The 72,089-nt window shown below is 43.4% G+C and overlaps 1 protein-coding gene across 1 annotated transcript; it reads right to left on the bottom strand.

Moving 5' to 3' along the window:
* Positions 1-40,486: 40,486 nt before the first annotated feature.
* Positions 40,487-42,522, bottom strand: LOC133930493 (3-ketoacyl-CoA synthase 6-like). The gene has a single exon (XM_062377148.1). The coding sequence runs from the start codon at positions 42,425-42,427 to the stop codon at positions 40,955-40,957; it is 1,473 nt and encodes a 490-aa protein (XP_062233132.1). The 5' UTR covers positions 42,428-42,522; the 3' UTR covers positions 40,487-40,954.
* Between the last annotated feature and the right edge of the window lie 29,567 nt (positions 42,523-72,089).

Genomic DNA, 72,089 nt, shown 5'->3' with positions numbered 1-72,089 from the left:
CACGGAACAGAATCAACAGTACGTGATACACCCGGAATCAAGGAAGTACATACCACGAAGGTTTAGATTGGTTACCCAACTCGATACGATCAGTATTCAAAACAGATTTATCTACTTGGACGTCAATGAAGACAACTCCCTATCGACTACGGCTGGATAGGAGTCGGTACCTCACCCCTATATAAGGTGGAAAGGCTGGGGGGGGGGGGGAGAAGAAGAGAGGACAACTAGGAGAACAAGAGAGAGAGGCAAGCATCAAGACCCAAACAGAGGGGCTACTCGACAACTTTAGCCCTAGGTTTGCTTAGATCCAATCTACTCCTTGTAATAGTCTTAGCCACATTATTTGTACTCAAGATTATCAATATACGACAGCAACACCACCACAGGACGTAGGGTATTACTCCAATCGGAGGCCTAAACCTGTATACATCATGTGTCTCATCTCATGATTAATCCATGCACTCGAAAGTACCCACTCAATTTACGAACATATTGTCGGGAACTAATCCTTGATAGTTGGCGTGCCAAGTAGGGGCCTTCTTCTGTTTTGTAGGATTAATCATGCCTCGGGCTCACTTTTGCGTCAGATTCTCTGACACTGGCTTCTACAACCACTTCAACTCAATGGCGGACATCACTGAGTCCCCTCCCGTTGACTCAGAGATCATCTTTGAAACTATGGTTTTTCATTGGGATGATCAAGGTGGACTGATCCATACTAGTACCATTGAGTCCAGACCATTGGATGTGTACCGCGAGGTGCAACATCTAAAGTGGGCTCACGCAAAGTCTAATGTTCTCCACTGCATGGACACCGACAGCGACGAGGGTGGCGATGGTGACTCTAACACTAGCTAGAGAAGCCGAACAGATCGATTTGCGTTTATGGCCAGAGGCGATGACCCCCACTGGCTGATCCAATGGCGGTGGATCCAAACGCTGTGGTCGACAACGGCGTGGAAATTCTTGAAGATCCGGCGACAGCCATCGCTGCCGATGGTACTGGCGTGGAGTTACCACCTGAAACATCTGAATATGGAGCCTTACGTGCACCCGACACGGCCCTCCACTAGCGGACCACAGGAAGCCAGATGCCTCCTGGCCGACAAGTACACGAAACGAGCGAAAGCGCAGGTGCGTGCTAAAAATCTTCAATCTGGCAAGGACAAACCTGGGTCCTTGAAAAGCGGAGGAAAGAAGAACAAATCCGGTGATAAGCGCAAGGGCCCCGATACGACTATAGCTGCGATCAACATGAGCAAATCACGTAACACTGGGAACAACAAACGCCTCAGTCGAGGTGGCGACAAGTGGTGTACCATCCATTGGAGCAACCAGCATGACTTTGATGAGTGCTATGTGTTCAAGAAGAAGCTTGATAAAAAGATCAAGGCAAATACTTAGCGTGGTAATAAGCAGGCTAAGCCAAACATTGAGGGTGACGTGCCCTAGTTCCACGAGGATGACCACAGCTTGGCGCACATCTTCGGAGGATACTCCATGTATGAGTCCAAAATGCAGTACAAGGCTGTCGAGTGAGAAGTCAACCTGGCCCTAACTGGGTCCACTCGGTATCTCAAGTGGTCAGAATAGTCAATCACCTTTGATCAAACTGACCATCCGATCATGGTACTACATCCTGGTTGATACCCAGTCGTGGTTCAGCCGACCATACTCAACATCAAAGTTTCCAGAACTCTGGTCGATGGTGGTAGTTCACTCAACCTCATTTTCTCCAAAACCTTGGACAAGATGGGAATTAAGAGATCAGAGCTTAGGACAGAAGTCAAACCTTTCCACGACGTAACTCCCAACTCATCGACCATGCCTCTAGGCCAGATCGAGTTGCCGGTCACATTTGGCACACCCGACAACTTTTGTACAGAAAAGCTAACCTTCGATGCTGCGGACTTCAAGATGACGTACAATGTGATCCTAGGTCGCCCAATGCTGGGGGAAGTTCATGGCGATGGTTCACTATTCCTTCCAAACACTCAAGATCTCGGGTCCCAATGGGGCCATTATAGTTAAAGGAGATCAGTGCGCAGCGGTCAAATGCGATAAGCAAAGCCTGGATATGGTCGAACACTTCAATCGAGTGGCCACCACTCCTAAGGACGCAAATTCTAAGCGTCAAAGGCACCAAGGTGTCATCAAGGCCAAAGATTCTAGGCTCGTAAGTCTTGCTGGCGCTTCTAAATCTGATGACACCAAAGGCAAGATCAACGATGGTGCCAGCAACAAAAAGACTGATGGTTGCATCAAGGCAGTGCCCCTCGACACGTCTGAGCCATCCAAGATGGTTAAGGTTGGGGCCAATCTTGACCCCAAATAGGAACTCGAGCTCATCACCTTCCTCTAGGCAAACTAAGATGTATTTGCATGGCAACCATCCGATATGCCTGGGGTCCTTAGGGAGGTGATCGAGCATTGACTAGCTGTTAAACCCGATGCCAAACCTGTGGTGCAGAAGCAGAGAAGATTTGCAGAAGATAGGAAGCGGACCATCCAGGAGGAGGTCGATAAGCTCCTAAAGGCGGGCTTCATTCGAGAAGTGCGTCATCCTACATGGCTTGCAAATCCCATCCTCGTCAAGAAAGCCAATGGAGGATGGAGAATGTGCATCGATTTCACCGACCTCAATAAGGCTTGTCCCAAGGATCCTTTTCCTCTCCCGCGCATTAACCAGATCATCGACTCTACGGTAGGCTGTGAGTTGCAATGTTTTCTAGATGCTTATTCAGGATATCACCAAATTAGCATGGGATTAGAGGATGAGGAGAAAACAGATTTTACTATTCCTTTCGGTGTATTTTGCTATGTAAAGATGCCTTTCAGTTTAAAAACGCTGGTGCTACATATCAAAGGTGTATTCAAAACTGTTTACAACCCCAAATCGAGCATAATGTAGAAGCATATGTCGACGATGTTGTAGTCAAATCAAAAACCGGAAACGCATTGGTGTACTGTCCATCAAGCTTCTCGGCTTCCTCGTGTCAAGTATCGCATGATGCTCAATCCTGAAAAATGCACGTTTGGTGTACCGTCCGGTAAGCTTCTCGGTTTCCTCGTGTCAAGTCGCGGCATTGAGGCTAACCCATGCAAAATTGAGGCTCTCGACCAGATGTGGTCACCTCGAACACTGAAAGTGGTTCGGAAACTGACAGGTTGCATTGTTGCTCTTAGTCGATTCATTTCCAGGATGGGCGAGCGAGGGATGCCTTTCTTCAAGTTGTTGAAGAAACAAGACTGGTTCGAGTGGACAGAAGAAGTGAAGCATACCTTCGAGGACATAAAAAGGTACTTATCATCTCCATTAATCCTTACACCGCCTAACGAAAAAGAGGAGCTCTTTTTGTGTATTGCAGCTACCCCACAAGTTGTAAGCACGGTAGTGGTGGTCGAATGAGAATGCACCAAGGAAAAGGCCAAGGTCCAGAAACTTGTTTACTATGTGAGCGAGATTCTACATGATGCTAAGCTACGATACCCGCAAGTACAGAAGCTAATATATGCAGTCTTGATGCCTTCCCGGAAATTACGGTACTACTTTCAAGCGCATAGGATCACCATCATGATGACATCCTGCTGAAGGATGTAATACGCAGTCAGGAAGCTACTGGACGAATCACACAATGGGAGGTAGAGCTAAATGAGTTCAACGTAAGCTACGCACCATGCACAAGCGTAAAATCCAGAGTGTTAACGGACTTCATCACCGAATGGACAAGCATTGAAGAAACAAGGCCAAACATGGTCAAAGATCACGGGACGTTCTTCTTTGATGGATCGCTCATGCTCAAGGGCTCGGGGCTAGCTTTGTACTCAAATCTCTAACGGGTGACAAACTCAGACACATTGTTCAATTAGACTTTAAAGCTTCTAACAATGTTGCAGAATATGAAGGACTAGTAAACAGGCTTCGCATAGCTTCATCGCTTGGAATTAAATGACTTCTTGTGAAAGGGGACTAACAACTAGTCGTGAACCAAGTTCAAAAGGAGTACCAGTGCTCAGACGACAATATGGTGGCTTCCTTACTCGAGGTACGAAAGCTTGAGCAAAAGTTCGAAGGGCTAGAAGTAATGGACATCAGAAGGAGTGATAACTTTGGTGCAGATGAACTTGCTAGACTCGCTTCTTCTCGAGCACCGGTACCTATAGGGGTCTTCATTGAGAAACTTTTTAAACCATCTGTCCCGAAAGTGCAGCGAACGGATGCTGCCCAACTCGACCAGCAGTCTGGCCAGGTCAGTGACGCAGAACCTGCACACACGGATGCTGCACTACTTGAATGCAACCCGAATTGGATGACTCCGTACCAATCCTATCTCGAGGATCGAGACATCCCTGATGATGATGTTTCTACAGATAAAATTGCTCGTAAATCCAAGCTCTACATTTTGGTAATGGACAAGCTCTACCGAAAGGGGATTAACGAAATCTTGATGAAGTGCATCACTCAGGAGTGGGCAGTAAAATATTGCTCAATATTCATGGAGGCATGTGTGGTAATCATGCGTCTTCTTGCACCTTGATCGAAAAAGTTTTCAGCTAGAGATTCTATTGGCTGACTGCCCTCCAGGATACTTCCGAGCTGGTCAAAAAGTGCGAGAGCTGCCAATTTTTTGTAAGGCAGACCACTTGACCAACCCAAGCTCTGCAAACAATTCCTCTTCCTTGGCCTTTCTCTGTCTAGGGCTTGGATATTTTGGGACCATTCTCAAGGGCCTAAGGTGGTTACAAGTTCCTATTCGTGACTATCGACATGTTCACCAAGTGGATAGAGGCCGAACCTATAGGAAAAATAACCGCAGAAGCAGCCAAGAAGTTCATGAGCAGCATAATTATTCAATTCGGCATTTCGCATAGGATAATTACAGATAACGGTAGCCAGTTTAGAAGCTGGACCTTTATTGAGTTCTGCGAAGAATTCGATATCACAACTTGTTTCACCTCAGTAGCTCACCTGCAGAGTAATAGTCAAGTTGAGCGTGCTAATGGAATAGTCTTATAAGGCATCAAAACTCGGGTCTTCGACACGCTAAAAGCCTACTCAACACGCTAGTTAAAAGAACTTTCCTCACTACCATGGGTCATTCATACTTCGATCAATAGAGCCACCGGTGAAACTCCATTCTTCTTGGTTTATGGAGCAGAAGCGATGCTCCCGACTGAGTTGCAGTTCAGATCACCTCGAGTGGAAGGTTACTCCGAAGAAAGGCAGGAGCAATTATGAGTGAACGACATAAATTTACTCGAGGAGTACCTAGATCAAGCATCTATTCAAGTAGCTAAGTATCAGCAGGTGTTGCATAGATATCAAAGCCAGAGAATTCAGCCTAGGAAACTCGCTGTTGGGGACCTCGTCCTATGAAAGGTGTAGAAACAGGCCCAACACTACAAGTTATTACCTAAGTGGGAAGGACCTTACATAGTAGTAGAAAGTCACTCGACCTGGATCAATACAGCTATCTACTCCAAACGGCGAGATACTCAAGCACTCGTGGAACATGGAGCAACTCTGTAAGTTTTATTCATAGAAAAGGTAGGTTACAGGTAAGTCGATTACATTCGATTCAATTAGCTACTCGATTACATTATCTTTCCCTTTTCCTCTAATCCGTGTGGCTAGTGCAAAATTAGCAGAAAGGATCTACCTAGCTCTTGCAAATAATGAATATCCACCACCTCCAAAAGTTTGGAAGTGTAAGGACCCTCATTCGCCCTTGAACGAGTCGAGGAACCTTTTATACTCCTCCCTCAGGCAGCAGCTGATCACTCTAGGAACCGGCTGTCTACTAGCATAAGGGCCAGAAAAAGTGGCTGAGACGAAGGCCCTGCTGGAGCTACTGACTGGTGCCGGTGATACCAAGTGGTCTTTTGCTTGGCGCAAAGGCGACCTGACGGTTGTTAATGGAGAAGCCAACTGCACCTCCTTAGCCGGCGATGACTCGAGGGCTCCACCGCCGAAGAATTTGATGGCGGCTTGGTTGATGATCCGGTCGAGATCACCACCATCCTCATTCCTCTCCGGTGCAGAGCACTGCATCCTCTAGCCTAAAGCATAGGTCTTGATGTAACAGTGAACGCGTTGAGTGAGGGGACGGCAACAATCTACGGTGGGCGCTTCTTCCCTCTCCTTCTTAGGCCCGCCACTTGAGTCCTCATCATCGGAGGAAGTGATGATGATGACCTCCGAAAGTACCATGGCGAGAGGCCTAGGGGAAAGGACTTATGGAATTGGCTCAAGAGGCGGAGATGGAGTGGAGGCCATGGCTTCAAGCTCTACGAGTCTTAGGAGGCAATGGGCAAAGGAAACAAAGGAGACGACGGATAAACGGCTTCGAGTCTCCTCTATTTATAGTGGGGGAAATGGGTCGTACTGTGTAAATTGTAACATCCAAAACTTCAAAATTTGCAAAAATTTAAAATTTTGCTAGAAATTAAATAGGTGGATTTCATTTTAGCTCTATAGGAAATTAATTTCTAAATTTAATTCGGAATAGGTTGAATGTTTGTCGCATTCATGCCGTTGTAGTTGCAATAAGGTTTTATTGTGTGGAAAAGTTTGCTAAAATTCGCTAGAGTTCGCTCGTTTAAAATCCCTTTTGAAAATAGTTTGAAATCTAAAAAAAGAAAAAAGATTTCTAAATAGAAAACCCGTATTGGGCCGTCTTCCCCGCGCCGGCCCAACCCGCCTCCCTCTTCCCCCCCGCCGTGGGCCGCGCCCCTCTCTTCCCCACGCCGGCCCGCAGGCCGAGCCAGCCTGCCGCGCCCACCGAGCCGCCTCACCTCCACCCGCCTCACCGCCAAGTGGGCCCGGTTCCAAGCCGAGCCGCCCGCCCGCCCGAGCTGCCGAGCCGTCGGCTCACCTCCTTCTTCATCCCGCCACCGGACGCCGACGCCCCCAATCACCGTGGCCGTTTCAAATCGAAGCCTCCCCGTGCCTTAACTCTCCAATCAAACCACACCACTGTGATCGCCGCCCCCTATTCCCTCCATTTGAGCCGTTTCCCCCTTGAATTCCCACTCTTTTGCATGGAAACCGAAGCTTTTATTTCATTTGGGCCGCCGGCCGAATCTCCTCAAATCCGGCTGTTCCACTCCTCCTCTCGGGTATATAAGGGCTCCATCGGCATCCTTGCTCAGTTCCGCACCCGAATACCCCGTTTCCCCTCTCTCTTGTGCACGGATTCGAGCCGCCGCCGTCACCACCATTGCCGCCAGTAAGGAACTCGGCCGCCGCTCTATTTCTCCTCAACCGAACCTCGATTGAGCTCATTCTTCGCTCTATTGGTGCCGCCGGACCTCTAGGAGCTCACTCCGGTGCTTCTTGGAGCTTCTTCCGCCGTCGGACGCCGTCCCCGCCAAGACCGAACTCCTCCGCCCACCGTTCTCTGTCGCCGGCCACCTTCGGACCTCTTCCGCCGCCAACAAGCCCGCTGTGAGACTCCCCGCGAGCTCCTCGTTATTTTGTGCCAAGTCCCGACTTGATCCGTGACCGGATGCGCCTTTTGCACATCGCCGGCGAGCCCGCCGTCGTCCCCATCATCACCGGCTGCCGCTCCCACCGTTCAAAACCGCCGGTGCCACCTCTTTTGATTTCCGGCCGCCGGATCCCGGTTCATCGGCCCGGATTAGACCGGCCAATATTATACCCCTTCGGTCCACCATGGACCGGTGGACCGATGCTCTTTCAGTGGTCCACAAGCCCCGTAGACCAATTCCATGTCTTTTCCAATTGAGAAATAATTCAGTATTTGTTTTATTGCGTCATAATCCAATTTTCAGTATAAAAATAATTCGGTTTATTCTCTGGAAAACATGTAAAATTTGCAGAAAAGCCCCTACATCTTCAAAAGCTTATAACTTTTTGCTCGTAGCTCCGATTTAGGCGATTTTCGCGTCAAATTGTTCGTAGCGTCATGTAGAATCTTTTAGTAGAGTTTTTGAATAGTTTCAGTACTGTTTGGTGTACTGTTCTTAGAGTTTTGTTTTGTGTGCGCTTTTCCGGTCCGTCGTTTAGGAGCTGAGCAGTTCGGCAACCTCCAAGACCAAGTTTTCGAGGATTTTGAGCAGCAACCCGGTGAAGGCAAGTGCCCTTGAGCATTTCTATCCAGTTTTAGGATTTGCAGGTGTAGTTTTTATCCTTCAATATGCATGCTGTCCAAAATGATATCCTATGCTAGGGTTTACTAGTTTTGGCTTGATATTTTCCTTGTCGCCGTTGATGTATCATGTTAAGAAGATGGGTAGATCATGCTAGCGCTGTTCGGGTGGGGAAAAATGGTTAATATTGATTAATGAACTATGTAACACTATCCGGGTGGAAAAATGGTAATTCTTTTTGTAGCAACATGGTATAGGTCTTCCCCAACAGAATGGATGGATTGTGGTGGTGCCTATGGCAAGTTTGTGTATGTATCTGTATGGGGTCCTAAGGACCGGTTCTTGGACATGTAACCAAGTTATATCCGTACAACCATGAGGCCTATATGGGTACGGCCTGGCCAAATAATTAGCGACCACCGATTCTGTGGGCATCATTGGACGAGTATGTGGCACAAGAGGGGGCTTCTGCAGCGACTCGATCGACTTTTAGCGGTGAAACCTTAGTGGGTGCCTACAAATCGGTGGGAGCTTTGTAAAGGCCTTGTAGTGAGACCCCGACTCCTTACCCCGGAAGTATGGAGTAACAAGGGAATCATGACTCGTGGATCTGTGCAAACTCAAACTGGTCGATCAGCCGTGCTCACGGTCAAGAGCGAGCTTGGACTTCTTCAAGATTAGTTGGATCTGGGTTTTGGTATGGTTGGTCGGGTAGCCAGGTAATGGGATTATCTGGTGAGCTTTGGGTAACTGGATATGGGATATCCGGTGAGTCAAATCCTTTGGTTATAGCAAGTGTCTTCACACTTAGTAAACAGGATGCCTGTTGTTGGAGGTATAGGTTAAGTCATAGTTTTAGTTGCTTAGTGCTAATAACCCCTGTCAAGCCTTTTCTTGTCTCAAGCCTCATACCATACTTTCCCCTGCACTTGCGGAGTACAACCTTTTGTACTCACCCTTGTTATTCTCCACCCTGCATTCTTCCGCCAATCAGAAGCTGTCTTTGAAGCTGGTGCCTTCGACAACGACGACTTCGATCCCGAGCTGCTGTTCTAGGCTGTGGAGCCCCCGGTCGACGTCTTCGCCTGTGGAAGCTGGAGCCGCTGGCGCTGAAGACCCCTCTTGTCTCCCGCTGTGTTTTCTTTCAGACCCTCGGGTCATTTTGTATTAAGGTTAAGTATGATGTAATATTTGCACTGTGATGATAACACTAATGATGTAAGTGCATGTATGGAAGTTGTTCCTGGCATACATGTGTTGTGCCTGGTTTTGTCTGTTTTAAAAACCGGGTGTTACATAAATATAGTCATCAAGATCCAAAATGATGGCGTCGCCTCGGGCGCGTAGCGCATTTGGCGGAAGTCATGATGGTGTTATGGCTTATCTCATATCTGCAAAGAGGGATGGGTGGCCATTACGACGCATCAAATTAATGTTGCAGCTAAAACGAGCATAAATGGGAGTGGGGGTCTTTTAATGCCCACCTACCCCGCGGTTCGAATTTACTCGATAACCACATTGCAATTAAAACCATAACGCTCGGGGGCTTGCATTCTTGAGTATTCAGTCGAGAACGAGCTTTACTCTTCGACTGACTCAGTTATCGAGTACATAGTCGAGAACGAGATTTACTCTTCATCCGACTCCGTTATCGAGTACATAGTAGAGAGCTATAACACTACTCTCCGATCAATGGTATAGGTATGTCCTTTTCTACTCTCCGATCGAGTAATTTCTTCCTCGACCATAGAGTCGGGGGCTACATCATAATACCATGTTTTTTTTATATATTTTTTGCAAAATTTTATCTGGCTCTGCGTCGATCACATTAAATAGAACCAACGGAGGTATGTGTTGGGTCGATGACAGACAACTTTACCTCAGGAGGAAAAATGGCACAAAGAATGTCACACATCTCACACCTAACGGCCAAAAGGATTCTGAAGTCTTAGTCTGCCTTGCGTGTGTTCTCTATCGAGTTCATGTTTTTATGCTGATCGAATGCGCAAATTGATAAAAGTTCGCAAAAAAATCGATATGCTCTTGCTTTTTTCTAGTTTTGTATTAGTCTTTTCCTCATTATTATGGTCTTCTCGAGTATTCGAGGGTCGCACATCTAATGGCTTATCTAGTTAAGATTTTAGGTGTTGATAGATGCGTAATCGTATGGTCTTGAGAATGATGACAACATGTATCAATCAGTTATTGCATCTACATATGCTAATCCTATTTCATAGACAAAGGAATAACAGACAAAAACATAATAGACTAGCAAAATGTAGTTTGTTGCGGGCATTCTCAGATCATAAAATATGTTTTACAAGTGCCAGAGCAGAATGGACCATCAGTCCGAGGGACTCCCCTCACTATCATCACTAGGCAGACTAAGCCTTAATGACTCGACAAAGGCTGGAACCACCGGCTGGACGCTTTAACAAATTTTACGGCGATTATCACCAATGAGGTATCAAGCATAGGATTGTAACTCTTGAGGATACCTAGCAATGTGGCGACGCTTGCAGAGGCTGCTTGGGACATAAGGTCGAGTGTCTGCTCTTTCAGCACTTCAAGAGCAAGGACAGCAGCATTCCATTGAGCGATGGCAACATCCCTTTCAGTCATCATGGCCTTCTTTTCAGCTCGTGCAATTTTCACTTGATTCCTGAGTTTCTCCTGATACTTGACGTCATCGTCAATTTTCTTCATTGCGTCAGAAAAGATTCCTTGATGTTACGCAAGGCCTGAAGAAGATAAACCGGAAAGTAATTTTTGTAAGTCACTCAATAATCGAATCACGCACTTGTGATCAGGGACATAGTGACGTTCGATTTTCTCCCTCTTGGCTTCAAGTTTCTTGTGGTAGTTGGCCTCGGCGGCAGCTACCTAAGTGCTTGTAACCTGGAGAAGAGCCTTTATTGCTACCCATGGGTCATTGGTTGGGATTGATATTGAAGTTTCATTTCCCTTGAGCTGTGGGTCTTCTTCAGGTGCACTCGAGGCAGGATCTCTAGTCTGAGGAATTGGAGCCGAGGCTGAGTCAACCGGGGAAGTCAGCACTGGATGATTGGTCGAGACACTGGCAGCCTGGGTTTGCGCCTCAGTTGATAGTCTACAATTAACAGAATAAGGAAAGAGGAAAAGAAAAGATTGCCAGACGAGATCAGGATCCAGGACAAACCTATTTGAAATTGGGATGTGTGAAATGATGCCTACCTTTGGCCTTTTTGTGGTCACCTTCTTCGTTCTTGGACCAGCAGGCGGAGCCGGTGGAGGAGTTACACATGGACCGGGCAAAGCCAAGGCATCAGTAGCCTGCAAAGAACCAGATGATAAGAATTTATTATCGAGTAAAAGTATGACCAACTAAAGAGCAATAATTCGATTGAAATTACCTCTCTAGTCGAGTCATCAGGCATGACGGTCCCACGAGTTGGCGATTATGAGGACGCGCCAGACGTCCCCTCAAAAAGCCACCCATGCAAATTTTTCATTAGTAGAATGACCGAAAGAAAATCGATAACTCAAGAAGAGTTACCTTTTCGGCCGAGTCATCGAGAGTGGTGGTTGCTTGAGGAGATGATTGGGCGAGTATGCTCGTCGTTCCCTAACAAAAGGTCACTCATCCAAACCGAATGTATTCAAGTATCCACTTGATAATTTGAAAGGAAATAAGAAGATAATAAGAATTTTGATTTCAGTACCCAAGGGATCCTTCGCTTGTGCTTGAGAGGGCTCGGATCAACCAGTAGGTGAGAAGACGCAGACGATCTCTTTGATCGAAGAGACCCCTCAGCCTCCTCATTGGCTGATCCTTTCCCATTGTCGACAGCATCAGCGAAAGAAGTGTCATCGAGATCAAATATCTCGCTTGAAAGGATATGTTCTTGGCGGAAGACTGGAGCCTGCAGCCATGCAGACAAGTCAGATCAAATAGACAATAACCGGTCCTGCTTTTCCATTAAGAAAATCCTTACATCTAGTCCAGGATTCGCTAAGGAATAAGGCAGAATGCCACACTCCAGTGCACCGGAAGAGAAGAGCTTGTTCAACTGGGTGGTGACATCCTGTGCAGGCAGGGCTGAAAAAGAGAAGAATGGTTACTTGACAAAGCTCGAAGGTTATAAAAAGAAAAGGGCAAAATGCTAACTAAGCCTTACATCCGGTTGCATCCCTGAAAGTATCCTCATCCCCACTGTATTCCCAAGCCAAGCGCGTTCATGCCTTCAAGGGACTCAATCTCTTGCTAATAAAATCTCTGGCCACATGCCACCTAGTTAGGCCAAATTACCTCAGCATGCCAATCCTGTTGGGGAAGTAGGTGGTGTGGTCGGATTCTTGGTGCTCTTGTGTCAAACACAGATTTTAGACGGGGAAAATGCCTCTATACACTAAAGGAAAACCAATTGGGTCGGGATTGGAGACATAAAACCAAAGTTTTTCCAATCCTTCGAGCAGGAGGAGGTTAAAGGAACGAAGATATATGAATTTTTCATTCCACTCCTCAATTGGAAACCACCACCCCCCCTCCCCCGACACATTTATTCTTGGTAATCCTCTTTAGTTTATAAAAGTACTGAAAAAGATTTAAACTTAGCTCGATACCAAGGAAAGCCTCACATAGATGAACAAAAACACTCAACATGGTGACAGAGTTGGGATTCAGGTGGTGAAGTTCAATTTGATATCGATCGAGCACATTGAGAAGAAATTTGGAAGGAGGGATGTTAAATCCGCAATGGAAGAAAGACTTGAAAACTACGAACTCATGCTTGATCTTGCAGGAAAGGAATCTCTCACTAGATGTCGTCCTCCATTCAACCAGGCTGTGCGGTGGCACCACTCCTTCTGCTTTGAGTTTCGTCAGCTGAGACTCTTGCATCGCCAAGGGTGTCTAGGCCTCGATCATGAACCGCTCTTCATCGTACTAATCGGGCGAGGCACCAGTGGCTGCTGCATCTGACCACTTCTCTAGCGAGGAGGAAGTCGGGATCTTCGAAGAAGAGCTGGGATCCACGGACATAAACTTCTTTTTGGTGGTGGTGTGTGCTGGGGCGGAGAAAGCTGAAAGACTAGTGTAGGAAGACTGGTGGTAATGACGAGGAATGGCCACTACAAGTCCGGGTTATACGGGTAAATAACCAAAAAGTTACCGCCTCTTTGACCACTCCCACCTTTACAATGCTTTGACCAGCGCAAAAAGAGGAACGATGATGACGTGTGAATCTCTGCACGCCCTTCTGCACGAATTAAATGAACCTATTCCCGCTGTTTCAAATTTCAAAAGCTTTTTTAACTCTACTCGGAGTCGGGTGTCGATCAGTTGAGTTCTTTAATCTTTTTCTTCAAGTCTCGAGTGCGGTTAGCCACAGGGTGCTCGACTGGACTGAGCTTCCACTCGATACTCGAGGAAGGATCCGTCCATACTCAATTCTTTCGATTGTGAGCCTGATCTACTTTACTCGACCAAGCTTAAACTTGGTGGTACTTGAGTGGGTGCTTATGAAAACCTCTCCTCCTGGGTAGAGTTAGTGGGCTACTGTCGAATATCTAACTATAGGGTATATATGCATAAGGAGTACATCATACATAAATAGGGTATGTACAACATATATTGGGCAGTTCCAGATATCACAGAACCAAATCAGCGGTACCTGATACTCCCGGAATCAAGAAAGTACATACCAGGAAGGTTTAGATTGGTTACCCAACTCGATACGATCAGTATTCAAAACAGATTTATCTACTTGTACGTCAAGGAAGACAACTCCCTATCGAGTACAGCTAGATAGGAATTGGTACATCACCCCTATATAAGGCGGAAAGGCTGGGGGAGGAGAACAAGAGAGTGAAAACCAATTAAGACCCAAACAGAGGAGCTACTCGGTAGATTTAGCCCTCCCTAGTTTAGATTAGATCCGATCTACCCATTGTAATAGTCTTAGCCACGTTTCTTGTACTCGAGATCATCAATATACGGCAGCAACACCCCCATAAGACGTAGGGTATTACTCCAATCGGAGGCCTAAACCTGTATATATCGTGTGTCTCGTCTTGTGATTAATCCTTGCACTCGAAGGTATCCACTCAATTTATGGACATATTATCGAGAACTAATCTTCGACAAACAGAGTCAGAAATTTCTCCAGAAACTTATGATCTGTTTCTGTTCCTTCATTATTTTCGTCGAGTATGTGACTTGGCATCTTCCTTTTCTCATCGTATAGATTGCGTGGTTGAGCACTTCTGGTCGATGGCGTGGTCAAGAACCTTTAGTCCCATCGAGGTTGAGCACGTACTAGTCGATCGCATGGTCAAATACGAACTCATCATTCGTATGGTCAAGGAGCATGAGCTAGTCGTGCGCGTGATCATTGGAGTCTGAATTCAACATATTTGTTTCAGTGCGCTTTGGCATGTCTGGCTTCCGCAAGGTAGACAAGAGAAGGTTTCCAACCAGTCGTGCTTGAAGGTGGGTGGCGGTAGCGGTAAGAATGTAGTGCAGTTCACGCACTGCACCCATACGAGCTCATTGGTGATGTCCAGGACACCAGACAGGTACTGGACCAGTGTACCGACGGGGAGGTTGAACTTGTAGGAACCGAAGGTATCGGCCGCACGGTCCGCTTGCCCTGCTTCTTCTGGCCCCCGAAGGTGACAAGACGTTCTCGATGACGTCGACAAAATCCCTGGCATGCTTCCACAGGAAGTTGCAAATCTTTTTCACCCGCTCTGGGCGAGCGGAGTAACGTACAAACTTATTGACGCACGTTTGCCCGATCTTCTGAAAGGTAATATGATAAGTTGATTGGTGGAGTTTCGACGTTGATGACCCAAAGGCTCCGAACAGAATAGATCGAGAACCCTCGCAACCACTACATCACTACTTCATGGTTATCAACTGTGCCAAAATACGATTGACCTCGCTAAGAAGGCTTTCCTTGTAAGCGAATTGAGAACACAAGCAAGAACAGGTAGATGCAATCTAAATATTACTAATTACCAATGAAGTACTCACGCTAGGGTTCCACAAACTGAACAAACGGCGTAACTATATAAAACAGAATAATCTAAGCAAAACTAAAGCCAAAACTACGACGGCTATTGTGTATATATAGGGGGGACGTGAGGAAATCAACCTAGGGTTGTATAGCCGTGGAACGAGGCGTGCAAAACCTAGATTTCGACCCGACACGATTATAAAACCCAACAGGATCCAAAACGTTGACACAACACCTTATTTCTTTGACTTTGGCTAAACTATAAGGAATATTTGGCGAGCTCATATCCATTGGAAAGAGCTTGTCGTAATCTTTCCACAATGTTAAAGATTGTCTAAAATGGACTTTGTATGAGAGAGTTATGCCCGTTTTACTGACGTGCTGTCCTGCGACTCGACCACGACAACGACTTCGATTAGAGCTCAGCCTCAAATCCGAGTAGACTTGGCCTTCGAAGGGTGACGTCCAGATAAGGTTATGGTGCTTCTTTCACGTTCCTAAGTAATAAAATATCATAAGAATTTAGTAGTAATCCATTTAAGGAAGCATGAACAATAAGAAACGAGTTTATTGGTGGTTTAATTATCACGTATATATTTTCTGTAATTAGATCTTATATGATTTAACAATTATTAATAATATTTATCGTATTTGAAAGAGCCATAAACTCATCTCTTACCGCCGGGTAGCCAGACGGCAGTGGACAAAATAAGCGACGGCGGAATGAGAACGAGAACTACTGCTACACGTAACAGTGGGAGGCTCGGGCCCGTTGTGTTGCACCTTGCACAAGGGGTAGTGTATGATGCTACGGTTTTATAGCCGGTACAAGCCACTGAGCAGCAGGTACAAACTGCAGTATTAACTGTGTTCCACACATTCCATATCCATAGGCCGTTTAATATCGACAGTTCAGTATTAGTATACTTGCTAGCGCATAAAATGGTAGAGAACCCGTGTCTTATCACCATTCACCAACCGTTAGGATACTTAAAGGGGTACACAAACTCTTGATTTGTTTTTTTTTCAATTTTCAATTATCTATTGATTTGAAATTCCTAGATTAAAACTTTTTACCAAATATTAATATGGGATCTCTATTAATATTTCCCAGTGAGTTGAAATATTCACTTTTAAATTTTGAACCAAACACCTATCCACTTGAAAATCTCGAACTAACACTACTACAGAAATTATTTTAAGGCGGTTCGTAATCCGTTTTTACAGACATTTAGTATACCCACCTGTGATCGAAGACATGTGAAAATAGACGATTTTTACGGGCGCAAAATAAACCGGTTGTAGGCGGTTCCTTAAGTGAACCGCCTGTAAAAATGGTTTTTACAGGCGGTTCTCTTAAGGAACCCGTCTGCGATTTTTTAAATGAACCACCTGTGATAATCGGTCTCCGAATCAACGTTTTTTTGTTCGAAAAAAGCGAAAACACTTTTTTTTACCCGAGGAACCCGCAGCCACACCGTTGTAAATCACAAGGAACGCTATATTTTCGCACTGTTTTCAATTATTGCGTTCTATGGGAATCGAACCCGTGACCTCCCTCCACTCTACCCTCGCACGCGAACCCCTTACCACCTCACCTATCAAGTAGCTATGATTGAAACGGGATATTTTATCCTTTTAACCTTTTATGCCAAAGGTTTTCACATGCGGTTCCTTAAGTGAACCACATGTGATAATTGTTGTGAACCGCCTATGGTAAAACGGTCATAACTTTTGCATACAGACTCTGATTTAGATTTTTTTTTACTCTACAGACATCTATAGAAAAAAGTTATATTTATTTCTCCCCGACTCTGTCAGGTTCAACGATTTTTTCAGGCCAAATTTGGCTTGGAAGATTGATTTCTCACCTCCGGAAGTTTCTACACCGTTTTCGGAACAAACATTTGTATACATAGTCTTCACCCCTTACATCTTAAACTTGAGCATAAATGCACTATAGTTTCTACTCTAGTGCTGCTGAGGTGAGAAAAAAATAAGAGAAAAATAAAATAAAAATAAAAAATATTTATAGCCTTACCGATGCTTGATGACACTTGATGCTACTTTTATCACTAGTACTTCTGTAAGCAGAGTCTTGTTATTGATAGTGGGGGTCTTTGATCTTTTTCTAATTGATCTTGTCAGAGATATTGAAGTTGATAGTATTCTTTTTCTTCTCTGAGTTTAATTGTATTAATAGGACTTATGGTAACAATAGCATATGTGTGATCAAATCTTATGTGTAAAATTTCAACTAATTATTTAGATATATAATTACCTTAAATAAAAGAAATTTAACTAGTAAGTATTAGATCTCATCGAGGACTACAGTTTTCATATAAATGTCCCTATCCGAGTTCGTATGAAAAAGTTATGATTTTTTAAGATAAGCTGGCATCCATTTGCATAGGTGGTTCCTAGCCCTCTATTTTTACAGGCGGTTCACATAAAAATCACTTGTGAAAATAACTATTACCACAGACGGTTCTTTATATGAATCGTATGTGAAAATGGTACGATTTTCACATGCGGTTCATATAACTATTTTCAAAAGCAGTTCACATAAGAAACCGCCTGTAGAAATGACCTTTACACAGTCGATTTCTTATGTCGTCCGCCTTTAAAAATCACTCAGGCGGCTTGCCATATGACCCGTCTGAAGAAAGGAACCCTAGATGTCTCAAAAAATAGTTTCTGTAGTAGTGTAAACCTTTTCTCACCTGAAAAATCACGAACTGAAACTTTTCACTTGAACACTTCCGATTTGAAAAAATTTCAGCTGAAATATCATTTTCAAAACTTTTGGTTTTACCCAGAATTGAAAATTTTTGAATGGAAAGAGATAAATGGGGAGGAAGGAGAGGGAAAGGGAAGTCAGGGACGATGTCACCGTATATAGTTAGGGCAGAAGAATCGCACCGTTGGCTCACCTCTGTTGCCTTCACATTTCATACCCACCTGAACCCTTCTTACCCGCTTCCAATAGGATCACTGCTATCAGATCTGCCATGCCAACCCTAGCTCGCCACTCTTGTCTCCTCGCCCTGCGTACCAAACCACACATACTGGCCATCATACCAATTGACTTGTGATGGCTCTGCGACCTCTAAGGAACACCCTAAACCGGACTAGTTATTAAAGCGTTATTATTCATATAGTTTAACTGGTAATATTTGATGATGTTATGTATTGAACTTAGGGGTGGAAATAATGGATTGAATGCAAATCGAGTGTTGGCATACAAAATCTGCGCATCCATAATTTTAATTAAAAAATAAGACGGGAATCTGGATAGTTCTCAAATATAAATGTGAATTGAATATGTATAGTTGCACTGTCAATTAGTTCGTAAACATGTGTGAATGGTACAACAATTCCTATGGAAATATCAATACCATAATTTCATCCACATTTTTTTCATATACGAATATGCATTCAAGTAAGGGAGAAACAACCATTTGGATGAAGGAAGAAAACTCACCATATTCGCGTCCAGTTAAATTTTGATATCTGATAATTCAGATAAATTGTATACATTTCTCCCCTCTGGTTAACCTTTCACGAGGTCAGTCTTCGATATATGACAAACCTAGTGTGTCCACTGTGTTGTCCGCGGTATCCTATGTCTCTGAAGGCGCCACCGGTTTCTTGTACATACAATGAACTAGCAGACCCAAATGTTCGTGAAAATGGAAGGGTAGCCAATAACTCCGGAGTCAAGTCAACATGTGTAGGATCGAGATAGGGGATTAGAGAGGATGAATATATGTCTTACAAATTTCTTACGAAATATGACTTGTTCTTTGTTCGTCTTTCAAAAACGTATAAGCAGAAGCATAAACTTTAGAGAGAGAAAATAATAGAAAAAGTTCCAAGATAACATGATTCTACGGATGTAATATGAGCTATAGACTCTATTCAAAACCATTTCATACATTTTTGTGCACAAAAGCTTGAAACTTGAACGAAAAACAAAGCAAATAACAGTCATCAAAAGAAGTAACTCTTCAAGTTGATGGTTTAGAAGCAAGAAGATTCAAGACCTTCTCAAATACATGAGAATATGAATATTTATGTCTCTAACAATAAGAAGAACAACTTCCTAAGATTGAAAAATTGCAGCTCAAATGCAAAAACGAAAATCAACAAAAAAATCGAAAAACTTGCATCAAATGCAAGGGAACCAAAAGGAGGAGACTAGAAGGCGATGAATACAACCTCATGTGAGAAAATGGACTTTATTAAGCACAGAGATCAGCCCTATTTTCGGCAGATTATAAAGTTTTTTCTCACAAAAACTCTAGCCTATTACAAAGACTAAGTCTATCCTCTCATCTCCTCCAAAATCTATCATTAGGCTCTCAAATAGCTGACTCAAAGTTCTCCCACAACTCTACACTCTATTTATAGCCCTTAGGAGTTTCATTGACCCTTAAAAGTTTCTTGTTCCTAGAATACCTTTCACCGGTAGTGCACTCCTACCTACTATCAGAACATTTTGGTCCAGATTTCGCTCCTTTAATCGAAGACCATGACTTCTTCATGACTTAACTTTGCCTCGACACAAGCTTCACGATGATACCACGTGACCCTCCTCTCCTCCCGCAATTTTGTGGCCGAACCGCGAAACCCTAGCACGCTTCTCAAAGTGTGACTACCCGCCACTTGCTTTGCCTCAAGCAAGTGCGAAAAAAAGATTCAGAACCACAATCTCATTGTCGAATTGGCAGGATGGAAATTCCTCACTCGATGCTGGTTTCCAGTTGACTAAATCGCGAGTAGCAATGATGCCTTCTTCTTCAAGTTCCTTGAGCATTGATTCCATCATCGACGAGATCGCCTAGGCTTCCGTTAGAAGTTTCATCTCGTCCATCTGCTTAGGGGATGCTTCAATGACCTTCAGGTTAGAATATTTCTCTGGCAAAGAAGGAGAAGTGGCGTCCTCAGAGGGGCTAGAATCCATGGAGTAGAGATTTTTGTATGGCGGCACGCGTCTTGACGAAGGAACGAAAGGGCTTAGGGACTGGCGGTGAGAGGATGAAGAATAGCTACAGTACAGGTTTGTGTAAATAAATATGTTGGAGTTTAACATTTCTTTGGTTATTGTTCCTGTTTCTATGACGCTTCGTTTGGCGTGGAAGATGGGATGATGGCATCGTGCGAATATCTGCACACCCATCCGAGTGCATTAAATGCATCTATACCCAATATTTCAATTTTTGGAGGTCTTCTTTTTCACTCTACTCGAAGTCGGTTGTCGATCAGTCGAGTTTTAGTCATTTTTCGAGTCTCGAGTGCGGTTAACAGCAGGGCGCTCAACCCAATTACGTGTCTACTCAATATCTAGAATATGATCTGTTTCTACTCAACTCTTTCGACTGCAAGCCTGATCCGCCTTACTAGACCAGGCTTAGACTTGGTAGTACTAGTGTGGGCACTTGTGAAATAATCTCCTCCTGAGCAGAGTTAGGGGGCTACTATCGGATATCTAACTATGGGGTATATACGTATAAGGAGTACACCATATATGGATAGGGTATACCATGCGCATGTTTAACAGCTCCAGATACAATAGAACTGAATATGTGGTACCTGATACACCCATAAATCTAGAAGACTTATACTAAGAAGGTCTCGATTGGTTTCCCAACTTGAGAATAACTAGTACCCAAATCGAATTCATCTGCTTTATCTTGGTAGACAAGATGAATGACTCCCTATCAACTTTGGTTGGATAGGAGATGGCATATCCACCCTATATAAAGCAGGAACCCAGACCCCCAGAGAGGGACGACTGAGGAAAACTGAGGTGAATTGATGCATATGTAACTCGACACAAGCACCAAGACCATAGAAGATACTCGGTGACTTCATTCTTAGTTTAAGCTTAGATTTGATCTGCTTCCTATAATAGGTCTAGACATATTGCTTGTACTCAAGAGAATACATATGCATCACCATCCATACAGGATGCAGGGTATTACTCCAACTAGGGGCCCGAACCTGTCTACATCGCGTGTCTCGCTTCGTGTTTAATCCTTGATCTCGAAGCTACCCCGGTGAATTATAGACATATTGTTAGAAGCTAATCTTCGACAGTAATCACATTCGACCTTGTGCCATCACGCAACATACGATCCTCACAACAACAAAAACTATTTTTTGGGACACCCATAGTGTCTTTCCAAAGGAAGCTCACATGACATACTATCTTAGCAGGGCCCTGCGGTTTCAGACCACCTATGGAAACAAATTTCAACAGATAGTTACTTACAACAACCACCTTTGGAAATGAGATGATTACCATAGTCGTTTTCTTATGTGAACCGCATGTGTAAAAGATCATTTCTAGATGCGGTTCCTTATGTGAATCGCTTCTGAAAATAGGATAATTACTACATAGGTTCCTAATACGAACCACTTGTGTAAAAAGTCATTTCAGAGGTGATTCCTTATGTGAACCGCCTCTAAAAATGAGATGATTTTTACAGGTGGTTTCTTATGTGAACCGCCTCTAGTAATAGATAATATCTTATCTTAAAAAAATTCATAATTTTTTTATATGAAATCGGACGAGGACAAATTTTATATGGGAATTGTAGCCCTCAACGAGTTCTATAACTTTGTAGTTGAAAACTCTTTCATTTGAGGTCATTAAATGTCCAAATAATCATTTGAAGTTACAGACAGAAAAGATCAAAATTATTACATATGCTATTAGTATCACTAGTACTTATTTGGTGGGATGTTAAGCACATATCGCGCGAGGTGAGAGGTCCTAGGTTCGAGTGCCATGAACGGTACGCACACGTATTTCACGTGAAAAATCGTGTGACTTGTGACTTGCGCTGTGGGGGGTGCTTGATCAAGCCAAAAAATTATGTTTTTCAGGAAAAAAAATATCGATTTAGGGACCGATTACCAGAGGCGGTCTACTTAAGGAACCGGATGTGAAAACTTATTACCCCTGTCAGTTCATCGTCTGTGAAAATTGTCCGTTTCCATAGGCGATTCCTTAATTAAATTGCCTTTGGTAATAGATTTCTACATGTGGTCTCTTGTGCGCTTGCGGAAATCATCTATTTCCACAAGCCCTCAACCAGAGGAGGGTGGCTAAACGCTTGTGAAAATAAGTTACCACCTGCCTCTAAAAATTGTTTTTTATAGTGTTTATAGCCTGAAACTAGCCTCTAGGTCCCCACCCTTGACATGCCCATTAATCAATGTGTTGTAGGTGATTTGATTAGGTGTGATGCCCCTCTCCATCATTTCATCAAACACCTGCAGGGTGTCGCTGCCCTTCCCAGCCCTCCATAGCTCAACGATGACCATGTTGTACGAGAATGCATTGGTTGGTAGTGCACCATCGTGGCCCATCCGACGTAGCATGCCAACAGCCTCGTTGAAGTTGCCAGCGGCGACACACACCTGAACGACCTTGTTCCATGCGAAGGTGTCCGGACGCGCCCCGAAGGCCATGAGGAGGTCGACCATGGTGCACGCATAGGTGTGACAGCCGAGGAAGAGTAGGAACTCCAGGAGAAGGTTACATGATGAGAGCGAAGGCAGTGGTGCGCACACGCCGGTGTTGACCCCTACGTCGACGAAAAGGGAGAGCGCAGGCAGAGTGCGCCGTTGGGGAGGTAGTGGCATGCGGAGGCGACTACTATGGTGGAGGCGTCATCATAGAGGAAGGAATGGGGTCGTGGGTTGTCCTAGGGGTCAGCAGTGGCCAGGGGGTGGCGGCGAGGGTGCGATAAAGCTCATCAGCGAGCGGATGCGCTGGGTGGATGATGGGAGGAAAGGATTGACTTGACAAGGTCCATGGAGGGGTGGAAGACCCCAGCAGTGAGGAGGGAGGTGGTGGCTAGGGGAGAGGTGGAGAAGTGGCGCTCGCAGGAGGAGGTGAGACATTTTGGGGCTACTCCCTGCTCAGCTCCTTGGATGGGCTAGGCCTGACGCATTGAGCCATTGACGAATGAAGCCCACTGCTAGCCTATCTTCAAAATGGGATGGAAATCGGTAAAACTCGAATAAAAATAGGATTCCACAAAAATGGGTGGGATGAGGCCTCACCCGTTTTTGGCCCCATTTCTAGACAGCACCACCCCGTGTCCATCCCATTTTTTGCGGATTCCGCAAAAACGAAAACAGTTGGAAAAAACAGAAAAGGTTGCAGGACGGGATAAGATTTTTCTGTACCGCTTTCATCCCTACATCCACACAGCTTGTGTTTAGTTGGTGGGATGATGTTAGATGGGGGAGGGCTATCCACATTTTTTAGGTGGTTGGTTGGTGGACGAGTGGATTAGACCATCCAACTTTAGTAATATTTGTCAAATATGCTAGATAGAGTGGTCCATTCATTTTAACCCGATGATGTCATCCACCTTGGCTAATTAGTAATTACAATGATAAGATTAGCATTGATAAGTGTTTGTTTGTGTTGATTAAGTATAGTTAACTATTATTATTTTAAATTAAGATATATAATTTAGTTAATTATTCTCATCACATATACTATTATCTCTCTAACCAAACAGAAAATTAACTTATCCTATCCAATCAACTAAATACACAATTTAAATCAACATATAAAAAAAATAGAGATAACTATATCCTATCAATTTTTATCCTCTAACTAAATACACTTATTGACAGAAAGTTCTACCATTATTAATCATCTGACATATAGCGGCTTCTTTTTCTGTGCCATCTCTATATGTCTTTAATGCCATTTTGTCCTGTCAAACATCTTTTCTCTTAGTTTTTTTTCAAGAAGTTAGTACTACCACGACTGACAGTGGGTGATCGTTTAGATGCGTCTAACAGTGAGATCTAGTTTATATCTACTCTCTTAAATGTGCTAGTTGGGTAGCTACAGTGAGATCTAGTTAGTACTACCTGACCCTCGAACTGGTGGTGCAGCGAACCGGTGGAGCTGCACCATTCGTCTCGATCCGCGCGCTGCCAGGGCCCAGGAGGCCAGCACAAGTGGAAAATCAGTATTTTGACAAAAGAATTTCCAAACGTTCTGTATTACAAGCAAGTAGTGATCAGTTGGAGTGATGAATCCGCCACGTACTGTGTGACACTTGATACCGACAATTTGGACTTATAGTTAAAATGTCACATCAACCATTACGCTTCTGTTGCTTTCCCCCACACGTCGTGCCAACTCGAATGTTCACAATCATGCTCTTTGTAGCCACGATCCATGAGTCACGTATATAGATGAAAAATGGATAGCTAGTATTTGAATTATTTAATATTTATATTTATTAAAATATAAATATGAATATTTATATATGCATTTGTTTTTAAAATGAATACAAAAGTATATGTATCTGAATTTGTTTTTAGATTTGGTTTCGAATGTGGATATTTGAATTGCTTTGAATTCGGATATAGAAATGGATAATATTCGTATCTACTAACCAGTGAACTAAATTTTGTTACTGTTTTAGAAATTTCAGAAGTGAAAGAAATTTATATATTCCGTCCAATCAAATTGGATCACATTTTAGTCAAACTGGATAAAACTTCAGTCAAATTTGACCAAAAATTTAAATTTTTGACATAAATTTTGAACAAAATTTCTAAATTTTGGTAATTCCGGTAATCCCAATTGTGAACGATTTTTTTGGTAAAAAAATAAAAAAATATTGTTGTTAAAGGTATAGGATATTTGCCTACAATCCGATCAAGTAGATATTCAAATATGGGTTCGGATTTGAACTATCCAATTCATATTTATATTTAAAGATATTCAGATTATATTCATATTTGTATTCATATTAAAGTATAGATAGCAATATGAAAAATAAACTGTTCAATCCGGATGCTTACTACGCAGGCAATGCAGGCGCGTACATATCCAGGAGTTTCAGTGGAGTAGAGTAGCTGCAGCCGACCGGCGGCAGGCATGCCAGGAGGCGATAAGGGGTGCCAAGACCACAGGAGGTGATAGGGGTGCCATTGGTCGTCGATCTGAACTGGGAGTACTTAAGAGGTCCTCCAACTGGCACGTCGATCGGCGCGGTGGAATGGCTTCAGGCTCCAGAGTTCAGAGCAAAAGTCAGGCACACGGCAGCGCATTGCCTGCTCTGGCCGTGCCACCGTACAGTTGGTCCGGGCGAGTACGTACTTAACGGCGACTAGGGTGAAAAATAAATAGTACATATTCAAATTATTCGGTATTTTTATCTGTTAAAATACAAATATCGATATTTATATTTGTATTTGTTTCTGAAATAGATACTAAAATGAATTTATTTAAATTCGTTTTCGAGATTTAGATTTAAATGTGATATCCGAATTGCTTTGAATTTAAATATGGAAATGGATAATATCCGTATCTGCCAATCAGGGAACTAAATTTCACTAAGTTTTAGAAATTTATAGGTGAACGAAATTTTTATATTTCGGCCCAATCAAATTCGAAAAAAAATTATTAAATTTGACCAAAAATTTAAATTTTTGACATGAATTTTGAAAAAAAAATTCTAAAATTTCGGTAATTCCAGTAATTCTAAAAGTGAACAAATTTTTTCACACCAAAATAAAAATTCTTATCGTTAAAGATGTAGGACATTTGCATACAACCCGATAGAGTAAATATTCAAATCCGGATTTAGATTCGAACAATCTGATTTGTATTTGTATTCAAGTATATTCGAATTTGTATTCATACTCATATTAAAATATAAATAGTAATATGAAAAATGGACTATTCAATTTGCATCCAATCAGCTTTCACCTGTAAGGGCGATATGCAAGTGCCCGCTTGAGCGGCAGGTTGGGCGATAACTGAGTAGCGCACACTCTGCATGTTGTTGCATTGTGTTGTGCACTTGTAGGAAATATGCCTTTATAGATTATTTTAGTGTATGTATGTGATTTTTTATTAATGACAATATAGTCAATTAGACTAATATATTTGTCAAGTATATGCTTTAGTAAGTCGCATGGATGCAATATATGAAGAAGTCACTGAAGCCAGGATAAAATTTGATTGAATTAGAGAAGTCTCACAGAAGTTGACTACACCGGAGGATTAATAATTATTCTATTATTATTTACAACAATTCAAAAATCTAATTGTTTCTGTTATGTCTAGTTCTAGCTCCTCTGCCCTACCACTGTCGCCCTCGGATGCGATTAAGCCTGAAACACACCGGAATGTTTCAGCTAATGAAAACAGTACACACCAGATGGTCCGGTACATGAAAGTGATGAACGCTAGAGTGTTCTGATAGAAGAAGGAGAAGAAGGTGTACACGTCGGATAGTCCGACGATCTGAGTTGTACACGCCGGATGATGCGTCGGAGGATTTCTTGCAGAGAAGTTGCAGAGGCTGGAAGATTGAAGTTCTACTCACTGGATAGTCCGGCGAATGAAGAGACTGCATGTCAGAGTGCTTTTGCTCAGAAGAGAAGATCAAACAACACAACGGATAGTCCAGCGCTATGGATTGAATACACCGGACAATACATCAGAGTATTTTGTGCAGAGAAAATATCATTGGCTCGGATTGGCTCAAGTACACACGGCGTATGGTCTGGTGATAGAGATGAAGATCACACCGGATAGTCCGGTGTTAATAGAAGTTTTGAGGGGAGTTTCAACGGCTAGTTTTGGAAGATTTACAAGTCGGATGGTCCGATGAGTACTATGCTATCTACACCGGATAATCCGACGTATACAGTAAATTTGAACTGTTGCCCCAACGGTTAGTTGGCAGATTTAAAGCTATAAATATCCATCCACTCGGTCATTTGAAGTTGTTGGAGTCTAGAGAACCTCATATACATCTAAGAATACATACGAGCCATCAAAGTTATTAAAGTGATCATCCAAGGCAATTAAGTATAAAATGAGAGAGAGTTATTACTAGGTGTTGCTACCGAGAGAGTGAATCAAGGAGTGATTCAACCTTGTACCGAGAGGTACGTCGATGTATTGGAGTCTTAGTGACTCGCCGGCACCTTGGGCCTTGGTGGCTCAATCTTGTTGACCCTCTGACTTGGTGTGGAGCGGCAGTAAGAAACTTATACGGGGACACGGAGACACTTGTCTTGGTGGCTCAAGCTCTAAAGTGAAGACGGTATACAAGTGACCGGAAGAGAGGTTAGTGGTGAGATCTTGCCTTGATGGCTTGGTGGCTCATCGTGCTTTAGGCCTTGCCTTGGTGGCTTGGTACCTCAAGAGCCATGACCAGAAGAGTCTTGGTGATCGAGAGCATATCCTTTATGGAGCTCCAACATGGATTAGTGTTAGCTTGTGTGCCACCGATACCACGAGATAAAATTTCTTATGCCGAGTTTGCTCCCTCTACATTATTTATATTTCTATACTTACATACTTGCGATTTAACTTTCTAGAGTAGGTTGCAAATATTTTGAACAGTAGAATAGACAAACTAGATAAACCTAGAGCACATTTAAATAGAAATTGATATAAGTTTATCTTATGGTGTTTTTGAAACTATTTAAGTTTTTAAGTGTCCTAATTCACACCCCCATTTTAGGATGTCACCAATACCTACGGCACTACGCCGTTGCTATTGCCATTATCACTATTGTACATGCACAACGCTTGGACGCTACGCTTTGGTGTTTTGCAGGTAACTCAAGTGGGGAACACAAGCAACATTGGTGTACTTATTTCTGTTAAAATTAGTCTACACCTTGTGGTTTCCTGCTAGAGTGGTGGATTACATGTGCACTACCACACAGTACCCACCATTCAGTTCTGGCTCTACACATGTCATCGAAAATTCTTGATTATGAGTTTCTGTCATTTCTTTCCAAGGTCATGTGCAATAGTTTTTTAATATTATGTTTTTGTATTTTTATATATGGGATGATATCCATGCTATTATTATTGCATTATTATTAACAACAATTCAGAAATCCAATTGTTTCTGTTATGGCTAGTTCTAGCTCCTCTGCCCTACCACTGTCGCCCTCGGATGCTATTAAGCTTGAAAGCTTTGATGGGACTGAATTTAAATGCTGGCAGGTTAGGACGAGGCTATGGTTGATGGAGCTCTGATTTTTTTGGGTCCTCACTGAAGAGACGTCCGCTCCTCCAGGGGAAGACGTGCAAGATGAGGTCAAAAGAACACATCTCAATGCATTAATAGCCCATTGGGAAAAGGCTAATGCCTCAGCCCTAGCATGCCTCTTAGTTTTCCTATCGAACAGGCTATTCGACATTTACATGGGGTTCGGAGAAGCATGAAAGGTATGGTCAGAGCTGAATGACAAGTATGTTGAAAGCGACAATTGAAATGAGTCCTTCATGGTGGCCAGTTACCTAAATTTCCGTTTGGGAGATGGCAAATCAGTCATGAAACAAATCCATGAGTTGCAGCTGATCATGCGAGACTTAGGCCAGAATGGTTGTTTCCTCACTGAGATTTTTCATGTTAATACCATTCTTGCCAAGCTGCTCACTTCTTGGTGTGACTTTGTCACTATACGTCGGCTGTCTTCACCCCACCCATAGCCCACCTTGACTGTTAATGAGCTCATTGCTGCTATAAATGTTGAAGAGAAGTCTAAGGTGGGCTATGGTGGGGTGAAGACAGCCGCTCGAGAAAATCTTTTGGAGCACAAGAACCATCTTAGGAGGAATGAGAAGAAAGAGAAGACCAAGCATGTGAAAGTGCATCTAGGCCCCATTTGTGGGCTTTGGATAATTGATGATAAAAGATTAAAGGACTAATGTGTTTATTGAGGTTATAAATAGGTTTTAGTCCCATTAGATAAGTTAAACGACGTTGGTGTCCCTCAAAAGGAAAAAGTGAAGTGGTATGTAGTTACTCATTAGGTTTAAATTGTTTCTATTTTCAAACTTGAGTTTAGGAATGTCGTTCTATCAAGAGGGATGCATTTAGGTTGACTTGAAGATGTCTCAGTGATAAAATGACTCTTTTAGACCAAATATGAGAGATATAATCAACCCCAAGAACACTAGAAAAGTTTTAGTGTTTGTTTGCACCCGGAGTGTCTGGGCTGATCCGGAGTCTCCGTGTTGTCGGAACCTCCAGGTAAGGCTTCGGGCAAGGTGCTCAGGTAGAACCTAAGTGCTGAACCCGGAGTCTTCAGGTTGTCCCTAATACTTTGGTTTCTGGTCAGTGGCTTGGAGTCTCCGTGTTAAACTTCGAGTCAAGCTCTCTGTTTGGGCTTGAGTGCCCAACCTGGAATCTCCAGGTAGATTCGGATACTCCGAGATACGGTGAAGGTCTGGACCCTCTGGATAGGGCTCCGGACACAGATCTCTGCGGAGCTTTCAAAGGTGAACTCGGATACTCTGGGTCAGTAAAAAAGTATTGTAACAGCTAGTTTTGGGGGGCTGGATTTAAATACCCCCTTCCCCCTCTCATTTATTGCTGCTGAACCAACTCGAAACAAAAAACTTTGTAGCCTCTTTAGATCCCTCCCACTCCTCTAGTGCATTAATTCTAGCAATGATTTGGGAGTGTGGGATGGAAAGTGAGATTGAGTGCTAGTGACCTTAAATCCATCTTTTGAGCACTTGAGTTCTTCGTCAAGTCGTCGACTCGCATTTGTTACTCTTGGAGCTTCGAGCTCCTAGATGGTTAGGTATGACCCGGAGAGCACCTAAGCTTGTGGAGTGCCTTGAGAAGTTTGTGAAGGTCATCCTCGCCTCTACAAGGAAAGAGGAAGGTGGAGTAAGCCCCAAGCTCGATCTTTATGGTCTCTCAGTGAGGATAAGGGTTGAGAGAGATCCGACTCTTTGTGAGCACCTCAACAGAGACGTAGGATTGTTAGATCCAAACTTCGGGAAACAAATACTTGTCTTCTTTACTTTCTTGCATACTTTATTGTTCTAGGTGATCTTTTAGGTGATTTTCTCCAATCTATTGGTTTGTGAGTTTGTGACCGCAAGTGGTTGTTGAAAAGAATCTCATACATCAATTAGAACTTGTGGTAACTCATAGACTCAACTAGATTCGCTTAAATATTCATAGTTTTTGATTTCCTATTATTTCCGGACTATTAGGGTTCACCTGAAGTATCTGGATCCTATACAACCCAAAGTATCCAGACTCTGTAATCCGTTGTGAAGTTTTAAATTTCAGAAAATGCCTATTCGCCCCCTTCTAAGCAACATCACGTACATTCAAATTGTATCAGAGCCTAACCTCCTACAAGGCTTCACTGCTTGGAGGTTTTGAAGATATCGGTGTCCGTGGAGAAGAGTCTGAAGAGCCCAATTTGTCCAAAAAGTGATCTTTTGACATTGGGTAATTGTAAAGGAAAGGGGGTCACAATTGAGTTCAATTATGATAAATTGAATGCTTCAAATTCTTATATTTTTATACCATCCAAGTGTGCGCCATATTTTAATGGCACACACTATACCGCTTGGAGGCACAAAATGAAATTACATTTAATATCTCTTCATCCAAGTATTTGTAAGATTGTTTGCACAAGTTTTACGCTGTCGGATGAAAACAAAGTGCTCACTCCCAATCAAGAGCAAAATCTACACCGCAATACACAAGCCGCAAGTGTGTTACTTGGTGCTTTGAGCTCCGAGGAGTTTAATAAGGTGGATGGGCTTGAAGAAGATAAAATGATATGGGACACACTTCAAGTTACACATGAAGGCACCATAAGTGTGAGGGAATCCAAGATAGAGTTGCTTGAAGGCAAATTAGGAAGATTTGTTATGGAGAATGATGAAACCTCAAACCATGTTTGACCGTATGATGGTGCTAGTAAACAAGATAAGAGGGCTAGGAAGTGAAGAGCTAGATGACCACAAGGTGGTGTATAGATTGCTAAGAACTTTTGCACCAAGAAACCCCACCTTGGTCACTCTCATCCAAGAAAGAAGAGATTACAAGAGGCTCACACCAAGTGATATGCTTGGTAGGATATTTGATCATGAGCTCATAGAGGAGGAAGCAAATGAAGTCAAGAATCTTGCCAAGAAAAGCTCAACCTCAAAGAATAAAGAGGTAGCATTCAAGGCAAGCAAAAGCAAGAAAGTTGAAGAATTGAGCTCAAGTGAAGATGAGAGCTCGGATGATGAAGAAATAGCCTTCTATGTAAGAAAGTTCAAGAAATTCATGAAGAAGGGTGGTTATAGTAAATACAAGAAAGACGTGTCCAAGAGAAGAACATCCAAGACAGCATGCTAGATGTGCAGCGAAGTTGGGCACTTTATCGCCGAGTGTCCTAACAAGAAAAGTAAGGATAAGGAAGAAAAGAAGAACAAGCCTTTCAAGAAGGAAAAATACAAGACCCACAAGAAGAAATATTCAAGTCAAGCCCATATTGGCGAGGAGTGGGACTCTAACTCCGATGATGAATGGGTTGCCACCATTGCCATCCACTCCTCTACACCAACAAAGTCACTCTTTGGTGAGATGAGCGACGATGATGACACTCCTAAGTGTCTCATGGCAAAATGGCGTATGGTAAAATAACAACTCAAACTCCTAGATAGTGATAGTGGTTGTGAAAGTATGTTTAAAGGTCTAGGTAAAAATGCCATGTCCAAGATAAAATAACTAATAGAAACACTAGAGAGTCAAGAGGATATTCTTGAGAAGCAAGAGGACTTGCAAATCCTTGAAAAGGAGAGAAACCTTGAACTCGATGAGCTCCTTGCTAAAGAGAAGGAGAAAGTTGAGAAATTAACCAAAGATCTTGATTTGGCTAATATCTTAATTGCTAGTCTTGAGGATAGAAATGTCATATTTCAAGAGAATTTTAAATGTTTGGATGAATCTCATAATCTCTTGAAGTGCAATTTGATGTCCTCAAGAATAGCACTCCCACATCTAATGATAGAACCTCACTCTCTATTGCTTCTACTAGTAATGGTTGTTCTCGTTGCTACAATATTGATATAAATGCTTGTACTACTAATGTTCAATCTTTGCAAGCATTGCAAAAGGAAAATGAGAGGCTAAATGCCTTGGTTAAGTATGGATGCATCAAGATATACAAATCTAATGATGCACTATATAAGACCATTGAGGCCAAGGACAATAGGTAAAAGAGAGGGCTTGAATTTGATATGCATACGAGCAAACCAAGTGAGCGTGTGGTGATTAATGGCAAGGAGTGCCTGAAGTTCATCAAAGGAGGCAAGAAAAATGGTCTCACCACACAAATCAAACAACACAAATGACATGCACCTCAATCTACCTTTTATGCATCTTATATTTTGAAGTGGAACCACAGTGATAAAGTGGTTGCTCTATATGTTAGTGCTCGCACAAAGGATTGAGTCATCAAAATGAGTGTGTGGGTGTCAAAAGTACTTTGTGACTAACATGAAAGGACCCAATCAAATTTGGGTACCTAAAATAAAAACTTAATTTATTTTGTAGGCATACTCCTTCGGTGGATCAAGTTGGGTGATTGATAGAGGATGTACAAATCATATGACTAGAGAAAAGAGTATGTTCTCATCATTTGAAGAAAATAGAGGATCTCTTGATAATATTATTTTTGGTGATGATGGAAAGGAGAGGTAATTGATTTAGGTAAAATTACCATCTTTAATGATCATTCTATCTCAAATTTTTTATTGGTAAAATCTCTTAGTTATAATTTGTTGTCCGAATATCATAAGTTTGTGAGATGGGCTACAATTGTCTTTTTACCAATGAGGGTGTGACCGTCTATAAGAGGGAAGACTCCTCAATAGCTTTCACCGGTAGGTTGAAGGGTAAGCTTTATCTTGTTGATTTTTCAACGCATGAAGTGAGGCATAGGACTTGCTTGATTGCTAAGTCTAGCATGGGTTGGCTATGGCACTGCCGACTAGCCCATGTTGGTATGAGAAATTTGTCTAAACTTCTAAAGGGGAGCAATCCTAGAACTAACAAATGTTTCTTTTGAAAAAGATAGAATTTGTAGTGTATGTCAAGCGGGCAAGCAAGTTGAAGCTCATCATCCCGCCAAGAATGTGATGATGAACACAAGACATTTGGAGTTCTTTCACATGGATTTATTTGGACTGATCGTCTACATAAGCATTGACGATAACAAATATGGTTTGGTTATTGTTGATGACTATTCTCGTTTCACTTGGGTATTCTTTTTTATGATAAGAGTGAAACACAATCCATATTCAAGAAATTTGTTAGAAGAGCTCAAAATGAATTTGATGTAAAGATCAAAAGGGTGAGAAGCGACAATAAAAGCAAATTAAAAAAATACTCAAATTGAAGAGTTTCTTGATGAAGAAGGGATCAAGCACGAGTTCTAGGCACCCTACTCCCCTCAACAAAATGGGGTTGTCAAGAGGAAGAATATGAGTCTCATAGAGTCGGCAAGGACCATGCTTGATGAGTAAAAGATTTCGGATCAATTTTGGGTGGAGGCCGTCAATACCGCATGCCATGTCATCAACCGGTTATATCTTCACAAGATCTTAAAGAAGACCGGTTATTAGCTTCTAACCGGTAATAAACCTAATGTTTTATATTTTAGGGTTTTTTTAGCAGATGCTTTATTCTAAATATGAAGGCAAAAAGCTCTAAGTTTGCTTCTAAAGTAATTGAAGGTTTCTTGCTTGGTTATGCATCAAATACCTACGCCTACCGTGTTTTCAACAAAACCACCGGTTGTGTTGAAATCACACGTGGTGTGATATTTGATGAATCTAATGGCTTCCAAGTGGAGCAAGTTGATCCTAATATTTTAGGTGATGAAGAAATTACAAGCAAAACAATCAAAAAGATGGCAATAGGTGAAATCAAGCATCAAGAGCTCCAAGAGCAACAAGTGGCCAATAATGATCAAGTTCATCCATCTTCATCAACTCAAGTGGAGCTACCTACATCAAATTAAGATCAAGATGAAGCACATGATGACTCCAACAAATTGCTCGATAATGATAAAGTGGATGACATTCAACCCCAATCCCAAGTGCCACATCCAAGAGTCCATCAAAGTATCCAAAGAAATCACCCGTTTGACAACATACTCGGTGATATACAAAAGGTGGTAACCACTCGTTCTAGAATTGTAAATTTTTATGAATATTACTCTTTTGTTTTCTCCTTGGAACCATTGATGGTGGAATATGCACTTGGTGATCCGAATTGCGTTGTGGCCATGCTAGAAGAGCTCAACAACTTCAAAAGAAATGAAGTTTGGTCATTGGTGGAAAGACCAAATCAAAGCGTGATTGGCACTAAATGGGTCTTCCAGAACAAACACGATGAGAACGGGATCGTTATGAGAAATAAGGCAAGGTTGGTTGCTCAAGGCTTCACGCAAATAAAAAATTTGGATTTTGGTGAGACTTATGCTCCAGTAGCTAGGATTGAATCAATTCGTATATTACTTGTCTATGCTACTCATCATGATTTCAAGTTATATCAAATGAACATGAAGCACGCTTTTCTTACTGGACCAATCTTCAATCTGGTATTTGTGGAGCAACCACCCGGATTTGAAGATCACAAGTTTCCCAATCATGTATACAAACTCCATAAGGCACTCTATGGGCTTAAGCAAGCACCTAGAACATGATATGAATGCCTTAGTGATTTTCTTATCAAGAAAGGTTTTGAAATAGATAAAGCTGATTCTACTCTATTCACTAAAAGATTGATAATGATTTATTTGTTTGCCAAATATATGTCGATGATATTATATTTAGTTCTACTAGTAAAATATTTTTTGGAGAGTTTAGTAGGATCATGACAAGATTTGAAATATCAATGATGGGCAAATTAAAGTTCTTTCTAGGATTTCAAAGCAAGCAACTCAAAGAAGGAACATTTATATGTCAAACTAACTACATCAAAGACATGCTCAAGAAGTTTGACATGGATAATGCCAAGCCAATCAAGACCCCAATGCAAGCTAATGGACATCTCGACCTAAATGAAGGTAGCAAGGCCATGGATCAAAAGGTATATCGCTCCATGATTGATTCTTTACTTTACCTTTGTGCATCTAGGCCCGATATTATGCTTAGTATGTGCATGTGTGTAAGATATCAAGCCACTCCAAAAGAGTGCCATTTAGTGACTGTTAAGAGGATTCTTAGATATTTGGTTCATACTCCATACCTTAGCTTATGGTACCCTAAAAGTTCATCCTTTGAACTTATAGGTTATTCGGATTCCAATTATGCCAGTTGCAAAGTGGATAGAAAGAGTACGTTAGGGACTGGCCAATTCTTGGGTAAGTCCTTGGTGTCTTGGTCCTCAAAGAAACAAAATTCTGTAGCCCTATCCACCGCCGAAGCCGAGTATGTTCCTGCGGGCGCTTGTTGCGCACAACTATTTTGGATAAGGCAAACCTTGAGAGACTATGACTACAAAATGACCAAAGTCCCACTTTTGTGTGACAATGAGAGTGCCATCAAATAGCCAACAATCTCGTACAACACTATCTGTGAGCTATCCGTGAGCTCTTAGTACTGGCAGCTTCGCATAATCTCCTTATGCACCAGATGGATGTAATACCACTTTCCGTAATGGAGAGTTGGATGAGGAGATTTATATGCAACAACCAGATGGATTCGTGGTAATAGGACATGAGTAAAGTATGCAGGCTAATCAAATCCCAGTATGATCTCAAATAGGCTCCAAAGTAGTGAAATGAAAAGTTTGATACTACAGTGACCTTGGTCAGCTTCTGTGTTAATGAAGTCGACAAGTGTGTGTATTATTGTTATGGTGAGGGGCAATGTGTCATTCTATGTTTGTATGTGGATGACATATTGCTATTTAGGACAAACATGGAAATGATAAACCAGATCAAGTCTTTCCTATCTCAGAACTTTGATATGAAGGATATGAGAGAGGCTGATGTAATTTTAAACATCATGCTGCTAAAGGGCGAGAATAGGATAACTTTATGTCAATCCCATTATGTGGACATGGTACTTACACGTTTTGGTATGATAGACTATAAGCCTATAGTCACGCCCTATGATCCAAATGCTAAACTGAAGAAAAATGTAGACCATGGGAGATACCATTTAAAATATTTATAGGTGATAGTTTCTCTCATGTACTTGGCTAGTGCAACTAGATTGACGCCACGGCACAAGGCATCGCCTCCATGCTATGTGCACACGGCCCCGAAGTGGAATGGCTAATTTGCACAATCTGGGAAGCCCGGCTATCAGACATCTTATATGCAGTACGCAGGTTGAGTCATTATACGCCCAACTCAGGAGATGATCATTGGATAACACTAGAGAGGATACTTAAGTATCTGAAGGGGACAAAGAACTTAGGGATTCACTATTCTAGCCATCCTGCAGTCATAGAGGGATTTAGTGATTCCAATGGGTCAGTGACTCAGATGACATGAAGGCTATGAGTCGATATATTTTCACTCTAGCAGGCGAAACTGTGTCTTGAAGATCTAAATAGACCATCCTTACTCTCTCCAGAATGGAGGCTGCGCTAGTGGCGCTAGACTCAGCAACCGTAGAGGCAGAATGGATCCAAGAGCTCCTTTTTGACCTACCAATATTGGACAAACCAATTCCGACTATTCTCATCTACTGCGATAACCAAACCATTTTGGTTAAGGTGAAGAATAGGAAGGACAATATGAAGAATTCGAAGCATATAAAACAATGACTCAAGTTGCTCACACATGCAATAAAGATGGTATAATCGTTGTGGATTATATTTAGTCTCAAAGGAATCTTGCAGATCATTTCACAAAAAGAATGGCTAGAAAGATCATTCAGGCAACACCTAGAGGAATAGTATTACTACCCACTAATAAGGTTCACACCGCCAATAACCTATCCTAGGAGATCGGAGACCCCATGAACTAGGCTCTAGGAAAACAACTTGTGTGGATACAAGACAAATCAATCACATTTGCTGCTTTGCTCTTCTATAGGAGAGGGTGAGATATTGGCTTTTAATGAATTTAGTGCCATATAGATATAGATGTCGTCTTACAGGACATCGAGGACAATTCACCTATGTGAGTATGACTGTGGGGTTGCAATCATAGAGAAGCTAGGTACTTTTTTAGGTGGCACGCATGAATTAAGGTACATGAAAATGACTGTAATGTCCAACCAGACAGCTATGGCAAAAGCAGCCTTGTACAGGGCGTTGCATATGAGGAGGCTCTCACACCAAGGCTGAGGATCAAGGTTTAGTCCTCCTCATCATGTGTGAGCCAATTTTTACACAACTAGGTAACTTGTTCAAACCTGAAAGGTGCAAATTACTCAAATCTTGTATATCAAACCAATAACTCAAATATTAAAATTTAATGGGGATTGTTGAGAATATATGAAGTTTTAATATTTTCTTAGACCTTTTCTTGGCTGGACCGGCTAACCCATTGGCTTTGGCGAGGCCCGAGACCATGCGGCAGTGGATACAAGAATGGGGATCGATGTGGCTAGGGTTAGGAGATGAAAAATGAGACAGTAGGGAAGAGAGAACGGGCAACAACCATTTGGTGGCAGTGGCGGCGTAACCACATCTCCGATCCCTTCGGGGGTACATGAGGTGATAGAGAGCACCGCTACGACTATATGTAGGCTAGCTCCTTCCTTGTGGACGGATTTGGAAAACCCCTCGTTCTTCCTTGTATTTCTCAATGATCTCTCTTTTAGTTTTGGGGAACGCCTTCTAAATTGGACCCAAGTGGAGCTCGGGCTATGGCTTTGGTGATTCAGGGCTACAAGGGATTGGGTGGAGGAGCCCTTGTGTTGGTCAGAGTTGTGTGTGCCGAGGCTCGCATGATAGTGAGTTTGAGGCTCTGTATGTCCGTTCTCCTTCTTGTGGTAGCATGGTGGGTGATTTGAGAGCAGGGTCAGTGGCTAGAGAGCCATGAGTGTTTCCCCTCTATCAGCCATGAGTGTTTCCCCTCTATCAGCCTTTCTCCTTAATTCGGTCATCAGTGTTTTTTAGCAAATCTCTTTGTGAGTATTTCCCCTCTTCTGTTATGGATAGTGCCGGTACAAATTCCTTTTGCTTGAGGATGAATTGATATCCTAAGATTGGTCATGTTTATGAGTACAATAGTTAGATGTGTGATCTCTCTAGTTGTTTGACATATCTAGTGGCCCTGGAGATACTCGTTAGTAGTACAACTTGGTCTGTTCTTGTATGCCGAGATACATTTCTTGTGTTAGCTCTCCAGTGGGCTACCTATTATGTTTTGGTCCTTAGATTGTGTGCTACTGTTAGTTCAGAGGTTGTGCACCATATTTGATTCTGGACAAAGAAGTTGATTCATCTTTTAGCCATGGTCAATACTTGTTTAGAATCCTGTTATTGGGTCTTTATCTCTGTCTTAGCAACAAATTACTAGTTCTGTTCAGAATCTATGCTCTCTGATTTAGTACGACATTACTATTTATGATGACATTGTTCGTTTTTTAGGGCTCTGTCGAGATTCTAATAACTAGATGAGAAATTTATAAATTGCTCAGTCGATAATGTACTCAATAGAATAATTAGGGGTATGACCTTGATTATCCTGTGGTAAATTGTTATTCATTTCATGAGAGCACTTTTATATACTATTGCCCAGTTCTTGCTCTACACGTATCGTCGGAAATTCTTGATTATGAGTTGGTGTCATTTCTTTCCAAGGTCATATGCAATGGTTTCTTAATGTTATGTTTATATATTTTTATATGCGGGATGATATTCATATTCTTATTATGGCAGTATTATCTACAACAGACTCCTCCTGGAGTTCTGATCAGGTACGGTAAAATGATCGGTCTGAATGATCCACTGACGCGAGTACGTAGGTAACACTGACCGGTCTGGATGATCCATGCATGACACGTTTCCAGCTGCTGTGCTGCCACTGCCAGCTCCAGCAGTACTACATGTGTTGTGCTGGTTCTGAAACTAGTTGCACATTGTGTTCGTTTATGGTTGATTTTGAGATGAGTGAAGCACAAGGATTAAGTGACTTACATACCCCTCTTTTTAGCAAATTAAGGACACGTCCTATCAAGAATAAGACTTGGGATGCTGCCCAGCTGTACATTTCGGAAGTGGTACCATGCATTGCGAATATCGTCAGTTGTCGTGTCGCACAGACCACACGGTCATGTCATACCTTACTCTTAGAAAGCACATTGCACATTTCTGCCGCTGAATTTGAACTGCAAGCTGTAAATTTTCTTTAGTGTGGTGACTAGGATCTAGGGACAGAAATACTTGTAATTAATAACGAAACAGTGGGTCGAGAACATCATGCTGAATGCCGATCGATCTATGCGAAGTTAATCGTGCACAGATTCAGATCCTCTGGCTGGCACGTACCAGCCCAAGAATAAGACTTGATCGTGCACAGATTCAGATCTATGCGAAGTTAATCGTGCCGATTTATGGCACATGTGACGTTGCCACTTGTGCCCGATTCGAGTGCAGGAGAGCATGCAGTCTCGGCGCGACACTTTGGTACAATAATAGCACGCTGTGTCTGCACAAACGCGAATGGAGCAACACAAAAAAAAAAAAAACCGAAGCAAGATTAGATCCCCTACCATCTATATCTAACCTGCCCTTTCGCGTCCGCCACAACAGTATATGTCACCTTAATATCTTAGCTACCTAGCCGAATGGTGACAAAAGCGACAATAACCATACCTAAAGACAGATATTGTGAGCTAAACGGCATTTTCATCTACATTATGTGAAACATCTGGAAAGAAGAAAAGTCGCATATTTCAAAATTTGTGAAGACAACCAGACGAGCTATCTCATATTATTTTGGAGGATATATGTAAATAGGTGGAGAAATGCCCCTCTTCCTTCAATAGTTATATGTTGTTTTTCCTTCTTTCTTGGAGCTGTTTAGGGTGCAAATGGTAACTATCCGAGTCACCGAACATACACCAGGTTGGACGGCCACGTTGTAAAAAAACTTTTCTGTTTCAGAAAAAAAATCCCCCTACCATCTCAATATGGGACTGCTTGACTCCATAGCGCGCATTCAAGGCTCTCACTGCAGCCCGGCCTAACTTATGCATCTCCCCATGCTTCGTCACATTTACTAACAGGTAGGGGTGTAGCGTGTATATATATATACACACGTACATACATACACACACTGATGCACTGCTGCGTACTTCTCTGGCAGAAGTATTGGCAGCGCCAGGCAGCCTCGTGATGAATTTCGATCTCACCTGAACAAGGTCAACAACACACGGCACACGGCAAGAATTGAAAATGGACGCCGGGGATAAGGCCGCAGGCGCAGAAGCTGTATACGCGGCAAAAGCCCCAGAGGGGCAAGTACATGCATGCACTGATTGTGATGCTGCAGACTGACAACACGGTGCCCATGCATCCAGGAGTAGTGTATAGCAGTAGTAACTTCCGTGAATAAATTATTCAGGTACGTACAATGCTGTAACAGTGTAATTGATCGAACTCGTAGTGCTACAAGCAGTACATTTCCCTTGTTTCCAATGGAGACAAGTAAATTATTAGTGGCCGGAACAAATGGGAAAAAAAAGAGAGAACTAAAGAAGGGTACACGATCGAGAGGACCACGAGTACTATTCGTGTGTGAATGGCCGGGATTTAACCCGTTGTACCCGTCTACCCGAGCACAACCACCGGTCGGGGCTGGCACACATGGACGCGTCAGCCCCGGCATTTATCGCAGCAGCAGTTACGCCGGCCGGCCTATCTGTCACCACCACCACAACAGCACTGTCACGTCAGCCTCCTCGTTACGGGCACACGCGATCGATCCAGCCAGGTTTAGGGAAACATGCGCGAGACGGAGAATGGAAAACGGGACGTGATTGCGGTGTGGTCGGTACGCGTGTGCCCGTGCGTGCAAACCAGGCGGCGCGGTAGCTGCTAGTGCTTGAGCACCTCGGGGATGTCGACGGGGTAACGGCAGATGCTGTCGGCCCACGGCCCCTCGGCGGTGCGCGCCGGCGCGATGCACTCCCACGTCGCGCTGTTGCACTTGAACCCGGAGCCGAACCCGATCATCCACACGCGGTCGCCCCGGCGCATGCGGCCCTTGGCCTCGATGTACGCCAGCTCGTACCACACCGAGCTGCTCGACGTGTTGCCGAACCGGTGCAGCGCCATCCGGGACGCCTCCACGTCCTCGTCCGAGAGGCCCAGGCTGCGCTGCAGCTCGTCGATCACAGCGCGCCCGCCCGCGTGGATGCAGAAGTGCTCGAACGCTGTGCGGAAGTCGGGGAGGTACGGCTTCACGCGCCGGTTCAGCACGCGACGCGCGATGAAGGAGAGCGCGAAGAGGAGCTGCTCGGAGGTCGGGAGGACCAGGGGCCCGATGGCTGTAATGTTGGCCTTCAGCGCGTCGCCGGCGATGGTCATCAGGTCCTTGGAGAGGTTAATCCCGCGGTGGCCCTCGGCGTCCTCCTCCTGGAACACGCACCGATAGGCGCTGTCCTGGGCGCCCGTCAGCGTCCGCACGACGCGGGCGAGGCGGAAGCGGGCCTTGGCGCGGGACGTGGACAGCAGCACGGCAGCGCCACCAATACGGAAGAGGCAGTTGGGAAGAAGCATGGCGCGCTCCTTGCCCACGTAGTAGTTGGGCGTGATGGTCTCCGTGGACACCACCAGCGCGTGCGCTCCTCGGGGCGCCACCTGCAGTAAGTTGCGCGCGAGGCCCACGGAAATGAGCCCGGCGCTGCACCCCATCCCGGACAGGTGCACATTGCGGATGTCCTTGCGCATCTTGTATTTGTTGATGATCATGTCCGTGAAGGACGGGACGGGCGCGAAGAGGCTGCAGTTCACGATGAGGATGTCGATGGCGCCGGGGCTGATGCCCGTCTTCGCGAGCAGGTCGTCGATGGCCGAGAAGATGACGAGCTCCACCTCCGCGCGAGAGGCCTCCATGTTCCGGTACGGCGGGATGTAGTGGTGCGCGGGGGGCAGGCAGGTCTCCTCCCCGAGCCCCGAGCGCTCGAGCAGGCGCGTCATGAACCTGACGCTGCGCTCATCGATGGAGGCCCCCTCGACGAAGGTCACGAGCTTGGCGTGCTCAAGGAAGGTGGCAAACGGGACGCGGCAGTTGGGCTTCGTGCGGAAGCAGGCGTAGTCGACGAGGTACACGGACCGCGGCCGCATCATGAAGTAGAGCGTCGCCACGGCGGTGGGGACGAGCACGGCTAGGAAGACGTGCGCCGCGCGGAGCGCCTGCAGCCTGCCGAGCAGCTCCTCCGGCCCGACGCGGGCCACACTGACGAGTGCGGCGACGGCGAGCGGTGCGGCGAGCACGGCGACGAAGTTGTTCACCACGTGCTGGTACAGCGGCTTGAGCTTCTTCAGCTGAGCCGCCCACGAGCTCATGCTTGCTGTTTCGATCAAGTGTAAGCGCGTTCGTGCTCAAGCTGTACGAGTGAGAGTGCTTCGAGTGGCAGTATGGAGTGTGACTGTGAGAGCAAAGCAAGTGTGGTTTTGGGAGAGGGAGGGAAGGGGGAGGATTTAAAGCGGGTGGGATCGAGCAAAGGAATTATCGACGCACGATGGTGGGCCACCGGAGTCTTTACTCGCACAGGCTAGCGAGGTTGCTCATCGGCTTGCTTCACCGATAAATCTGATGAATTGATGCTGCAAATTAAGGACCTCGCTTGGCTGCTCTGATAGCCTCATCATTTCGAGGGCAAAACAATATGCGATTTGTAGGAGAAAATTCAATGGTGGTACTTTCTTTTAACCTTGTTATGTTTTCAGTGGAAGGAAGAGGCCTCTTGTCCAAATCGGACAAGCAAATGGTTAAAACGAAATGATGAAGAGGCAAAAAAAAAAAAAAGAGGATTTCTTTTAATTCTCCTCAGTATTTTGTAGCTCAGTGGAAATAAGAGGCAAAAATAGAGAAGCGGCACATTTTAGCTTCAGAGGACAAACAATACTAAGCCACGTCGCATTCAAGCGGCACATTTTGGCGTCAGGGCGTCACTGACCAATGAAAAGTGATATTTAGTAAAAATTATTTCCCATAATGTCCTTAGTCATTTGTACGGAGTAGAAAGGCCTAATCGATCTTATACCAGATCATTTCAGCCCTGTTTCTTCCCAGAAGATACGAACTACTGCAGTGTTATATCTTTTCCCCACGTTTGATTGTTGGATGGCAGATTAGCGTTTGGATAAGGTAGCAATTTCGAGTACTTCAGCGTCTCCATTCAGATGACTAAGACACTGGATTCTCCATGGGTAGAGGCATTGTAGCACTATCATTGTTCCCCTCTACCTATTGATCCTTCAAAGCTAGGACCCTTTTCCAATTCGGTGGCTGAATTGGTGTAGTGGGCATGGAGGGCCCTAGTATGGGATACATACGAATTCTGATATGAGGCACCGTCTAGTACTGTTAGGGACAAGTGCATTTAAGAACAGTCTCAATTTTCTTTGAGTCACTAGTAAGGACAGCTGTGAGAAGTCATCAAGTCTATAGTCTATACATGTACCTCATCTTTTACAAAGGGAAATGCTAAAATCCATTTGAATGTATAGAAGAGAAATACACACAAGGACAGCTGTGAGAAGTCATTAAGTCTATAGTCTATACATGTACCTCATCTTTTACAAAGGGAAATGCTAAAATCCATTTAAGTGTTTCAGCCATCCTTCACACCCAAATTTTGTCTTCCACTCTCTCTCCCCTCTTGTTCAAACCAGACAAGCTTCGATAAGCTTTTAGGGTTAGGGTTTGGAGTTCTCAGGGCGGAGACTCACCAAAGGATGGTAGACTCACCAGATGGATGCTATTACACACAGGGTGTAGAATAATTCTACACCTGCCCGCCCCAGCCTGCCTGCGCCAACCAGAGCACGCCACTTGACCGCACCAACTGCACCCGCACATGCCTCGCCTAGAGCGCGCTCAGTAGTTATCCAGTAGGTGTCAGTAGTTGTATAGTAGGTGTCACTAGTTTAGTAATTTTTCAGTAGTGTCAGTAGTTTTGTCAATAATTATTGTTCAGTAGTTATTCAGTAGTTCCAAGTCAAAGTAGATTTTATTAAGTAATTATTCAGTAGTGTAGTTGCAGTAGTTCCAAATCACAGTAATTTTCGGTCAGCAGTTGTTCAGTAGTGCTAGTAATTTTTGATCAATAGTTTTTCAATAATGTCAGTAATTGTCAGTAGCAATGGAGGAGTCGGCGCGAGGGGATGAGGGCGGAGGTAGGGCGGCATGATAGCTAGGGCGTCGGAGGCGGTAGGGGCAGAGGGGGCGAGGCGACACATGGTGGCACGTTGTGACTGGGGCGATAGAGGCATCGACAAAGGTAGAGGTGGGCACATGGGCGGCGGCGGTGTGATGGCCGAAGGGCGCTGGGACACATGGTGCACAAGGATTGGGAGAGTAGGTGCAAGACAAGTTGGGTCAGGCTGAGAACGAGTTGGGCCGCCTAGGTGTAGATAGCACTTGTATAGCCATTTTATAAATATGAGCAGTCATGCTAAGTGTGAAACTCAAATCCAAATGAACAAGTTTCACCACAAAGATCCTTGTCTATTGAGCTATACTCATGCTGATTATTACCAGAAATTTTGAAAGGAGGGCAACTCACTGGAGTAGTGGAGTGTTCAATTCAAAGAAGACTCGGATGGCTAGCTGCAATTTATTCAGCAGACCAAGGATGAGTTTCTTCTTTGGATGGTCGCATGTCCAGAATATCTATTACATAATATGGTTGCAGATAAGAGTTTGTTTGGACCTTTGGCCATTTCTATTTAGGAAATCATTTAAGAAGTTTTCTTTTTAGACTCCACTTTCTTTGCTTTTGTTCTATGTAATGTTTACTCTTTTTTGTCGAATATCTAGCTATGGGGTATATATACATAAGGAGTACACTATACACAGATAGGGTACATCTTACATCTAATGGATAACTTCAGATATTACAGATCTGAATCTGTGGAACCTGATATACTCGAAGATCATGAAAGCATTTACTAGGAAAGTCTCGATCTAATTAACAAACTCAAGTACGGATAGTATTTAAGCTAGATTTGGCTGCCTTGCTTTGGCTAATAAGACGGAAGACTCCCTATCTACTACGGCGGACTCAGGGCAGCACGAGGACCCCTATATAATGCGAAGATCTAGACACCCGAGGGATAGGAGGACTCATGACAGATCAACGTATACATAATTTGACGCAAGCACCAAGACCTTAGCCTTGGAGATACTTGACGACTTCAACTCTAGATTAGTTTAGATCTGATCTACTCCATTGTAATAGGTTTAGCCTCCTTGCTTATACTTGAGATAATCCATATACAGCATCATCCACACAGGGTATTACTCCACATCAGAGGTCTGCACCTGTATACATCATGTGTCTTATTTCCCGCTCGATCCCTGATCTCGAAGGTACCCCTGTTTAATTATGGACATATTTTCAGGATCTAATTTTCGACAGTTGGTGCGCTAGGTAGGGGCCTTCATCTATTTTTTTAGGATCGATCATGTCTCAAGTGCGCGTTCGTGTTGGATTCTCCAACACTGGCTTCTACGACCACTTCGAGTTGGCGACAGTCATCTTCGCATTGTCTCCTGCCAGTTCGGGGATCACCTTCAAAACAATGGCATACCATTAGGACGATCAAGGTGAACTGATCTACACTGGTATCAATGAGTCCATCCCATTGGACGTATATCGTGAGGTGGGACACCTCGAGTGGGATCCCAATGAGCCTAACGTTCTTCAGTTCATGGACATTGATAGTGATGGCGGGAGTCAAGACAGTGGCAATGATGGCTCCATCGATAGCTAGAGAAGCTGAACAGGTCGATTCGTGTTTATGGCGAAGCCGACGGCACACCCATCAAGCAAAACGTGGAGGATCTGGACACCGTGATGAACGATGGTGAAGGAATCTTCAAGGATCCAGCAGCTGCAGCTGCTGCCCAAGGCAATGGTGTTTGTAGTAAAAATGGCCCCATTAGGTCATTATTATGATTTTAGTGATTAATGACAACATAATCAATGAGACTAACATGTTTGTCAAGAATATATGTTAGTAGATCTTATGGATGCAATACATGGAGAAGCCACCGCAGCCAGGGTAAAGTTGAACTGAATTGGAGAAGTCCTAGGAAGATTTGCCTCACCGGATGGTCTAGTGCTCTGGGTGTTGAACTCACTGGAGCTTTGATTTCTTATCAAGACAGAAAGAGGATAAGTTCACCGGATGCTCTGATGTATAAGTTTATGAAATCACCGGATGAATTCTTGGGTAACACGTGGCCAAAATTGTTAGAAGTGCTACAATGGAGGTCCAGTGTTAGTGTTGAAAGTGCATCGGAGCATATTTGGCAAAGGGGATAGAGGCCTGAAGACCTCACCAGAAGATCCAGTGATCAGAGAAGAAACACACCGGACTAATTTCGGCAGAGGTGGAATTGCCCTAGAAATAGTGAAGTTTAACTCACCGGGTTATCCGGTGATGCAATGATGATTGCACCGAACTAATTATTCCAGAGGTGATTCCAAGACAAGAACTTTGAAGCTTAGTTCATCAGATGATTCAGTAAAGATGGTGTGTACACCAGACCAATTCTTGTAGAGAATAATTTCTTGTGGCAAAACAAACTTCACTCACCGGATGGTCCATTGATAAATGTGCTGCACACACCGGACAATAAACAGTGCAAAGAGGCAGAACGAAGTTCAACACAACGGTTGGTCCGGTGATGAAGGTTGTGCATACTGGAGCATTATTTCTAGAGAGGGTTGCATTGCTCGGTTGGCTGAAGTCAACTCACCGGATAGTCCGATGATGAAGTAATGTGCACCGGATATATACACCGAAGCAATTTACACCTAAAAGAAGGAAAGGCTCGGATGGCTTAGGATAACTCACCGGATAGTCCGGTGATGAAGATGAACTATACACCGGTGTATCCAGTGTTCACAGAGGCTTGAGTAGGGTTCTAACGGCTAGTTTGTGAGAGTATACTCACCGGATGATCTGATGTTGGTACTATTATTCTCACCGGATCATCCGGTGTTAACAACTTTTCTAAGCCGTTGGGTTAACGGCTAGTGCGCAAGTTTGAGCTATAAATACCCCTCCACTTAGTCATTTGAAGTTGTGGCGTGCTGCTAGAGTCAAGTGAAGTTCATGTACACCTGAAAAGACATCCAAGCCACCAAAGTACTTAAAGTGATTATCAATGGTGATTAAGCACAAGATTAGAGAATGTTTAGTGTTTATAGGTCTAGAGAGAGTGTTACTAGGTGATTGCTACCTAGAGATGGATCAAGGAGTGATATAACCTTGTATCAAGTGGTACGTCGGCACCTTGGAGTCTTGATGACTCACCGGCAAGCTTGTTGACCCTTTGACTTGGTGTAAAATGGTGACAAGATGATTGTGCGGGGACGCAGAGACCCTTTCCTTGGTTGCTCAAACTCTGAAGTGATCACGACAGCAAGGAACCGGAAGAGAGGCTAGTGGTAAGACCTCGCCTTGGTGGCTTGGTGGCTCATCTGGGTGGAGGCCTTGTCTTTGTAACTTGGTGGCTCAAGAGTCATGACCGGGTGCCGACCGGGAGCACATCCTTTGTGGAGCTTCAATGTGGACTAGGGGTGGCATTCATGCCATCGATACTACGGGAAAAAAATCCTTGTGCCAAGTTTGCTCTCTCTATTTTATTTACGTTTTCGTATTTATATTCTTGCAATTTACCATCTTAGATAGGTTGCAAGTGCTTTGATCGGTAGAGTAAACACAATAGATAAACCTAGAGCACATTTAGATAGAAATTGATATAGGTTTATCTTGTATTGTTTTTGGAGCTAAAATAGTTCCAAGTATTCTAATTCAGCCCCCTCTTAGGACTTCACAGATTCCTTCAGTGACGCTAGAGGATTTCCACGAGGGACGTCCACAGCCAGGGTAATGCAGGCTCCGAATACCACCCATCATCAACGGGTGATGGAAAATCATTGGAACCCCGATATTTGACATTGACTTGGCCTAGGAACGCCTACGGTTCAGGTTATGCATCCACCGGTAACGATTCCAAGGTTGAGGAACGAACTCCCTTAGCCTAGCGATCACGGAGCTACATCGGCTTGACCACAGCCAAGTCTGGGTAGCAGTGCTTTTAGTACTCTGGAAGCTAATGTCTAGGGTGCTCATATGATATTGAGGTCCTTCCTCAAGTTGGATCTAACGAATCCTCTAACTTCAGTAGATCTTCGGGACGAGACGGTCAACATGACTCCCCTTTTCGAAGGAACATGCGTTATATTCCTCCCCCATTTCCTCCTAAGGAATTCAACGCAGGCTGTGAAGCCTTCGCACCTATGAGGAATGGTGACATCCTAAGAGGGGGGGAGGGTGAATTAGGACACTTAGAAACTAATGGCACCAAAAACTTCACAAGATAAACCTATCTCAATTTCTATCTAAATGTACTTTAGGTTTATCTGGTGTGTCTACTCTACCTCTCAAGAGGATTGCAACCTACTCTAGCAAGGTAAATTGCAAGTATATAATTGCGAAAATGTAAATAAGATAGACAGACAAACTCAGCACAAGGGATGTTTATCCCATGGTATCAGTGGCACACAAGCCACTAGTCCACATTGGAGCTCCAAAAAGGATATACTCCTGGTCGTCAGTCTCTTTCGATCATGGCTCTTGAGCTATCAAGTCACCAAGATAAGACCTCAAGAATGATGAGCCACAAAGCCACCAAGACGAGGTCTCACCACTAACCACTCTTCCAGTCACTTGTGCGTCATCTTCACTTCGGAGTGTTAGTCACAAAGACAAGGGTCTCCGCGTCCCCACATAATCTTCTTGTCACCGCTCCACACCAAGTCGTAGGGTCAACAAGTTACCAATGAGTCACCAAGACTCTAAGGCACTTGTGTACCTCTTGGTACACGATTGGTTCACTCCTTGATTTACTCTCTAGGTTGTAGCACCTAGCAACACTTCCCTCTATGCCTATAAGCTCTAATCACTCTCTGATGATGTGCTTAATCACCTTAGATGATCACTTTAAACACTTGAATTGCTTGAATGTCTTGTTAGGTGTGTATGAGTTTCAGACTCCATCACCTTCAAATGATCGAGTGGGTGGGTATTTATAGCCTCAAACCTGCCAACTAGCTATTGCTCCAACAGCTCAACTTTACTGTGAACACCGGATGATTCGGTGACAATATTAGTACAATCACTAGACCATCCAGTGTGTACATCAGTAGATACTAGCTATTGGAACTCCACTCAAACTTCTTCTTAACACCGAATATTTCGGTGTTGCCTTCAATTCCATCATCAGACTTTCTGGTGTGTAGACTTGAGCCTGACCGAGCCATCTTCTACACTTTTCAACTATATGGTGTGTAAATCTTCTGATCACCGGACCTTCCGGTGTGTTGATTTCCATTTCGTTGCAAACTCTCTGGAAATACTTTGGTGTGCACTTTCATCTAATCACTGGACTTTCCAGTGTATTGATCTCCAGTCTTCGATAATCGCAGTCTTCTCTGGAACAAATGCTTCGGTGTGTAAAGCACACAGATCATTGGACTATCGGTGAAGTCATTTATTTCCTCCTCTGAGTGAAAACACTCCAGTGTGTGCAATCTCTTGAGCACCATACCTTTCGATGAGTACAATTTGATTTCAACTTTGTTTTTCATCTTTCTGGGAAATGCTCCGGTGTGCATGACTCCGGTAACACTGGACCTTTCGGTGTAGTTATTTTTCCTAGGACTTATTCAATTCAATCAAACTTTATCTCGGGTGCGGTGACTTCTTCATATATTGCATCCATGAGACCTACTAACATATATTCTTGACAAACATGTTAGTCCCAATGACTATGTTATCATTAATCACGAAAATCACAATCATAGTCTAATAGGGCCATTTTTGCTACTGCACCGAGCTCCAGTCAATACGATGGCTTGATAAGTTAAAAGCGGGTCCGATCCAGAAATACAATGGGAAAACTCAATCCCAACGAGTGGTTGTAGATCTACACTATTGTGATTCGGGCAGCTGGTGGCGATAATAGATTCTTCGCTAATTACCTACTAACTATCCTCGATGGACCTGGAAGGTCCTAATTGTTGAACTTGCCACCCAACTTGATTCGATCATGGGCCGAGCTAAACACTCAATTCATCGCTAACTTCCGAGGAACATTTGAGTGCCCAGGAACGGAAGATGATATTCTGCAGCTAAACTAAGGTAAGGACAAATCAATACGAGACTTCATTCATAGCTTTAGTGGTAGGTGCATAGGATCCCAACCATCTATGACAACTCAGTCATCACCGCCTTCAAGCGAGGCCTCAAGGACAAAGATCTGGTCGGGAAGCTAGCTACTTGGAAGATCAATATGGTAAAAGAAAAGGTTGGCTGACAAGTGCGTAAAACGTGCTAAAACCCAGGGACATACCAAAAACCCTCAGTCTGGCAAGGACAAGCTCGAGCCCTCAAAAAATGTAGGGAAGAAGATATCTGATGATAAGCACAAGGGTCCATACACGACCATGGCTGCGGTTGATAGGAGCAAGTCGTGCAACACCGAAGATAATAAGGGTCTGAGCCATGATGGCGGAAAGTAGTGTCCCATCCATCGGACCAACTAGCATGACTTTGATGAATGTCACATTATAAAAAGAAGTTTGATGATAAGCTCAAGGCTGCTATTGCTGATTACCATAGCAAGTAGGTCAAGCCAGATGTCAAGGATGACGAGCTCGAATTTCGCAGGGCCAACCAAAGCTTGGCATGCATCTTTGGAGGATCCGCCTCATATGAGTCCAAGAGGCACTAAAAGGCGGTCAAAAGGGAGGTCAACCTTGCTTTGACCGGGCCTCCCTGATACCTCAAGTGGTTAAAAGTGATCAAGTTGACCATCCAGCCATGGTTCCACACTCGGGTTGGTATCCAGTTGTGGCCCAGCCTACTATCCTCAACATCAAAGTCTTTAGGACCTTTGTCGACGGGGGTAGCTTGTTCAACCTCATCTTCCCCAAGACGTTAGACAAGATGGGGATCTAAAGGTCAAAGCTCAAGACAAGGGCTGATCCTTTCCATGGTATAACTCCAAAATCATCCACCAAACCCCTTGGCCAGATTGAGTTGTTGGTCACGTTCAGCGAGCCTAACAACTTACGTACAGAGAAACTAGCCTTCGATGTTGTGGATTTCGAGATGGCCTATAATGTGATCCTAAGTCACCCAATGTTAGGCAAGTTCATGGTTGTAGTGCACTATATGTACCAGGTGCTAAAGATCACATGCCCTAATGGGGTCATAACCATTAAGGGAGATCAACATGCAATATTAAAGTGCGATAAGTAAAGTCTAGATATGGTCGAATACTTCTACCGAATGGCAACTACCTTAAGAGGTGTGAAGTCTAAGCACCAGCAGCACCAAGCCACCACCAAGGTCAAGGACTCCAAGCTCATGAGCCTCGCTGAAGTCGAAGCACCAGAAGCACCAAGCCACCACCAAGGTCAAAGACTCCAAGCTCATGAGCCTCACTGATGCCTCCAGGTCTGACGCCACCACCAAAGGTGAGAACAACAACAATGCTAAGGACAAGAAGGCTGGTGGTGGCGTTAAGGTAGTGCCCCTCACTACTACGGAAAACCCCTTCACTGTCGACTCCAAAACCCCCTTCACTGCCGGTTTTGGAGCTGGCAGTGGGTAACGGGTAGTGACAGTTGAGGACTATCACTACCGGCTCGGTGGACCGGCAGTGAGGGGGGTTATCACTGCTGGCTGTATCCTTCAGCCAGCAGTGATTTGTTGGAATCACTGCCGGCCGTAGGTAGGCAATGTTTTCCCTCTGCCCTCTCTATCCTCTCTGTACTCTCTCTCTCCTCAATCTCTCTGTCTCTCTCTCAATACATGCATACAATGATACATATATTTACTGTAAATCAATAATAGAAACACCTTCATTAATACATAGTAATGAACACATATTACAAGTCAGACATCGACAAACACACAATATTACATGTCACCCCCTGAAAAGTTCGTTGAGTTGAGCCAGTCCAGTATCCCTCTACCTCTCCTGCAATGAGGACCGCATCCCCACATTGACGATTGATGGCGTGAGTACATCCGGGGACGCCGGGGGGCCGATGGTGTTGGAGCGGAGGATCCGGCAACGCCTGATCGACCGCAGCGTTGCCTATGCTCCAGGCTTGTCGGTGTGTTAAAGACATCAAACTCTGACGCCTGAATGCCTCTAGGATTTGAGCCTTTGGCCCCCCTCCACAGCACACTGATGGGCCACCCTCTCGTCCTCCTCCTCCTAGGCACGTTTACGACATACTGCTTCTTGCTCCTCCACTGTGCATAGCTCACGGGCTAGCCTCTCATCCTCCTCCTCTTGGGCACGTTTATGAGATGCCGCTTCTTGCTGCACCTTCGCATCATCGTTGGAAGGCCATTATGTCTAAGAGTCATCCGATGGTACCAACTTCGCATCATACATAGTAATTCATATCATTCATTAATAAACGAAAAAATCTATGATAGACAACGGAATAAGTGCTGGTTCTACGATATGCCATCCATTAAGAGGATGACAAGTGGGACATGGTCCCACATGTCATTGACACACCGGTGGCATATCGTAGAACAGGTAATGTCATTCATTAATAGTGTGTGAATTGCGAAAATAGAATACGTTGTCAAGCCCCTTGGTAGCCTTCCTCCTTGTCGCATACTCTGTACTTGAAGGTAAGGTGTCATCTGAAGGTCTCGCACGCGTGGATGGCACGATCGGTTCATGAAACTCGCCATTTGGGATGATAACATGTTTCAATAAGAACCCAGCCATCTATTCTTGAAGGGCATGTATTTTAGCAGGTTATAACACACTTGTGCGTAGTTTGGAGCGTTGCGTTTGAAGAATCGAAAGAATTAGTCCTTGAACACATGTAGAAATTGAAAATAATGCATCAATATGTAATTTCCTACCTAAAGGTCATTGAACCTAACAGCGTCTCCGTCCGAGCTGAATGTGTGCATGAAAGTAAGAACAAAAAACACGTAGAGATTGTTGCTAGGTGGCTGCCCTCATACACTTCAAGAGGAAAGGATTCATCAGTGGAATGAATTGAACCTTTTTATTCAGTAGGAAATGCAAGACATGAATATGTATTGTGTACCAGAAAGTCATTTTTACAGCGTACTCCTTCCTGAATGGACAGTGGATAACACTCTTCTTGTGGTATCTTGTGTACACCCTGTATGTGAATATGAATACCAGTTAAAGTTAGATGCAATCGTCGAGAAGATTAAATGATCGAGTTAACCTGTTTAGCATGTCGATGAGGTGTTGGTAAGTCGTCTGATCTCTCTTCTCTTTGCTGAGTCCAACACAATGATTTTGCCCAAGTCTGGGTGGATAGCAAAGAGGATACAATGAAAACTGTAGAATATGTCACTATAGCAAAGTAGTACTAGAATCGAGTTGCCCATAAAATGAGGACGCCCTTGCGCACAAATACATACTCATAGCTGTAGGGTAAGAGTATGATTTTCTTCTATTGGTGGTGAAGCAGACACTTCAATAAGTAGGCCTAAGTGAAGTTTGAATTCTTCGTTACAAGTTTCTGGTTTACAATGCTAGGATCGATGAATCCTACTTTCTTATCTAATAGTCTTGTTCGTATGCTTGGATCTCCATTCTACGAAAGAGAGAAGTAAGCTATGCAATTACAAGATGCAAGATCATATAACGTGAATTATATGCATAATTCATTTATAGAGTCCACGCTCTGACTATAGCCACATCGAGGGCATCTTCCTTGTACAGTTCATACAACTGCAAAAATTCCAACCAGAAGAAGCCATCATGTTGAGGAAATATTCTTCTTTGTATCTCACGGGGAATGCTTGAAAACCCTATCTAGACTGCTCCAAGTACCATTGACATAATCGACGCATTTGAGTTGTAAGGTTTCTTTCTATATCTTGTTTGACCAAAGGTTTGCCCAACTCAAACGGCCATATAACATCCGACTTTGATATATCCGCTCGCACAGTGAGTCATGCTAGTTCTTCTGCTGTCAATCTAGAAGAAGCCAGGAAGTTCGCAATCCTTAGAGCATCCTTAATGATTGAGCCTAGTTTGCTCTTGGCCTGCATCTTGCTGATGCGTTCATAGTCAGTCAGCGACTTACTTGAAGCCGAACCCGTCTGTTTAGCTTTGGCCATTTTCATGAAAAATTCAAGGCATCTTCAGGCACAACAGGCTTCGGTGGAGGTGGTAGAGGATGCAAATGAGATGTGACACTAGCATCAACAACTTTTTTTGTTTCCTCAGTAGTGAGTGAATAGACATCCTTGGATTCCGCCAACTTCTTAGATGTCACCGACTTCTTAGATGATGCCACCAACTTCTTAAATGATTCTGCAAACCTTGGACACGATGCCGCGCCTGGGATTGCTCATTGTCGTGACCCTCCGGAGCATCAAGCATTTGCGCAGATGCAAAAAACTATTAGGAACCTATACGATAATATGTAGAAGAGATACATTCATCTAATTATGAATTACCTCATCGACTCCACAGGCGCCTATTTGTTACAGGTTGAGGTAGTGGCTCGGGCTACTTTCTTCAATGTTTGACGGTGGCACTACATCTCCTTCTGGCACCTGTGCTGTATCGGTGGTTAGTGGTGCCATTCCTTTCTGGAAGTTCTTCATACGATGACGACGAACGGTTGAGTAGTATACATATAGAGAGCTGAGAAAGGAGGGAGGTAGAGATAAAGTCAATGAGGGAGGGAGAGAGGCTGTCGAAAGAGTGAGATAACCATGAAGGAGTCGATAGATAGAATGCATACACATACAATATTGTAATTGAGTACGTTAGAACCACATTTAATAACAAAAAGTCACATCTAACGTAGCAAAATAGGTATAAGGGTATTGACAATTGACACATTATTCTTTCAGAGAATATTAAAAAATGATATAATACAAACCACCCTAACACCAAAGAATATTCTTGCAAAAAACTATTAGGCTCAGTGGCTCTAGCAAATGGCCTTATTAGGACTTCAATATTGATTACATGTTCAGAGAGAAAGCATTCTTCGCAAGTCTGCATTTATGTGCCAGTTCTACTAGTTCAGAGAGCAGCTTCTCTCAAGATGAGCTGGACATCCTATTTGAGGTTGGCCTAAACAGTTTTCTTTTAGTGAAATACGGCCTTAGATAGGACATTCAGCTTGTCTTGAGAGAAGCTGCTCTCTGAACTAGTAGGACTAGCACATAAATGTATCAAGGGGGACACGGACAGTGGGCATGGGCTCGTGGACCTCCGGCAGCGTGGGCCCCTCGGCGCTAGGAGGCGTTTCGACGGACGGCATAGGGAACAGAAAAAATTTTCGAAGTGTCAAAGGGCGCAGGGCGTCGAGCTATTTTGTAGGTGAGGACTTTCACTGCCGGCTCAATACAACTACCGGCAGTGAAATGGTACCATCACTGCGGCACACTAGGACAATCGGTAGTAAAACTATTTTCACTGCTGTCTCAATAAGTATACCGGAAGTGAAAGTAGTTTCACTAACAGCCCAATATGTCCACCGGCAGTGAAACCCCTTTCATTACTGTTACCGCAGGGTGCAAAAAATTTAGTTTAGCTTCGCGCATGCGTAGAGACTCGAACCCAAGCCTTACACCAAGTAAGGCTGAACAAACCGCTGCGCTACTCAGGTGATTTGGATTGAGTTTGTACTATCTATATTTATTAACATTAAGTTGACCTAGTAGACCTAATACATATTTATTTAAATTTGAACTTGCTATATACTAAATTAATTTTTGTATATACCTAAAATAAAAAATCAATATGGTCAATAATAAATATATCTTCCACCATACACTACAAAATTGAAGCTTCAATAACAAAAGTGAGGTATAATTGCATCTAAATAAATTCATAATAGTAATTAATACAATTTAGCTACTTTGTCTTAACAATTCGCCATTCATTATGATCACGACGTACATAGGGAGGTTCATCGGTGTCTTCCATGGGACCTAGGTCGATATCCTCTTCGAAAGGAGGTAGTGTGTCGAATTGATTGTAGTCTTTCTCGTCAACAACATTCTCCACTCCGACAATCCTTCTTTTTCCTTGAAGAACCACGTGGCGCTCCTCCTTGTTAGCCGGGTCCAGGTCCTTAACATAGAAGATCTTCATAACACCATTCGCAAGTACAAATGGTTATTCTCTGTATCCAACGAGTTTTTGGTCCACTGTAGTCATACCGTACTTGTCGATCTTCACACCCCCTGAGAATCTGACCTATTGGCACCAGAAAAGAGGAACCTTTAACACTCCATAGTCGAGCTCCCAAATCTCCTCTATGAATCCGTAATAGTTCTCCCTATTTCCATTGCAGTCGTAGGCATCTATACGAATACCGCTATTTTGGTTGGAGCTCTTATTATCTTGAGCTCTCGTATAAAATGTATAGCCATTCATGTCATATCCTTGGAATGTGAGGATTGTAGTAGACGGTCCGTAAGCCAACACATTCAACTAAGCACACTCTATCTGTTTATGCATCATCTGTCTGCATAACCAAGCGCCAAAATGATCTCTGTGCTCTAGAGTGATCAAAACATCAGACTTTCCTGGGTTTCTGGTGCGTAGCATCATCTGGTGTTCTTCAACATACGAGTCCACTGCAACTGATTATTGTAGAACTGCAAAATATGCTTGTGTGAATGAAACGGGGTCGTTAGTGTGGAATGTGTTTGCACCTATCGTCCCTTTCCCCTGTAGCCTCCCCTCATGGCGAGATACAGACACACCAATCGATTTGAGATTCATGTAGTCGACGCATAAATCAATGACTTTCTTGGTTCCCCAGCCCTCGGCCATGCAGCCTTCTGGCTGATTTCGGTTACGAACATATTTCTAAGAACTCCCATGAACCTCTCGAAAGGGTACATCTGATGCAGAAACATGGGACCAAGAATCCGTATCTTTTTCACAATGTGAACAATGAGATGCACCATGATATCAAAAAACGATGGAGGGAACAGCGTCTCAAGCTGGGATAAAGTATCAACCACGTCTTGCTGCAACTTATCTAGCTTGGTCGGATTGATGACTTTCTGTGATATCGCGTTAAAGAATGAACACAGCTTTATGATTAGGTTTCGCACCTTCGGCGGTAGAATACCTCTAATTGCAATTGGAAGCATCTGTGTCATCATCACATGGCAATCATGAGACTTCATGCCAGTTAATTTCAAGTCTTTCATATTTACTAGTCTCTTTATGTTGGCAGAGTAACCGGATGGAAATTTGATTCCATGCAAGCACATGCACATTGCAATTTTCTCCGCCTTGCTCAGATTGTAGCTCACGGGGTCAAGATATTTGTTACCTTCTTCCATCTCTTCAGGATGTAGATCATGTCTGAGTTTCAAACATTTTAGGTCCTTCCGTGCTTAGAGTGTATTCTTTATTTTGCCAGGTATGTCTAGTAACGTACCAATCAAGATATCACACATGTTCTTCTCAATGTGCATGACATCGATTGTGTGTCGAACCACCAAATCCGGCCAATATGCTAAGTCATAAAAGACAGATTTTTTTAACATAGGAGCTCTAAGATTAGATTTTGTAACTGGTGTACTCCTGCATCCCTTTCCAACAATAACCTTAAGTTCCTTTACCATCTCATATACTTGTCTCACAGTACGATGCTTAGGAGGTGCTCGAGTCTCAACTTTCTCATCAAAAGCTCTCATGTTGCTGCGGTATGGGTGATCCTTGCGAAGAAATTTATGATGACCTAGGTACACCATTTTTCGATTGTTCTTCAGCCACAAGCTCTCTGTTTGATCCAAGCAAGGCACGCATGCACAGTACCCTTTGACAGTCTAGCCTGATAGGTTGCCAAGGGCTGGCCAATCTTGGATTGTTACGAACAGCACTGCGCGTAGAGTGAGTTCTCTCGTTTGTATACATCCCATACATGCACACCATTGTTCCACGGTACTACAAGATCTTCCATGAATGGTTTCAGGTAGACATCGAAATCATTGCCAAGTTTCCTCGGTCTTGGTATCAGCACCGGCATTATAATGTACTTCCACTTCATACACAACCAAGGAGGAAGGTTGTAGATACATAGAGTCACAGGCCAAGTGCTATGACTACTGCTCATGTTGCCGAATGGATTCATCCCATCCGTACGCAACCCAAATCTTATATTCCTCACATCTTCTGCAAAGGACTTCTTGTATTTTCTATCGATGTTTCTCCACTACATAGAATCAGCATGGTGACTCAGTATTCCATCATCCTTGCGCTCATCGGCGTGCCATCGTGTCTGTTCGGCATGCCTTTTGTTCGCGAATAAACGCTCCGAACGGAGGACTATAGAAAAATACCACATCACCTTCATGAGACATCTTTTCTTCTTTCCCTCAACATCGATATCACCACCATCATGCTTGTACCGTGCTTCACCACAGACGAGACACGCTTGCATGTCTGCATGCTCTCCATGATACAACATGCAATCGTTTGGATATGCATGTATTTTCTGTACTTTCAACCCCAATGGGCACACAACCTACTTGGCCTGGTATGTATTTTCTAGCAGCACATTTTCCTTTGAAAGCAATTTCTTCAAGAATAGTAACAACTCTGTGAAGCTTGTATCAGACCACCCGTTGCCTGCCTTCAATTGCAACAGTGAAAGCACGATACGCAACTTTATGTGCTCCTTCTCGTAGCCTAGGAACAATGTTGTTTTAAAGTCCTCTAACATACACTGGAACTTTTGAAACTCTCTTTCATTGGTGAAGTTCCCCTCCCCATCGCGCAACATCTTCTCCAGATCATTGACATCGGTACTAGACAACATCTCCTCTAGATCATCATCGGCCAACGTATCTCTGGCAGGCTGTATATCAATGTATTCATCGACCGATATATCGGTGCACATGTCTTCGTCTTCTCTTTCACCATGCTCGGTCCAACGGGTAAAGCCAGGCATAAAGACCCTTGGTATCAAGTGGGAATGTATCTGCTGGGTGGTGGAGAACTACTTCTTGTTCTCGCAATCGACGCATGGACAACACATATATTGAGACTGTGTATTTGACTTGTGCATCACGGCTTGTACTAGGAAACAATACACGTCGTTCTTGTACTCTACGCTCACACGGCTTGCATCGTACATTCATCTTCTGTCCATCTACAATTATATCATTATTGTAAATTCAAATTCATAACAACTAGAACATTTCGCAATCACCAACAAATAAATTATCTTGTCATCTCCTACCGGCAATTATCCCGGGTTGGAGGAGCCGCCTTTTGCATACTTTCGCGTCCGCTTCTGATGAGTATTTGTTGGTCCCATCCCTAGAAATTTTATTTATTATTCAACACCTTATCTATGACTCATTAAGGAAACATGAAAAATAAATATGCTCATACATAAATAAAATTGTATCTTGCTACATACCTAAATATCATGGCAAAATTTTCTAATTCATTAAAAATCAAAATAAATACTACCTAAAGCTTCCATACTGGGAACATGCTAATTAATTAAAATAGAAAAAATATAATTGGAGCTTTCTAGATACCTAAATATCATGGCTAATTTTTCTAATTCACTAAAAATCAACCATAAATGTGCTCATACCTAAAGTTTCTATATTGGAGCTTGCTAATTAATTAGAATATAAAAAATATAATTAGAGTTTGCTATATACCTTAATATCATTATAAACCAAAAATAAATATACTCATACATATAGCTAATGTAAATCAATAATAAAGACACTTTCCACTAGAATTGAAGCTTCCATATCATAAATAAGGTATAATTGCATCTACATTATCTCAAAACATCATGGTCATAGGTTCATCTCCATCATTTCAAAATCTAGAGCAATTTAGCAAATAAAATTCAAATAGAAATGGATTGGAGAGGAAGTTACACACCATGGAACAACTAGGGCATGATGATTCCTCAAAATTTTGAAGCCACGAAGATCATGGTGAGTAAAAATGGCCGCCATTGAGCAAGAATAAAGCTCATCTCTGTTGTTCTCGAGCTGAAGGAGAGGGCGACTTTTATATAGCTGGGACATCACTGCCAGCTCATTTAACCAGCCGGCAGTGATGTTATGCTATCACTGCCGGTCGGTGGATTAAGCCGGCAGTGATGAGGGAGCAGGGTATCACTGCCAGCTCAATCCATCGACCGGTAGTGATGACCCTTGTCACTGCCGGTTCATAAGTCACGATGGCTAATTCTTCCCATGCGGCTTATGAACCGGTAGTGACGCTCCATCACTGTCGGCCCATTAGGAACCGGCAATGATGGGCTGGCATATAAGGCTAGTTTTGTAGTAGTGTCTCGACCCATTTGAATCAACCAAAATGGTCAAGATAGGGGTTGACCTTGATCCTAAATAGGAACTCGAGCCCATCACTTTTCTCCAGGAAAACCAAGATATCTTTGCATGGCAACCGTTCGATATGCCTGGAGTCCCTAGGGAGGTGATCGAGTATTGACTAGCTGTGATGCCTATTGCCAAACTTGTGGTGCAAAAATAGTGAAGATTCGTGGAGGACAGGAAGAAAGCCATCCATGAGGAGGTCGACAAACTCCTAAAGATAGGCTTCATCCGAAGGTCCATCATCCCACATGGCTCACGAATCCAAACCTCGTGAAGAAAGCCAACGACAAGTGGAGAATGTGTGTTGACTTCACCGACCTCAACAAAGCTTGTCCCAAAGATCCTTTTTCTCTTCCCCGCATCGACCAGATAGTCAACTCTATGGTAGGCTGTGAATTGCTGTATTTTCTAGATGTCTATTTGGGATATCACCAAATTAACATAGAGATAGAGGATGAAGAAAAAACTACTTTTATTACTCCCTTTGGTTTATTTTGCTATGTAAAGATGCCTTTCGATTTGAAGAGTGCTGGTGCTACGTATCAACAATGTATTCAAAATTGTTTATAGCCCCAGATTGAGCGCAACGTTGAAGCTTATGTCAATGATATTGTAGTCAAATCTAGAACCAAAAATGCATTGATTGACGGCCTCAAGGAAACATTCAGCAATCTTAGAAAGTATCGTATGATGCTTAACACCGAGAAATGCACATTTGGCATTCTGTCTGACAAGCTTCTCGGTTTCCTAGTGTCAAGTCGAGGCATTAAGGCCAACCAGGCAAAATCAAGGCTCTCGACCAGATACGATCACCTCGGACACTAAAGGAAGTTCATAAACTAACAGGATGCACTGCAGCCCTTAATCAATTCATCTCCAATATGAGTGAAGAGTGATGCCTTTATGCAAGCTGCTAAATAAATACAACCGATTTGAGTGGACGGAAGAAGCAAAGAAGGCTTTTCAGGAGATAAAAAGGTATTTATTATCTCCGTTAATTCTAACCCCGTCTAACAAAAAAGAGGAGCTCTTTTTGTACGTTGTAGCCATCACACAAGTTATGAGCACGGTCCTGGTGGTCAAGCAGGAATGCCCCAAGAAGAAGGCTAAGATCCAGAAGCCGGTTTACTATGTAACTAAAGTCCTACATGATGCTAAGCTACGATACCCGCAAGTTCAAAAGTTGTTGTATGCAGTCCTGATGACTTCCCAGAAGCTACGACATTATTTCCCAATGCACAAGATCACCATCTTGACAACGTATCCACTAAAGGATGCTATAAGTAATAGGGAGGCTATTGGACGAATCACGCAATGGGCGGTCGAGCTCAATGAGTTAATGGGCTCTGCATAGCTATATAACTTGGAATCAGGAGACTACTCATGGATGACAACATGACAGCTTATTTGAATGAGGTACAAAAGTTTGAGCACAAGTTCGAAGGGCTAGAAGTAATGCACATTCAGAGAGGTAACAACTTCATTGCTGATGAACTCGTCAGGCTCGCATCATCTCAATCTCCCACACTTGTAGAAGTTTTCATTGAGAAACTCCTCAAACTGTTTGTTCGATAGCATTGAGCACAGATGTTGCCCAACTCGGCCAGCAATCTAGTCAAGTCAACAAGGCAAAATCCTCAGATGCGGAAGCTGCACTACTCGAACATGAACCAACTTAAATGACCCCATTCCGAGCATAGCTCGAAGGTCGAGAGATCCCTAACGATGATGCATCTACAGAGAAAATTACTCATAAGTCCAAGCTATACGCTTTGATAGATGGTAAGCTCTTTCGAAAGGGGAGTAACGGAATCTTAATGAGCTGCATCACTCAGGAAGAGGGCAATAAGATATTGCTCGATATCCATGGAGGCATGTGTAGTAATCATGCATCTTATCGCATCTTAGTTGAAAAAGTTTTTAACCAACGACTCTATTGGTCGACTGCCCTCTTGGATGCTTCCAAACTGGTCAAAAAGTGCGAAAGTTGCCAATCTTTTAGAAGACAGACCACTTGATCATCCCAAGCTCTGTAAACAATTCCTCTTTCTTGGTCTTTCGCTGTTTGGGGCTTGGATATCCTGAGAGTGTTCCCAAAGGCCCAAGGTGATTTCAAATTCCTATTCGTGGCTATTAACACATTCACTATGGATCAAGGCTGAACCCGTGGTTAAGATAACTGTAGAAGGGGCTAAGAAGTTCATGAGGAACATAATTACTCGATACGACATTCTGCATCAGATAATTATGGATAACAATAGCTAGTTCAAAAGTGGGACCTTTACCGTGTTCTATGAATAATTTGACATAAAAACTTATTTTGCTTCAGTAGCTCACCCTCAAAGTAATGGTTAGGTTGAGCGTGCCAATGGTATAGTCTTGTAGGTATCAAAACTTGAGTTTTCGATAGGCTAAAAACTTACTTGGAATGCTGGGTTAAGGAACTTCCCTCGATACTATGGGACGTTCGTACCTCAACTAATGGGGCCACTGGTGAAACTCCCTTCTTTTTTAGTCTAAGAAGTAGAAGAAATGCTTTCGAGTGAACTACAATTTGGATCGTCGCGAGTGGAAAGTTACTCAAAAGAGGTGCAAGAGCAATTATGAGCAGATGACATCAATCTACTCGAGGAGTACTGTGATCAAGTGTCCATACGAGCGATAAGTATCAACAATTGTTATGTAGATATCATAGTCAGAAAATCTAGCCTAGGAAACTCACTGTTGGGGACCTTTTCTACGTAATGTGCATAAATAGGCTAGATGCCATAAGTTATCACCTAAGTGGAAAGGACTCTACACAGTAGTTGAAGTCACTGGACCTAGATCAGTACAACTATCTACTCCAAATGATGAAGAACTCAAAAACTCATGGAACATCGATCAACTACGATAGTTTAATTCATAGATAAGGTAAGGTAAAGGTAAGTTGATTACATTTTTATCAGACTACCTATCCTATTACATTTGTCTCTTTCTGACCTACATGGCTATCGCAAAGTGACAGCAAGGATTCATCTAGCTCTTGCAAATAGTGAAGATCCGCCACCTCCAAGAGTTTAGAAGTATGTGGATCCGTACTTGCCCTCGAACAAGTCAAGGAACCTTTTTTTCTCCTCCTTGGAGCAGCAGTTGATCGTTCCGGGGACCAGCCATCAAACAGTATAATGGCTAGGGAGAGTGGCCAAAGCAAAGACCCTAGTAGAGCTGCTGATCGGCACCAGCGATTATGAGAGACCCTTCGCGTGGTGCAGAGGCGATCTAACAGTTTTTGACAAAGCGAACAACTGTGCTTTTTTCACCACTGGGGGCTCAAGGGCTCTATCACTAAAAACCTCATCGGCGACCTGGTCGATGATCTTGTCAAGGTCACCACCATCTTCATCTCCCTCTTATACAGCTCATGTTGCTGACTCATGTGCCGTTCGCTTCGTGGTGTCATCACCGAGGAAACACCAAGAAGTGCGGAGTGAAGGATTGATAACCTCTGATGGACATTATGTTCCCTCTCCTCTTATGCCCCTCACTCGATTCCTCCTCATTGGAGAAAATGATGATGACTCCTGGTGGAACAATGGAGAGAGGACTTGGGGTGAGAGATGCCACTTCTTTGATTTCTGGAAATAGCTCGGGAGAAAACAATGGAGTGGAGGCCATGGTTTTAAGTTCCACGAAATCTACTGGGCAGTGCGCAGGGAGAAAGGAAGTAGATTGGGGTGAAAATGAACAGCTTCGAGTCCCCTATTTATAGTTACAGGAGTGGGTCAAATGAAAAGGTTTGGAGCCGTTAAGATCCGATAACTATGGTTGAAATTCTGAGATCACCTCAGGTGCGCAGTGATTCAAAGATGACGCATCGGATAGAAGCCGGGATGTCACCAAGGCATTATGGCGTGTCCAATCTCTGTGCAGAGGGATACCGTGCCATTATGGCACATCAAATCAAAGGTTGCAGTGAAAATGAGCACTAATGGGAGTGGGTGTTTAATGTTCACCTGTCCAACTGTTCGAGTTCACTTGATGACCATAACATAACTACAACAATGCACTCATAGGTTTACACCTTCGAGCATGTGGTCGAGAATAATAAGTTGATGCTTACACTCTATTCTCCACTCGATCTAGTCTTTGAGCAGAGAGTCGAGGGCTGCATCACATAATTTTGATTCTTATACTTAACTCTCTGTTTAATTATCATGCTAACGAGAGAGCTAGGAGTTATAGTGTTTAATGTCAGTGTTGATGCTCTACTTTCTACTTGAACTCAATTATTGAGTGAAGAGTCAGGGGCCATGCCGGGTGTTTTTTGATGCTATAACTATACTCTTTGTCTTGATTATCACATAAAGCAGAGAGTCAGGGGCTACATCGCATACTTTCGATGTTGTGGCTTTACTCTCCACTCGATCCAGTTGTCGAGCAGAGAGTCGGAGGCTACATCATATACTTTCTATGGTACATGTATGTTCTGTCTTACTCTACGATCGGGAAGTCTTCTCCTAGACCAGAGAGTCCGGGGCTACATAGTAATACCATATTTTGTAAACACATATTTGTTGTACTATATATTTTTTGCAAAAGTTTATCTAGCTTTGCGTCAACTGCATTGGATAGAACCAATAGAGACATGTGTTGAGTCGATGACGAACAACTACATTGTAATACCGGATTTTTGAGAGAAAAAAAGAGAGAGATTTAACCAAAAAATTGACTTTTTGATCCGTTGCTCGTAGGGACGATCGGAGACCGTGGTTCGTTCATCTCGTCGAGACGAACCCATTTTGCTAATCATATGTCCGTTCTGGGCACTTTGTGACCCGTAGCAAGCCCAATAAATTTAGACCGTTCGTTGTTTTAAATAAAAAATAAAAAAAGGGATAAGTATCGGATGGATCGGCCCAACCCGATCCATCCAGACGTTTCGCGTTTTCTCTCTATCCTCGTTGCTGAGCGCCGCTTGCCGAGCTCCTGCCACCGCTGCACCGTCCCCACCGCCTCTGCGCTGCACCTCCCGCTGCGCCGGCCGCTTGCTGCCGCTGGGTGTTGTGCCGTCACCGCTGCTGCGCGCCGCCGTGTGCCTACGAGCCGGGCGCTGCCGTCCGCCGCGCCGGCCGCTCGCTGCCGCCGGCTGCCGTGCGTCGCCACCGGCCGCTACGCTCCCTCTCCCTCTGTGTCCTGACCGAGGAAGCCAACAGCCAGCACCGAAGAAGCAAGCCAGAGCAGCGCCGAGCAAAGAAGCCAGGAAGAAGAAAGGAGAAAAGAAAAGGAAAGAGAAAAAAAAAAGAAGAAAGAAAAAAAAGGAGAAAAAGAAGAAAAAGGGAAAAGTTGGAAATTGCGTAATTTTGTCGGAGTCGTCGTCAACCCTTCGAAGGTGATTCCTCAGTAATTCCTAGACGTTTGTGGTTGGATTGAATCAAATCAATCAATTCTTGTCATATCATTTCATGTGATCAATAGTCTGATTCGTTTTGATAATCATTATTGATTCGAAGATACGACATCCGAGTCGAAGTATTCTTTTCGTTCATCGGAGCGAAGTCTAATTAGTAAGAATTTTGGTTTGACTCTGAATTGGAAATAGTGTATCATTTCATGTGATACAGTTTTCTGTTCGGTTTTCCGAAATATAGGCATATATGCGACGTTTTCAGGCATATGAATGATGCTTCATATTTTATGTGTTTTAAATGTGTTTTAGTGCTAATAATATACCTGTACAGGTGGTACTGCTTCCAGGATCAAAATTTCTTCATCGCTTTTGGTAAAAGGCAAGTAACGTGGGGGTGTGATTCCGTGCTATGTTTATATTCATGTCTAACTTCTTTTGCAAAAAAAAAAATCGAAGTATATGGGTTTTTTTAATTCATTCAAATCATGGATGCTGTTGTATTTGATTATTTAAATCCATGCTTTTCTTATTGATTTGGATTGTATCTTTGTCTTTATGAATCAGTTGTGGTTTTTATCACGAGTCATTCATAAAGGAAATTAAGAATTGATGTCAATTCACATGCATACATATGCATTTATGCACTTCATATGGTGATAAAGGCCGATCACTGCCATCGTGCGTGATTCGTACCGGTACATGGAGTTGCATGAGATGTTGGCATCGTCCAGAATTCTGGGAGTTGAATGCCATATTTTGTGGGAAACCGGGTTGAAGTTTGCTGTTACTTTCTCGACACATATTCTGAAAGGAGATTCTCTTTAAAACCATATGTGTTTCTTTTTACATGGTGAGAAGAATGTTTAATTCGCAAATACTTTTAAACTGAGTGAGATGTGTTTATATTCATAGTTGTTACTTGCTGAGCTCATCTCACCCCCCCTGTTAAATCTTTTACAGGTATGTTTCGATGTTGACGTGCATTTTGGGGATGGATCTTGGTAGTTGCACACACTACCTCATCACAATATCGATAGCTCAACCGGTGTTATAAGTTGTGTTTTTGGTGGTCTGTCATTTGCTCTTTTTATATTGTGGTACGACGTTGGTAGCGTCGTAAAGGTTTCTATATATATGTTGGTTATATCATATATTGTCTGTCTGTGATCTTTTTTGTGGTCAATTATACCGCCCTATAGAGGAAATGTTGCCAAAATTTCCTATTTTCAAATAATTAGGTTTAGTTGTAAAGTAGGGTGTTACAGCTTGGTATCAGAGCCTAGGCTTTAGGTTCTTGGATACGAAGTTAATAACTTGACACACTTGCACATGTAGATCGGAAAAGGGTTTGCGTATCTTTTCATATGCCTTGTTCCGCTATATTCCCTTTAGTTTATTTGTTTGAAGTATGTTTGCAGTTTAGTGCTTGTTTACTTATCCATTGTGGTGTTTGTAGTTATGCCGCCAAAGGTGCGAGGTCGTGGTCGAGGTAACGAGGCAGGTAGTAGTCGTACAATAGTCCCAGGTCGTGGTGATGCGCAGTTATCGGCCGCTGAGGTTGAGTCCTCTCAACCAGGAAGTATCAGTCAAGCAGAGCTAATGACCACTATGAAGGAGATACAAGAAGAGCTAAGAGCATTAAGGCAGGCTGTTCCAAATACTCCTGCTGCTGCTAGAGCTGTGGCACGTGAGATACCTGAAGGAGGTGCTACTAGTGGGGTAACGCTCCGTGAATGGGTCAGTATGAAATTGGACTCTTTTGATGGATTAGGGACTCCAATTCAAACTGCAGATTGGCTTGCTTATATAGAAATGCAGCTGGATGCTTTTGATGTGTTGCCTCGAGACAAGGTTAGATATGTGATACAGTTGATGAAGGGAGAAGCCCAGATCTGGTGGAGAGGTGTACAGTCAGCCAGGACTGTTGCCCATGGGGATCTTACCTGGTCTGAGTTTGTCAGGCAATTTGAGAGGAGATTTTATCCAGCTACTTTTCTGGACAAAATGTAAATTGACTTAAACAATTATACACAAGGTCAGAAATCAGTGGCAGAGTATGAAGTGGGCTTTAATCAAATTGTGCGCTTTGTATCACATGTAGCCCACGATGATGCAGAGAAGGCCAGACGTTTCAGACAGGGTTTGAAGCCTTTTATCCGTCATGTCCTTGGTGCTTTTGCTGTTACAGATTTTCATTCTATAGTTGAACAAGCCTCTGGTGTTGAGTTGCAGCAATCTTATACTGATGATATTCGCAAGACATCGGGAGCAGATCAGCATAAACGACCAGAAGAGAAGAAGAGTCATTTTGGTGGTCCCATCCATAAGAAGTACAAGGGACAACAACGTCATCAACCATACCGTGGTGGACCCTCTCAGATGCATCCTCCAGGCACCAATACCCAATTTCGTACAGTGGTTAAACCCGGTTTTGGTTTGGTGTGCTTCAAGTGTGGTGATTCACATATGCAGAGTGAATGTTCTTGGAAGGGGAACTGTTCGGTATGTGGTCGTCCAGGCCACAAGGATGTGGTGTGTCGCAGAAACCCGAACAGTCGTATCAGGTGGGAACCAATATCTTCTTCTTCTAGGATTTCTTCTTCATCTAAGGGATCAGCACATGTATTGGCTGCTACTCCTACTCCTACAGTCATTACTGGCCCGATGGCTCCACCGATGCAGTATTATCTTCCTTCTACAATTCCCACTGGGCCTTACTGGACACATCAGCCTATGATTCCTCAGGGCACTTCTACACCGACATTGCCGGTGGTTGGGGCATCTTCTTCCCACACTGCAGGAACCTCTTCATCTCAGACATCTTCTGGGTTATATACTTTACCTAGTGCTGAGACCGGAGGTCACAATGACATGGTGACAGGTATCTTACCCGTGGACTCCTTTGATGCACATGTTTTATTTGACTCTGGAGCTAGTTTTTCCTTTGTCTCGGTAGACTTTGTTAGACGAGCGAGTCTATCAGTACAACAAATTGGGCAATCTGTGGTAGTTAACTCCCTCAGTGGTCTTATATCCAGTTCTTATGTTTGCCCGGGGTGTGTTATAAATATTGGAGATGAGGAATTCACAGCTAACTTGGTGATGATCAATTTAGAGTCCTTTGATGTTATTCTTGGTATGGACTGGCTTGCCCAATACCAAGCCATTATCTCTTGTTCTTTGAAAATCATCACCTTGCGAGCTCCATCAGGAGGGGAGATTACTTTCCAAGGGAAGGCCTTGCCATATGCACTTTCCATGTTGTGCAGGATTTTCCCTAACCGATGGATGTGGAAATCTGGTGCTCTTTGGTCACTAGTGGAAGGGCAGGATGTCACTCTATGCGTGGAAGATATTCCAGTAGTGTGTCGTTATCCTGATGTGTTTCCTAGTGAGCTTCCAGGATTACCTCCTGAACGAGGACCAGTCTTTCGTATTGAGTTGATTCCAGGTATACAACCTATTTATAAGACTCCGTACCGAATGGCTCCAATGGAACAAATGGAATTGAAGAAGCAGTTAGATGAACTTCTTGCTAAGGGATTTATCAAACCGAGTATGTCACCTTGGGCTGCTCCTGTTTTATTTGTGAAAAAGAAAGATGGCACTAAAAGACTTTGTGTGGATTATCGGGCGCTTAATCAAGTGACAATCAAAAACAAATATCCTCTACCTCGTATTGATGATCTTTTCGATCAGTTGAGGGGTGCTATGATATTTTCGAAGATTGATTTGCAATCGGGTTATCATCAATTGTGAATCCGAGATAAGGATATTGAGAAGACGGCTTTCAATACAAGGTATGGGCATTTTGAATATGTGGTTATGTCTTTTGGACTAATGAATGCCCCTGCTGTTTTTATGGAAGCCATGAACCGGATGCTCCATGAATATCTGGATGTCTTTGTGGTGGTTTTCATCGATGATATATTGATTTATTCCAAGTCAAAAGAGGAACATGACGTGCACCTCAGTTTGGTGTTGGAGGCTCTTCGGAAGAATAAATTTTATGCGAAGCTAAAGAAATGTGCCTTTTGGCTCGAAGAAGTCGGATTTCTTGGTCATGTTATTAATCAGCATGGTATTACTGTGGACCCAAAGAATGTTGCTACAGTAATAGAATGGCGAAGACCATCTAATGTTACAAAGATTTGAAGTTTTCTTGGACTCGCTGGCTATTACCGGCGCTTTGTACAAGATTTCTCCATTATTGCAAAACCTATGACTAGACTTACTCAAAAAGGCGTTCCATTTGTATGGACTGATGAATGTGAGGTCAGTTTCCAAACCTTAAAGAATAAGTTGGTGAACGCTCCTATTTTGGCTTTGCTCGAGAGTGGTAAGCGTTTCACAGTTTACACCGATACTTCTCGGATCGGACTTGGCTGTGTGCTTATGCAAGAAGGTCAGGTAATTGCATATGCTTCCAGACAATTGAAAACTCATGAACAGAATTATCCCACTCATGATTTAGAATTGGCTGCAGTGGTTTTTGCCTTGAAGAGTTGGAGGCATTACCTGTATGGTGAGTCATGTGATATTTTCACTGATCATAAGAGTCTCAAGTACATTTTCACTCAAAGAGATCTGAATTTGAGACAGCGAAGATGGTTAGAATTAATCAAAGACTATGATCTGACAATTCAGTATCATCCCGGAAAGGCAAATGTGGTAGCTGACGCCCTTAGTAGAACAGGTGTACCTAAAGAAATAATGTCCTTAGATTCAGACTTGGATCGGATGGGGATATCTTTTTGCTTTGCTGGCACTGTGTAGAAAGAAACTCAAATGATCATCCAATCTGCTATACCTGAACGTGTACGTGAAGCTCAACAGCATGATCGTCTTCTTTTAGAAGTTCAAAAGAGAATTTCAGCAGGAAAATCAAAAGAGTTTAGTGTGGATGAGCATGGTGCGATACGCTTTAGAGGACGTCTTTGTGTACCACAGAAGGCAGATGTGAAAATGGATATATTGAGAGAAGCTCACCGGACTCCTTATACTATTCATCCAGTGAAACCAAAATGTATCGAGACCTAAAACAAATTTTTTGGTGGAAAAGGATGAAAGTGGATATTGCTAAGTACGTTGCAGCTTGTGGTGTCTGGCAACAAGTAAAGGCTGAGCATAAAAGACCTGCAGGATTAATGCAATCCTTAGAAATCCCAGAATGGAAATGGGAACATATCACTATGGACTTCGTTGTTGGGTTGCCTCGTTCACCTCGAGGCAGAGATGCTATTTGGGTTGTTGTGGATAGGCTTACCAAATCCGCACATTTCATCCCAATGAAGACAACCAGTTCGGCACATGATTTGGCTCCCTTGTATATCAGGGAAATAGTGAGGCTGCATGGTGTGCCAAAATCAATCATTTCAGATCGGGATTCCAAATTTGTATCTCAGTTTTGGTAGAGTTTGCAAAGTGCCTTGGGAAAAAAACTTTCTCTTAGAACAGCCTTCCACCCTTAGATGGATGGTCAGTCAGAGCGGACTATTCAGACTTTGGAGGACATGCTTCGTGCTTGTGTCTTATCTTGGAAAGGCAATTGGGAAGACCATCTAGCCCTAGCAGAATTTGCTTATAATAATAGCTATCGAGCAAGTATTCGGATGGCTCCTTTTGAGGCCTTGTATGGCCGAAGGTGTGTTTCTCCTTTGTGTTGGGACTCTTTTGGAGAGAGATCACTACTTGGTCCAGATTTGGTTCAGCAAACATCAGAAAAGGTGCACCAAATACGTTAGAACCTGTTGGCTGCTCAAAGTCGACAGAAGAGCTATGCAGATATCCGAAGATGAGACCTAGAATTTTTAGTTGGTGACTATGTGCTTCTCAGAGTGTCGCCAACCAAAGGTGTTGTACGTTTTGGTATTTCTGGAAAGCTTAACCCGAGGTACATTGGCCCATTTCTAAGCACAGCCCGAGTAGGCAGTTTGGCGTATCGTCTTGAATTACCAGACTCAATGAGTGGAGTACATAATGTCTTCCATGTTTCTATGCTAAGAAAATATCTGAGAGACCCTGAGCATAAAATTGATGTTGAATCAATCATGATAGAGAAAGACCTGACCGTAAAGTGCCACCCAGTACGTATTCTGGATTCCTCAGAGCGAGTTATGAGGAGGAGAACTATCAAGTTTGTGAGAGTCATTTGGA

The sequence above is a fragment of the Phragmites australis genome, chromosome 10 (assembly GCF_958298935.1).
Source record: "Phragmites australis chromosome 10, lpPhrAust1.1, whole genome shotgun sequence".
Classification (NCBI taxonomy): Eukaryota; Viridiplantae; Streptophyta; class Magnoliopsida; order Poales; family Poaceae; genus Phragmites; species Phragmites australis.
The sequence above is the reverse complement of the archived record's forward strand: the minus strand, read 5'-3'. Positions and strand labels throughout refer to the sequence as shown.

Excerpts from the sequence above, each read along its gene's own strand:
- LOC133930493 (XM_062377148.1), bottom strand. The coding sequence starts at position 42,427 with ATGAGCTCGTGGGCGGCTCAGCTGAAGAAGCTCAAGCCGCTGTACCAG.